Source organism: Nomascus leucogenys, chromosome 4 (assembly GCF_006542625.1).
Source record: "Nomascus leucogenys isolate Asia chromosome 4, Asia_NLE_v1, whole genome shotgun sequence".
NCBI lineage: Eukaryota > Metazoa > Chordata > Mammalia > Primates > Hylobatidae > Nomascus > Nomascus leucogenys.
This window is the reverse complement of record NC_044384.1, coordinates 12286927-12359015: the sequence shown is the minus strand read 5'-3', so window position 1 is coordinate 12359015 and position 72089 is coordinate 12286927. Positions and strand designations below refer to the sequence as shown.

At 36.5% G+C, this 72089-nt stretch overlaps 1 protein-coding gene across 1 annotated transcript; it reads right to left on the bottom strand.

The window, feature by feature from the left end:
• Nucleotides 1-37695: 37695 nt before the first annotated feature.
• On the bottom strand, nt 37696-51870 carry DSEL (dermatan sulfate epimerase like). Its single transcript, XM_003264325.2, has 2 exons — nt 51269-51870; nt 37696-50412 (listed from the first exon to the last, which is right to left on the bottom strand). Exon 2 carries the CDS (start codon nt 49557-49559, stop codon nt 45891-45893), a length of 3669 nt encoding a protein of 1222 aa, XP_003264373.1. The 5' UTR covers nt 49560-50412; nt 51269-51870; the 3' UTR covers nt 37696-45890.
• Nucleotides 51871-72089: the final 20219 nt, after the last annotated feature.

Sequence of the window (72089 nt, the reverse complement as noted above, 5' to 3'; positions counted from 1 at the left end):
TGGGGCTTCACTCACTTTTGTCAGCCAAATACCATCAAAAGGACTGTTTGCCTATGTTCTCCTCTTTGGGATCTGGGGTGTCCTTCATGATTTAGGTGGGGTCCTGTTTTCCTTCTGGAATTAAAGCTCACAGAGTTAATCTTTATGCACTATCTTGCTATTTCCAAGTGGCTGAGGTACACTGAAAGCCTCTAAACCACCATCTTTCGGGGGGAAAAAAAACACAAAGAAACAACAACAAAAACAACCAAACAAAAACCCTCTAATTTAAATTTTGTGTTGTGTTTCATGGATCCAAGGGCAGAGTAGACTTTGGCTGCTACAACAAGTTACATGAATATGGTTGGAAGCCTTAAAAACCTGGCATAAAATAGGATGAAGCGGGAAAGGAGGTAAAAGTCTAATATTCTACCAATTTGGAAAACAAAAAGGCCCAGAAAAGCAAGATAGAAATAAATAATAATAAGAGTTAACAAATACTGAGCACTTACATTAAGCTAAGAATACCTCTAAGAATATTGATATATTAACTTGTTTAATACTCAGAACCATCCCACGAAGTGTGGAGTACGAAACTGAATTCTCATCTTACGCCACACAGAAAAGTCAATCAGTTGTAAAGGCCTACATCTAAAGGTAAAACTCTAAAACTCTTGAAAAACTATACGGGAGAATAGTTTACTGAATAACTTATTACACAAAACCCAAAAGGTACAACAAAGAATGAGAAATCAACAAAGTGAGAAATTCAGCTTAACTGAAATTAAGAATTTAATATTTATGAAATGTTAGCATAAAAAGTATGAAAAGACTAACTACTGTTATTTTCAATCCTTAAACTGACAAAAGATTCATATATAAAATATATGAAGAACATTCATACATCAATAATAATCAGAAAACAAGGGAATGTAAGAATTGGCCAAAGTCTTAAAAGGACAGCATTTAACAAAATAGTAAACCCAAACAACCTAAATATGTGAAAAGACACTTAAACATCACCATCTAGAGAAACAATGCAATGAAAATTAAATACGCAATGAAATGCCTTTTAAACCCTTTCTAATACCAGTCTAATAAAATATCTGATAATAGCAAGCATTATAAAGAAATGGAACATGGCATTTTCTCATGTATTCCTTGTGAGACTATAAATTGCAGCACGCAATTTGGGAAAACAGTTTGGTATCATTTGGTACTGTTGAATATGTTTGCATATTCTAAAGTCCAATCTATTACGCACCTATGTATATGTCCTAGAGAAACTCTATCAAGTATATTGGGAGACAAGTTAAATAACAGTAATAAAGCATCAATACCAACAAAACCATAAATAACACTGTGCTTCTCCATGTAGAAGTTAATTTTAAGTGTATCATAAAATTCAATTAGTCTTCAAAATAATCTTATGAAATAGGAAATGATATATTTACCATTATTAATAAGCACACATGCATAGCTGAAAAAATGCAAAAATAAAATAAAAGTAAAATTTGGCCGGGCACAGTGGCTCATGCCTGTAATCCCAACACTTTGGGAAACTAAGGCAGGAGGATAGCTTGAGGCTAGGAGTTTGAGACCAGCCTGGTTCACGTAGGGAGATCTAATTTCTACAAACAATTAAAAAAATTATTCGGCCATGGTGGCTTATACCTGTAGCAACAGCTGCTCAGGGGGCCGAGGTGGGAGGATCGCTTGAGCTTGCAAGGTTAAGGCAGCAGTGAGCTGTGATCACACCACTGCACTCAAGCCTGGGTGACAGAGAGAGATCCTGTCTCAAATAAATAAAAATAAAAACAAAAAATAGAAGGAAAGTTTAACACAAGTCAAGATAAGGGTTCCATCTTCATGGCTGGTATGAGTGCGCAGAGGAGTAGTGGTGTAATGGGGCTTCTAACATGCTGCATTGCTCTATTCTATTCCTTATTCTGGGCAGCAAATACTTGTATTCACTATTTCACATTAAAAATGTGTATTATATTCATTTTATACACGTTGAACCAATAAATTTACTTCTTTCCATATTCTCAGGGACACACGGAGACACCTTCGGCTGAAAGGCAGGCATAGTTACATAAGTAAGTATCACATGCTGAGAAGGCATGTGCAATTTTTTTTCACAGCACAATGGAGAGGGCAGACAGCACTGCCAAGAGAAAATCAGGAATCAGAAATGCTTCATGCAGAAGATTGCAGTTACTCTGTGACTCTGGGGATAATTAGGAAATCTCCAGGTGGTAAAAGAGGAGAAAGAGCACTCAGGCTCCTTAAAAAAAAAAAAAAAAATCAAGAAGAAAAAGCAAGCAAGCAAGCAACCTGGAAATACCTGGTACAATTTAAAGGTAGAATGGGATAAATTGAAGTAAATTAGGACACTAGAAATACGACTATATTTTTAACTTTGGCTACAGTCTAAAGTCAATCAACTTCTCTTTCTCTCTCTGTCTCCCTATTTCTCTCTGCCTCTCACACACAGCAATAGAGTGATTTTGACAGCGAAGGAAATGGAATAGGAACATTTGTGGTTCAATAATTCATATGGAAGGGCTTAAAATATGCAAGATGAATGAAAAGAGATGCCAAAAGTTTCACATTCACACTGTGTTTATTCAACAAACATACTTTTAAAACAATTTCAGTGTGTCTTGAAGTAGGGGCGGGTACTAGGGTAAACATCTTTGGCTTGCTAATCAAATATCTTTTCCTAATCCTTTCCCCTTGCCTACATCCCTGAAGAAATAGAAATGTTAAATTTGCATATTTATGTACACTCTCAAAGCTAAAGGTGGTCAGGTATTACAGTTTCACCTAATGAGACATAATGATTGCTCTACTAGAATTATCTGGGGAAGATTCTCTTTTCCCGGTAAAGAGATTTAAGCATCTGTTGCCATCACCTCTTCCTTCAATCTTGACTGAGGATGTAATATGTTAATACTGGCAGTTATTTTGTTACCATGAGCATGTCAGAGCATCCACCTCTGACATCACCAAACCACTGAACCAGTACTAGCAACTTCCTTCCTCAAGACTTTTTATGGTCTCAGGGAGAAAATAAAAATAAAAATAAAAATAAAGTCGTATTTGTTAAAGCCATTGCTTGAGATTTCTATTACCTGAGGCTAGAAGTATTTCTGGCTACTAGAAAGTTTATTCCTCACTGAGAAAGCAAAGCTGAAACATTCCAAGTTATTCCTTTGGTTCCGCCATTGGTTATGGGAAGAAGAATTGGCATGGGCTAAGGAAATTTATGAAAGAATTGGTATGAAGTTAAAAGAAACATTTTACATAAAATGAAGAGAAATGTCCTTTTGATTTTCCTATGCATGCGCATAACAATGGTGATTTTGAATATCAGAATCATCTAAATTCTGGAGCATTGAACATTTAGGTCACAATAAGTGAAATTATTAAAATTTAATTCATTTATGAAGAAGATATTTCTAAAACACAGCAAATATTTTCCAAGTTCTATTTAATGTTGAAACCTTAAAATGTTAGAAACATGAAAGCAAAATCTCCTAAGTGCCCATCAGCTTGGATCCTAAGCAAACTAATTGAGAGTTTACCTTAAATTTGTTTTTATTGATGATTGCCTAAAACGACTGTGAGGGCCTCTGCTATTGTTCCATTCTGAGGTGTCACTGGGAGTCCCAAACAGGGAGGATTTACAGAGAGACGCTTTCCAATGCATCCCAAACCTGCACCGTTTTCTGAACTCAAGAGCTGCTCTCTGTTTCCCTTGGCAATTCTCCATTGCCATTCTCCTCACTGGTTTACTCCGTAGGCCCCATAGGCCAAAAACCCTCTGCTGAGGTCCAACATGCCATTATTTTGTCCTTCTTTAATTTATAAAGCCCATTGGTGAATGGGCTTGTTTTACCACCATTGTCTCTAGTTGTCATTGATGTTTTGCTCAAACCTCCCAGCCTGCATATTTCAGGTATTTAATTCCTTTTTGAGTTAATAAGAAACATTTTTCCTTTCTCATACTCAACTATTCTATGGAGAAAAACCCAGACTAGGAATGTTGGGCCTTAAAGATGCAGTTGTTAATAGTTGTTAATAGCCCTTTTTAATCTCAAAACTGGGAAGGTAACCACAGACAACTTGGAAAAAGTAAGTTTTATTATAGGCTAAATTATTCTCATAACCACTGTTTCTTCCTTCTTGCTGTATCAGACACAATAACCATGATGATTCTTCTTTTGGGGTCCCATTGTCTTCTTGTAATGTAGCTTCCATCAGCAACTTTGTCTCTTTACTAACCCCATCCCATGCACAGGTGTTCAAACATGCCTGGCACGTTGCTGCCCTAGCTGTGAAGAGTGTTAAACCCGTATTTCATGACCTACTGGGAGTCCATTCCTCATTTTGTTTAGATATTAGAGAAATATCACTAACCTCTGCCTAGAAGTATATCCTTCTAGAAATATACCTGAGCCAGTATTTAGAGCCATTTTACATATTTATCTTTTTACAATTTCAAAGGTAAATATAATTGTTATTTCCATTTTACGATAACGAAATGAGCATGAAAGTTAGGTGGCTAGACCAATATCACATACCTAAACTAATAGCAAGTCCCATGCCTAGCTTTCTGGCTAGAATCCTTGCTTCATGGTCCTATTCTGTCTCTTTCTATGGTTCCCTCTCCATATAAATAAACTGGCACCAGGCTATTACCAATAAAAACTCAACATCTCTAGAACATATGCAGATGCACAGATATGCATCTCTTCAACTCGAGGAATTCCATTGCTTTAGAGTCTCAAGAGTATACTTTAACTAAAAGTCTAATCTCTCATTCATAATAAATTGTTATGGCCGGGCATAGTGGCTCACGCCTGCAATCCCAGCGGTTTAGGAGGCTGAGGTGGGTGGATCACGAGGTCAGGAATTCGAGACCAGCCTGACTAACAAGGTGAAACCCGTCTCCACTAAAAATACAAAAATTAGCCAGGCGTGGTGGCACACACCTGTAATCCCAGCTACTCAAGAGGCTGAGGCAGGAGAATCGCTTGAACCTGGGAGGCGGAGGTTGCAGTGAGCCGAGTTCATGCCATTGCACTCCAGCCTGGGTGACAGAGTGAGACTCCGTATCAAAGAAAAAAAAAATTAAAATTAATAGTTACTAATACATTTGATTTTATCTCAGTTTCTCAACCAAAAATGTGCAAAAATTAAGAATTAACCTAGACAAATGATAGTTAAAAGTTCAAGAGAAATATTATAACCATTTTGGGGGTTATTTGATATAAGTTAAATAAAGAGAATTGAAATATATTTATTTCATTGTTACAAAGGCTATCACATTAAAATATAGTTACATACTGGATAATTATGTATGTGACTGTGCCAAAGAGCATTTTAATTATACTAAAAAATTCCATTAGCTGAGACTTAGCTTCTTCAGAATATGATACAATATGACCCTTAATGAGCCAAAATTTAACTTACTGCCACCAATAAATAAGAGGCACTTACTGAGCTAGTAAAACATATTAAGTTAAGAATTTTTAAGAATTATATAAATTCAACATTTAGGACATACAATTTTAACATAAGCAAACACTGATTATACTGGTGATGTAAAATCCTCATTACAGATCTCTTCATCAAACATCAAAATTTCTTAACCTAGTTCAAATTACTGCTATGATTATCACTTTTCCCTTCACAGTATTACTTCAGACATCAGAGGAAAGCAGGTGTGAATATGTGGGGATGGGGGGCGTGCATCCTTGCATGTGCTCTGTGTACTTCGATTTCACTGTTGTGTGGTACCACATGGTGCTGCTCTGTTGATAAAAGAAACTTTTGGAGGACACGCACAACTACTGAGTAGATTAAGCTGGAAAAATTGAACTGTAGATTCCTCTAAAGCATATTTGCATAAAGACAATTGGCCTGAGAGAAGCTATTTTCTGTGTTTCCGTCAAAACTGCCCTGCTATTGATAAAGGGGGTTTTGGAGGACCCAAGAAGACCACGAGGTTTTCATCTAGGATCATAATTATCCTTGATGAAAATTATCATGCTTTTGAAGACATGCCTTAGACAAACAAAACACATTAAAAAAAAAAAAAAAAACGCCAGTACATTATGGTACCTTAATGTGTAACATGCACTTGATTGAGAAGTAGAATACTATCTACACTAAATTTTTAAAAGTTCAGAAAAGGAAAGGACTAATGAAAGTACCAGAGAAATTTTTATGGAAGAGAGAGAGAGAATAGGTTCATTGGGTATGAGAAAGTGACTTGGTCATAGAATAAACACTAAATTTTTCAAAGTTTTAAGTATTCTGTATTTGAGAGTAATATTATTAAGCTTAATTTACATATTTTATTTTTTAACTTTCTAAGTAATTTAGATTGGCCTTGCTCAATAATTTCTCCAAATATATGTATAGGAATCCTGTCATTTTAAGAAAATCTGTCATTGTAAGAAAACCTGTCATTGTAAAAAAACTAGTATTGGTGAAATTATTTTCAATGTGTACATTAATAGCTATTGCTTTATTAAACTATATATAACAGTGAATATATATATTGAAAAAGAATTAATTTATTAGTGAACTTCATTGAAATAAATTGTAAATAATTTTTCCAACAGATGTAAAAGCACTATTTAATGTGTTCTTTGTATCAGCCATATTTAGAATAAAAATGCAAGGTAGATATTAGTATTGACATTTTACAGATGAGGAAACTATGGCTCAGAATGGTTAAGTGACTTGTCCCAAGTCACACTACACATAGGCCCAGCTGTGGGTCTTAGGAGTCAGACATTCCTAAATTTTAATACCGTGTATTTCCTCTACACAGTTCTCTAAAATTACCTCAGTAACATGAATTGCACAGCTCTTCCATGTTAACCACAGTCTTTCTGCTCTCATAGATATTGTAATATAATAACTCCCAGTTTACCCACAAGACTTCCCACCAGACTATGAATCCCTTGGGGTCTTCCCTGAAATCTATTCCTGGTATATAGAGTTTCAATAAATATTGTAATGATGGTTTTCTAAAAAAATAAGGCCCCATATTGTAGTGAATGGAAACTTGATTGTGGTATGAGATCAGCTTGATTGAGCCTGCCACTCACCAGCTTTATGACTTAGTATAAGTTATTTAGATTTTCTGAGGTACTCTCCTAATTTTTGAAAACAGAATGCCTCGCTGAATTTAGGAAGTTTAAATCATTTAATGTAAGCAAGACGTTATGCACATAAATGTTCCATGAACATGACTTTACTGCCATGAGACCTGCACAGCCAGAAAAAGACCTGAAATAGGCAGAACAATTCAGATTGCATAAAAATATCTACGTGAATTTTTGTCTGGCTAGATCTAAATAATATCCTATTAATATACAATTCAATTATAAGAAGGAGATTAGAGAAGCAAGTTAGCCACAGTGTGTATGTTTGTGGTGTGTGTGTGTGTGTGTGTGCACACACTGGGGACAGGAAGGGTGTGGAAATTCTCCAACCCATGGAGAGAAAATAATTGAATAAAAGTACAACTTGAACCTGTAAGTTTATGGTAGATAACACATATGTACACCATAGTGTACTTTATATATTTTGTAAGTATAGTTTTAACTTAGTTTCATATTCACACTGACTTATTAGATAGCACAGTTTATCTATAATGCAAGTCAAATCACCCTGAATATAAACTGTTCTCAGGTTGAGCTTCCTGGCACATCAGGGAGACAAAAGATGGGAATAAGTTTTCTGTGAGAAGACATATAACCATCTTCAACTTGCTAGAGATGACAAAAATTATTTCCTGAACTTGTCTTTCAACTCTGGAAAGATTTATAATTAAGTAAAAAGATAACAAAAGCAAATAAACTCACTGATTTAATTATTTGATGATAAAGTAAGGGATATGGTTTTAATCACTAGAACAATCTGCATCTATTTGGCATTGGAAGGCCAACGATGCTTAATAAATGTTATCATTATAGAGATTTTGAAAGATTGAACTTAAGATTTCAATTTTAAAATGTCTAATTAAGTAAATGACCTTAAGTTGTGGCAGCAATTTGGCATCACAGCAACTTGACAATGTTTTAATGATTGTTGGAATGTTTAAATGAACTAATAAGACTTAGTATACTTCATTTTTTTAATTTAAACTATTTAAAAATAAAATGATTATATTTGAAAGTACAATTTAAAATGTATGAAGGGATATAATTACTAAGTTATAAGTAAAATAAATAGACTAATGATATTTTTAGTTGAATTTAAATATAAATTGAGGCATTTTTATGATGTGTCAAAAAACAATGGTAGTTTAACTCTCATCTCTACATAGACTTTTCTGTACATAAACATTTCTTTCAGATTAAAAAAAAATTCACCCTTGTAAAACACCATTTGATAAATCTTAGTTTTCTTCAAGCTGTTTGTCATACTACACTATCACCGTTTGGCTATCATATTAAAATTGCTTCATATTATTCTGTAACTATATAGATAAATGGTCAACAACGACAAAAATCCATATACAATAAAAGTATAAATTTTTAAATTAATTTTCGAGAGGGAAGAGTCTATCATGATTATGCTTATGGTTTCAATAACAAATTGAATTTATGACATTAATAATTATTTTCTTTACTGATACATGGTGAAAAGTGGTAGTTCTGAGGTTATCTAATTTTGCTCCCTGTTTGGCAAGCAAAAGAAACCAGAATGTTGAGCTTCCTGGCACATCAGGGAGAGAAAAGACGGGAATAAGTTTTCTGTGAGGAGACAGCAGGCTGGGGCCAACAAAAGAATCCTATATTTAATCTTAAATTATGACTGTACCATTCTAAAATTCTCCTGAAATACACTCAGAGACTTAGGAAAAGATTATATCCCATCACGATCTTTTTTTTTTTTTTTTTTTTGAGGCGGAGTCTCGCTCTGTCGCCCAGGCTGGAGTGCAGTGGCGCAATCTCGGCTCACTGCAAGCTCCGCCTCCCGGGTTCACGCCATTCTCCTGCCTCAGCCTCTCCGAGTAGCTGAGACTACAGGCGCCCGCCACCACGCCCGGCTAATTTTTTGTATTTTTAGTAGAGACGGGGTTTCACCGTGGTCTCCATCTCCTGACCTCGTGATCCGCCCGCCTCGGCCTCCCAAAGTGCTGGGATTACAGGCGTGAGCCACTGCACCCGGCCCACGATCTTTTATTAATGGTTCATTGGAGAATTGAGAGAAGATTTTGACCAAGTTTGAAACAAATCATGCAGAAGGAAAATATCAGGATGCAATGTACAAGAAAAATTAGCAATAGCGATAAAGTGAAGGCAGGAGAGAGGCCACATTGCAACCTGAATAACAGATAAGAATCACAGTGAAATCCTGTGAGAATCCTAGAAAATCAAAAGAAATTCTGAGATCTCAGGTGTTATAGGGCGTCAGAAGTCAAATTATGTGTTCGTACTTTAAAAATGAATAACCCCAAAATGCTAGATATCATAAGAATTTCAACACAGGAACGTCTTCATGCATGCCCAAACATCTAGCTCTAAAATTGGAATGTTAAATCCCATGAATATATATCGTGAAGATAATTTTAGCATATTAAATACAGAGCCAGAATTAATCAGAATACTGGGCTGAAGCCCTGGATTTTTCTAATCCTGTGACATGGGACAAGTCTCTGAATCTCCATTTCTTTTACTATGAACACTTATTATACTAGCTTACAATCTGCCAGCTGCTATTCTATGGGCTTTACATACTAAACTTAACTTTTACAACAACCCTATGGAAGGTTCTGTTCTTATAATCCTTTTACATCTTGAAGGGAATGAGGCACAGAAATATTAAGTAATTGGCCTGAAGTCATGCAATGTTAGTACATTGTAGTGGCAGGATTTGAACTTAGGAAGTTTGGCTGCAGCCAACTGGAAATCATTTCCTGCTTGTCTTTCTTTACCTCAACAAACTTTTGCAGAGCTCCCAAGGAATGCATGGTGATCTATTTTACAATGCTTAGTCCAGTTCCATCCCTGATCTCGAAGAGCACATAATTCTAAAGTAAATTCTGAAGTAAAAAGGCTCTTTAAAACTCACCTTAAACATAGATAACATGTTTCTTTGGAAACATACTTAGCAATTTATAGATAAAAGGAAAATGATGTTATTAACATATTTATAAATATTCAGATTATTACTTTTATTCTTCCCTTAAGCATTTTGCAAAATTTAAAACAAGATTTTATTTATTCCAAAATATGTAAGGTGGCTTGTATCAAAATAAATAGTTTGAAATTTAAATTTGAAGAAATGGTGGGTCAGATTATTTGGATAATTACTTCCTACAATTCAATTTACTGGCATACGCTCCATCTATTTCCTAACATACTTAGAAATGTTTCCAATTCAATGCTATGGTTTCCATGAGGAGGGATTTTTATTTTGAGACAGCTAAACTACTATATAATGTTACCAGGTCTTATAAGTGACTTTAATAAATTTCTTGGATGTTTATTAAAATGACTAGTCTGTTGGACAGCAGAGAGGAATGTTTCTAACTCACTGCTGTGGTTTCCATGAGGAGGGGTTTTTACATGCTCTGCTCTTACCTCTTTCCACGGGGGCAAAGTTACCTGCTGATAAATCTAGAGGGGAACTGCCAAATAGTCTAGACTCCAGTCCTGATGTTTCTTGGGAATCAGCCTGACCTGAGAGTAAGATTAAGTGTTCTAATCCATGCCTCCAGGTTGAGTACTGTAAGGGCAGATTTCCATGTGCGGTTTCCAGCACCACTTGGGGCTGGGTGGGAAACTTTGCCAAAATCTAGTCTTAAGTATTAGGGAGCTCATCTTTGTCACATTCTTCCAGCCTGGGCTTTCTCACTAATAGAGCTTACATTTCAATCTCTGATCCTTTGTTCCCTCGACAGGATCATAATGTAAGCAGGGAAGTAGAAGTGCAATCCTGCCCTCCTCAAAACTGTGACACAATCTAAACTCTCCCACAGAGATGGGGCAATCAATGTGAGGACTCAGCAAAAGAACGCAGAAAGAAACACAGACCTAACAATACCTTTATTTTAGCCTAATGATACCCATTCAGACTTTTGATTTCCAAAAATGTAAAATAATAAATTTCTGTTGTTATAAGCTACTAAGTTTATGGTAACTTGATAACCTTATACATACATGGATGATCACAATTTTACAAAAGCATAGAAGGGAGAGCTCTGCTCTGATGCAGGTGAACATTGGCCTGAATTAAAGTTATTCATGAGTAGAAATTTTCTGTCATTTTTAGGTATGATTTTATTGAGCATTCCACAAATATAAGCCTCATTGTACATCATATATTGAAGGATTTAGATTCAAGTGAAAATAATGTATGTATATATTTATGTATTTTTGAAACAGTGTCTCACTATGTTACCCAGGTTGGAGTGCAGTGGCAGGATCACAGTTCACTGCAGCCTTGACCTCCTGGGATCAAACAATCTTCCCACCTCAACCTCCTGAGTATTTGGGACCACAGGCATGCACCACCACATTTGGCTCGGTTTCTTTTTCTTTTTTTTTTAGAGTTAGGGTCTTGCTATCTTGCCTAGGCTGGTCTCAAACTCCTGGCCTCAAGTAATCCTCCTGTCTTGGCCCCATAAAGTGCTGGGATTACAAGTGTGAGCCATCACATCCAACCAACAATTTATATGTGGATAATTTGTGTGAATCATGTATCTTCTGGTCTTCAGTGGCACATAATGTTATGATTAAACTACAAGGACATAAAAGCAATTTGGGCACATCTTTTAAAACATGTTTAAATAAACATTATGATTCAACAAACTTTGCCAAGAACTGTCACAAGAAGCAAGAAACGAACACTCTTTAATACCAGATGTGAAGTGGTTTCTCCTAGCGTAAAGTCAAAATACATTAGTGACTCAGCCCTGTGACAGCTTGTACCCTGGAGATTATCTCTTCAAAGTGCAGAGATAGACTGAAAAAAATTAATGATATGTTTGTTTGAGAATCAACTTAAATGTCTGCATATGAAATACTGAAATAATGTTTCTTAGCAGAGTCATATTTTTGAATCTGTTAAGACAATATAGTAGGGAATACTAATTTTATTTTGAATCTCTCATTAGTATTTCCAACTTTCAGGGCACTACATACAGTTTTGACAGGAGAATAGGAGCAGAAATTCAGCCTGAGGTCCACTTACTAAACTGGGGCTGGCATGGGGATATACCTGCCCCATATGGAGGAAGGAGTGTCACCTTGTCAAGTCAGGAACTTTGCAGGACTTTATCCATCCAGAAAGGACATCTTTTCCTAGATTTCACAAAGATTTTCTATGGACTGGTGACAGATCAGCATGTGATAGAACAGACCACTATTCAAAATATAAAACCAAATATAACATCTTTGGCTAAAGTAGTATCTAAATATCGTAAGTTTACAATCATCCCTTTGCATGGTTTGAAGTGGTGGTACTAATGGTGATCACATTTTGGATTTATCGATAAAGTAGAAATTTGCCTGAAATGTGTTGATAGGTATTATCTTGCTTTGCTTATATAAGTACACAGTCCAAGTTAATATGAGTAAATGTCTATCAATGTCCAAGATTTGTAACTTCTATCTTAGTATAATTATGCAATTAAAAAATGTTTCTCTATGTTCTGTACCTACTGAAAGGTATGACTTGCTACAATCCTTTCTCGGTAAGCTATGAAGGGGAAACTGAGTGAGTAGTAGTTATTTAGTACCAAGGACTTGAAGAATAAAGAATACTTCTGCATATTTAAATGCTGACATAGATATTTTAGTGTCAGAAGATGTTCATTATACATTGTTATGTGAAATAAATAGATTACCAAGAATATTTTATATGACCTAATGCATAGTCTTTTGTGGGGAGGTATGGGTAACTACTCACAGATAAAATTCTAGAAGTACACAGGCCAATATGTTACAATGTTTATCTCCATTTCAGTAATAATATATTTTTAAGTTATTCATTTGTGCAGACATATTTTCTAATGTTTCAATGATACTAAAGTTTATTTTTCTAATTGTCAAAAAACCGTTCTTTTCTTAGGGTAGTTTTTGCTACTAGAGAAGACGGGAAAATAAGAAAACGACATACGTATATGCTCTCACTCTCATTCAGATCAGCACTATTTCCTGCTAGTAATATTCCAGTGGATACCTACATGATCTATTAATCCGAAATGTCTATACTAGTCAGGAATGTTCAGAGAAACAGAATCAACAGTGTGTGTATACGAAATTTGCTCACATGATTATGGAGGCTGTGAAGTCCCAATATCTGCATTCAGCATGCTGGAGACCCATCAGAGCTGATGATGATGCAGTTCCAGCCTAAGTCCAAAGTCCTGAGAACCAGGGAAGTCAATGGTGAACATTCGAGTCCGAAAGCTGGCAGGGTAAAAACCCAAGAGTCGGTGTTTTAGTTCATGTCCCAAAGCAGGAAAAGATCAAAGTTCCAGCTCAAAGCAGTCAGGCAGGGGCAGTTCCTGCTTACTCAGATTTTTTGTTCTATTCAGGCCTTCAACTGATTGGATGAGGGCCATTCGTATTATGGAGGACAATCTGTGTTATTCCATCTACCAATTCAAATATTAATCTTAACCCAAAACACTTCACAGACAAATCTGTAATAATGTTTGACCAAATATCTGGGCACCCAGTCAAGTAGATACATAAAATTAATCATTGCACTGCCTTGTTTTTATACATGCTGCTGCTGTACTTATTCATTTGATTCATATTTGACTATGTCTTTTCCCTTATTAGAAACCTTAAATCATTTGCCTTTTATGTAGACTAAAAACTAAACTCCACAATTTGGCAGAAGTACAGCAATTTGGTCCTAATCTCCCATCACCCTGCACATGTACCCTATACTCAAGCTACATTGCTCAGTGCTTTTCCTCAAAAGAATAAGATGTTTTCCTTTGTCTTTTTTTCTGTAACAAACATAGCTTTCTGAGTATTAAAGACTATTCTTCACTTTTTCTACTAGACGATAACTTATTCATTTTTTTGATCTAGTTCCAAATAAATGATTTTTCTTTTAAGAAATCTCAGATTAGCCATTTAAATCCATCTCTCCATTGTGGTCCCATAGCTTTTGTTCACATTGCCTTTATGAGATACTATATTATGTTATACTGTATTATCAAACATAAAATTTCATTTCTTGAATTATCCTCAATTGAAATATTTCAACTAGAACCATAGAACATTCACCTTTCTTTATTCAATGCATCTCATCGTGTCTTGAAAATAGTATGCCCAGAAAAAATCTCAGGAACAAAGGAGAAATAAAGACTTTATGAGAAAAATACACCTTAAGAAAACTCATTTCAAACCTATCTACAGTATAGACATGATAATGGAGGAAATAAAATTTATAATGTTTGGAAGGAAAGAAGCACATTTCACTATTCACAGATGATATAATTAGTTATGTAGAAATTTCCACAAAATCCACAAAAAGGTAGTATAATAATTGAGTTTAGCAAAATCACATGATACAAAGCTACTACAAATATTCAACTCCATTTTTACATAACAGCAAAGCCGATTAAAAATTTGTATTAAAAGTACCATTTACAATATCAAAACTCATTAAGTTATTAAGTATAAATCTAAAAATATGTACAGGGTCAGAATGCTAAAAATTATAAAACACTAATGAAAGATATCAGACAACACCTAAGTAAATGGAGTTTTTCCATTTATAGTGGAATGTTATTATGTCATTTCTCCCTTAATTGATCTGAAAATATGATGCAATTTTAACTAAATCACAACAGGCCTTTTTTGGAGAAATTCACATGAAATTTAAAATTCATTTGGAAAGGCAAAGAAACTAAAAAAATTTCGAAAAAGTAAAAATTTGACGGATTAAAACGATATAATTTTAATACTAACTCTAAAGCTACAATAATCAAGACAGTGTTGCATCAATGAAAGCAGAAATATAAATCAATATAACAGAATAGAGTGTGCAGAAATAAGCCCATATGCTTATGGTGAATCATTTTTGACAAACTGCAAAGTTAATTCAATGGAGAAAAAATAATCCCCAACACACAGTATTGAAATATGAGACACTCACACACACACAAACACACACACACACACACACACATATATAACATATATATACATATACACATATACATAACATATATATACATATACACATGTACCTCAACCTAAACCTCATATCATGTACAAAACTTAACACAAAATAGAACATAGACCTAAATGTAAAACCTTAAAAAGAAAAAAATAAATAGAGAAATTATATATTATCTAAACTAACAACCTCTACTCTTTTAAAGACATAAGAGAATAGAAAGTAAAGCCATAGTGTGGAACACAATATTTTCAAAACACACATTTGAACACAGAATTATAACCATAATACTTAAAGAACTATCAAAACTTTAAGAAATCAAGTAAATAAACAACAGCAAAATATTTCAAACAACATCTGCCAAAGAAGAAACATAAACAGCAAATCACACATGAATCTATGCTTGATCACTAGTTATCAGAGAAATGCAAATACAATCCTCAATAAGATTCCATTATACAGGTATTAGAATGGCAATACTAAAATTAAAAATAAAATTGGCAATACTAAGTGTTGACAAGGATACAGAGCAACTGAAATGCTCATACATTGGTAGCGGGAAAACAAAACTGTACATTTCCTTTGAAAAATATTTTCACAATTATTAAACATCTATTTATCATATGATCAAGAAATCTCAGTCCCAGGTATTTATACAAGAAAAATGAACTTTCTTATTCACAGAAAGTTCTGTGGATGAAGGTTTATAGCTTTTCTATTCACAATCACTAAACCCAAAAACAATCCAAATGTCCTACAACCAGTAAAATGTGGTTCTTCCATACCATGGAATATTAGTGAGCTGTAAAACACATCAGAGCTCACTCTACTCAGGAAATGAAGATAATACTAAAGACCAGCTCATAGTACACATAAATTTAGCTAAGTATTTTTTCTTGGAACTTCACAAATGCATAGTTTTTGTCTAAGGTATTAGTTATTAGTTATTGCTAATAATGCCAGTATTTGCTTATATGTTGTTATATGAAAATGATGGTGTTATAAAGAAATAATTTGTGTCTACAGCTTTGTTATTGTCAAAAACTCGACTAGCTCTAAATTGTATAAAACTATGAAAGCTTGTGTTTTCATCACAAAGTCTGTATTTGTGTTTTGAATTTTCAATTTTTTAGGAATATGTTCTGATGGCATGATTTTAATGACAAGAAAACATTCTGGAAATGTTACACAGATAAAGAAGTTTGTATCCTATCAGATTGTTAATCACCAGACTGCTTCACTCATCAAAAACACTTACTATGAATGAAAAAATAAAATCAGTTGAACTAAACAGTTTATTTGGTGACACTGTAAAACTTTGATACTACATAAAAACTAATATGTACTATTCTTCCTATATTATTCTCATTATGTTTTAATATGGAAGTTCATCATAAACAACTCTTATGGCATGCTGAAATGCAGTATATATTCTAGTTTTAAAATAAGTTTTATTGACAATGTTTGAATTACTGAATAAACCATTCTGCAAGAAATTTTTGTAATATAAGAAACTGATTTGATCCTAACTTAAAAATACATAAAATAAACAGCAAGTCTAATGTCTTTAGTAAATTATTTTAATACCTTTATGCCTGGAAGACAGACACACACACACACACACACACACACACACACACTTCAATGGGATCTTGATATTATACATCTGTGAAAAATTATCACCAGACACCTCCAAATTTAACAGAATATTTTGAATTTTATTTTATTATCAAAGATCCACACCAGAAAAAACATGAAATCCATTCTTTCTATTAAAATGTAATTGAAATATAATTAAATTTATAAGGTTAATGATTAAAAGTAGCTACTGATGGAGAAGTGAAAATAAATTTTAAAAATACAAAATCACTTGCTTTATAAAAATAGATAAAAGTGAATTCCATCAGCTTACTGTAATTATTTCAAATTCTTTTCTTCCAGTCTAGCACCATGCCTCTCTGAGACTGGCTTCTCCATTGAGTGTTATGAAATCAACACACTAACATTTAGGATCAACATTATCCCCTATGATTGGCATTGTCATTTATCCAACTTAAATTATATAAATTAACAACCAAAATGCAAATTTATCACATTAAAACCTTCATTGACATACACATGATTGATTCAAAATGCACATATAGCAGTTTAGTATTGGGACTGCTACTTCACTTGTAACCTCTTTTTGGTCATAGTTGAGAAACAACAGAAAGTTGCAACTGTAATATTATTTTTATATAAATTACCTATATAAATGATTTTAATAAAAAAGCGTGCATTTTTTGCAACCCTGTCTTATTGCACATTTGATGTGAGTATTGAAATAATATTTGATCTATTAAATCTAATAATAAAATTATTCTTATTTCATTTCTTTTATTTCATTTTTCTAATAATTTTATTTTTAAGTTTGTTTTTAATTGTATTTTACAAAAGCATAGCTCTCTGACAATTGGAAATTAAAAAGCAAAACTGCCCCTCACAACAGATGGTTTGAGAAACAGTGCTATAAAATTTATCTCATATTAAAGACAAGGAAAAAATAGGATTATTAATAGTTTTTCACAGAAAATTGAGTTATATTGTAGTTAGGTGCCCAAAGAATGTTAATAAACATCAAACTGCAAAGTACAGTAGTCTTTAATAAAGCCCTATAGTGGGTTGGCTCTTAGCCCTGTCTTGTTAAAATTTTAATTAATAACCAGGAGGAAGAGAGATAAAGGGCACGTTTTTAAGCTTTGTAGATGGCAGTAAGCTAGGAGTGATAACTAACTCAATAGACACAAAACCCAGGGAAAATCTGTCATGCTGTGTAGAAGCTCAGGCAACATTTTATGGAACTCAAGCAAAAGTCTGGTACTTTACAAAACTCAGTGGTATACTTTCAAAGAAAAGAAAAGCTTTTCGGAGTAGTTCCTTTAAAAGAAAAATTTGGAAATTTTAATTGCATGTGCAAATACACTATGATTAGCAGAATTAGGCTCTTGAAAATTCTAACACAGAAAGACACTTTGTTTGCAAAAGACTAGTTAACATGGGTGAAGTTTCCCATTATTCTTCAGGCTCAAAAGTCAATTTCAAACTGGATTTTTATTTCTGCCTTTATCAAGTATAAAGAATTTTTCTACTGATCATGATCATCTCTCCAATGTTCAAATCCTAAATCAAATGACCTGAGGGCTTTTTGTGTCCTGGACCTTCAGTGGTACAATCAAGAAGAGCCATGGGATTCAAAGCGGAAGTGTCAGAGCTGGGCAAAAGGTTTTTGGCACAGATGTGGGTATTTCTCTGCAAGCATGAAGCTCACTGGGCAACAGGACAGGCTGACTCTGGGTACTGGCAGCTGTTCAAGCAAGAGGAGAGTGAGAGTGACAGCTCTGGGCCAAGTTGGTTTCCCCTACTCTCCCTGATGTTGGGATTGAAGTCTGTCTGTCTTTACCCCTGAGAAGCTAAGTCCCCCCATTCTTTTCTCTGGATTTCTTTCCCTTTTCTCTTTTCCGTTTGCCTTCCCTTTTCTTTGAAGAAACAAAACAAAACTACACTAAACACTTTCCAAGTAGGTAGGCAGCAGTTTGAGTCTATGTTTGAAAGGGAAGCAGGCAGCATAGAAAGCCACACAAGAAGCAGCCTTCATTTTTCAGCTTCTCAAGTTTAACTAAAAATGTTTGAGGAGAAATTGTTTTATGACCATGTTCATATTAATCATAATAGCTTACTATTAAAATGCAGCTGTCTATATTATGGTATAGTGTATGACGTTTACTTCATCTTACAACGAGGTTTTAAAGAAATTTGGAGTATGTAGTAGGCAACTCCAAGTAATGTGCCTGATGCCTCCATTTCCACATTTCTAAAATGAAAATGACAGTAATATTGCACTCCATTTTAATATCCATATTATTGGCTTTATTTGGATATGGTGGCCAAAGTGCCCTAAATTAGTTCCAGTAAATTCCTCGAATTCCTGACGGTGGTTTCATATGTTCTCCTTACTCATCCCTCACCCCCTTCCTAGCCTGCGTCTTCACCTGACTGCCTCAGTGCTGCATCCGCTGCTGACCACTTTAGGGATTGCTGCTGTGCTAGGACACTGTCGCATGCTGACCACTGAGATGCCCCTGCTTCATCTTCAGGCAGAGCACACGACTACTCTACCTGGAACACGGGCAGGTCCCCCTTCGTTCCTCAAAGCACAACGGTACCCTGGACAGAGCTTTAACAAGACTATACTGAAGGTTTGTGGGAAAAGAAAGGGAAACCAGCCTCAGTGTCTTAAAGCTGAGACCTTCCTCAGAGCCAGCTGCTTAAGGAATGTGCAGACATCTTCAGAGGCACTCCATGGCCCAACAGACCTAGGAAGTATTTTCTACAACCCTTTGAGAGGCGGGATTCACCTTGTTCCAGGTTGATTAAAAATGGAAACAAACATTCCCTCAAGTAGAGAGCCTCAGAGTGACACAATTGCGTAACAGACAGGCCCAAGTCCCTGACACACAGCCACCAAATATTCTGACAACACTTATCTGTCACAAAGGCCAGTAAAATCCTCCAGTATGCCCTTTCCCGAGATCTAAAGTCCACATTGCCTCTAAAGAAGAGTTGCATGAAAACAAAGAGAAGTATGTAGAAACAATGGTGTTCAAATGAAGTTTTAGGAAAAAGAAATTTCTCAATAGGAAATAATTCATAGTGTGATCATTCTGCTGAAAAAAAATAAATGCTAGTCATGTTATAAAGAGAAGACAGAATCACAACTAGAAGTTTATTTTTGAGGGCTATTGTCCTTCACTTAAGTCTGTCCTCAAATTTATGCATAGCTATTTGTTCGATTTTATTTTTAAATAATATAGAAAATGAAATATTTATGAAATATTTGATATTAAATAAAACATCAATGTATGAAATGTTTATAAAATATATATATACTGTTGTACTGAATGAGTTGGATCTTCAGAGTAAATTCCTAGAATTTGGACTGTAGATGAAAAGGTTAACATATATCTAGTTTTTGTGTGTGTGTTTTTTTTTTTTGAAATATTTCCAAATTCCCTCATTAAGGATTTTACCAGTTTGCATTCCTACTTGATATGTAAGAAAGTTATTGTTTCTAAGTACTCTTGCAAGCAGAGTATATTATATACTCTTGTTAGCAGAGTGTATTATTATGCATCTTAATTTTTGCCATTCTGATAATATGATGGCTTTTATGTGCATCTTTTGATTATCAGAGAGGCTAAACATCTTTCTATATGCTCAAAGAGGTTTTACATATGTTTTTGGTAGATTGTCTTTGTTTTTTTAATCCATTGTCATGAGCCTTTTGTGACTTTTTCTCTCATAATTATGAGTTTCCTATTATTAAGGTATCAGTCCTTTATCAGTTATACAGTGGTATATATTCTTCCATTTTCCATTTGTCTCTTGACTTTGTTTTAGTGTTTTTTCCCTATTCAATTACTCTCCTCTTAAAGTTTTATGCAGTCAAATGTGTGCAGATTTTCTTTTATTGGATTTTTCTCAAATTGCAATTACGGTCTTAAGTAGCAGGCCGAATCTTGGTTCAGTTATTCTATTTTTATGTTGCCTGCTGAGACTGTGTCTTCGGCATTTGTGGTCAGCCTGACAGGCAGAGTAAATGCAGGTAATTTGTGCCTCTAATCCCTGGTACTCTCCTTTTCCTGTTTCCTCTTTCACTTCCCAGTGAAGATTTATTTATTTTTTATTTTTATGTATTCTTTTTGCTTCCATGTGTGGTGCAGACAAGGGCTGGCCTCAGGCTAGAAGCGATGAAAATGAGAAAATCACTCCCGCCATTCCCTTTTACCACTGGTGGTTTACTTGACAGTTTCTGCTAACTTTTGATCATTCCCCAGTGACTTCCAGTAGTTGTTCATTTTTGTATTTTCTCTAGAGTTTATAGCTACTATCTGTGGGAAGCTGATCCGATGGAAGCTAACTTGTCCCTTACCAGGAGTGAAACCCAAGCATGTAAATTTTGTCAGAATTAGAAAGCCTTATCCTATACCCACGTTGAGGACAAGTTTCCAAAGTAATTAGATACTTCTAACTAGGAAAGGTTTACCCTAATGCTTTCTCAAATATTCATTTTTCCAAAAATTCTTAACTTTTAGTATAAAATCAATTTATTTCATTAAGAAAAAATGAATATTTTTGTCACTTGTTGCAAAAGGTCAATCTGGTTCTAACAGTCTCTTGCATCACTATCTGAAAAGTAAACCGCATAACTACCATGCCTTATAAAAGTGATTGTTTCAATGACCATAAGGGATCTCAAAATCACCAATATCAAGTAACCAAGCTTTATCTATGTGGACAATTCAAACAAAATATGATTCAATCAATAATGACCTATGCTGAGGAGCAAATGCACACATCATGAAGCCTCTGTTATTCAGTTTGAGGATTACTTTTATATTTCTATGAAAGATAAAAAATAACTAGAAAACAAGGGCAAAGTTGATGAGAACTGGGATCCATCCTCCTCTTTTACATTAAGTGTCCCAGTTCTTTACTGATAGTGACAGTCATTTCAAGGATGCTTGTTTAACTGGAGTCTGTTTGAATGGGTATGAGTCTCTATGCTGAATGGTCTCTAAAAGCTGGGAATAGTTATATTAGCATATCAAAAGCCTTCCAAACTGTCTTTGGGAGTTTTTATTTTCTTTTATCTGCAGGTTTTCTCTGTTTGGAAGAGGTTGGTAAGAAGTGTATCTTGGGATCTGAGTTTTATTTCAAGGTTATTGAAGTATCACAGAAGTGCAGTCAAATGAAAAACTGATGAATAATATCCAGGGGGCACTGCTAGTAAGACAACCCTGTCGTTTCAAGAAACTTGAGAAATAATGATAAAGAAATATTTTTTCGAGTTTGTTACTAGTGAGAATAAATTTTGACAGAATAGTCAACTTCTTTTTCTACGTCTGACTATAAATTGTAGATTTCCAATATTCCAATTCATAATGAATGCCTATCACTTTGCAGTACTAAGCTCTTATGTTCAAGAAATATCTAAACTTTAAACACAAAATTATTGTCTAAAATAAAATAATGTAATATAAAATAAAGCGAAGACCATTTAAGACATTCATGTCTTTTTGTTTAATAGTAGGCTTTAGAGTAACTTTCAGGAGGTTTTCCTACACTAATTTTGTTATTAACAATGTGCCAATAAGAAAGGTCACTTATGTTATCTAGGTATAATTTTCTGCATACCCAGACTAGTTGATGACAAAAGTTCTTTCTTCTTGAAGATTGTCTGTTATCTACTATTGTCTAATAAATTGAAAATTCCTTTGTATAAAGATATACAAATTAATATACACACATACAAAAATGGAAAATCAACACACAGAGAGTGTTTCCTCATCATCCGACTCAAGAAATATTTTATTTTTGAAAACTTTTGTGGGCTTCTCAGCAAGCTGGCTTAACATGGAGCAGCTAAAATAGTTACAAACCTGTAATCTTACTCTTTTAAAGAATGAGAAGACAGATGTCAGGACTACCACTGAAGTTACAAAATTTAAAAAGGGGGGAAAGCATAGAAAAAAGAAAACCATAGAAGGGCAGCACCAAATTCTGCACATAAACTCTGAGTCAATCTCTGGCAGATTCAGGAATTACACTTGCATGCAACTGATTCCAAGCACTACTTATAAAGCTAAAAGATCTGAAAACATATCTCAATTGCTGTCAACAATAGGGGACTCGGTTTGCAGTTTGTGTTTAGCCATGTTAACCTTCTAAAACAAAAGGTTAAACATCATATAAATACCATTCTAGAAGAAAAGGAGGGAAAATATGGAGCAGAAATATATTTGAAGAATTAATGGACAAAAATTTCCCCAAGTTGATGAAAGGCCTAAAGTTTACACATTTAAGAAGATCATCAATCTTAATTAGTGTAACTGATCCTATATTATAAAAATCATAAGGTGTTTAACTTTTCTTTGTCCTTTTCTTCCCCCATGCATGATTGCTTGCATGTAGTTATTTCAGTACACGGTAGTCACTAATAATTGATTAACTTCATATTCTAACCACCCGGGGGTTGCCCGAAAGGTTAATAAACTTGTTTTTTCTTTTAAAGAACAATAATCCTTAGGTCATACAGAGCTCTTTGATGGCATCTAGAAGTTCTATCTGAGGAGGGAAGCAAACAGCTTTGATCACGGAAAGTTCTCATCTCACACACACCTTCCTTATTCATAAAATCACCCAGTTATGTTCAAAAGCAGGTCGGACTTCAGAGTTTGCCTCTCCCACTCTCACGCTTTGGCCAAATCAAATAAACCTTTCTCTGTTCCTATCCACTGATGTGTTATTGTTTGGCTTACTCCGCACTGGATATTCAAACCCAAATTTGGGGGTTCTGACAACAGCAGAATAAATACAAAGAAAATCACACATAGACACATCATAAATCGTTGATTCAAACCTTAAAAGAAAGTCTTCAAAGTAGAAATAGAAGAAGAACACTTTATGTACATGGGAGCAATAATATTAATGTCTGCTGACTTTCATCAAAAACAATAAAAACCAGAAGACAGTGTAATAATATTTCAAAAGTTTAGAATATTTTCAACCTAAGACTTCCATTGCCAGTGAAAATATCTTTCAGAAATTTAAAGCAAAATGAAAATATTTTCCAATGAGAGTGTGTGTCTATTAGTGTGATAGGGAAATAATGTCTTGTCAGCAGATCTGTACTACAGAAATTTTAAAGAAAATCTTCTAGTTGAAGGAAAATTAATAATGATATACACATTGTCAGCTAGCTTGGCCTAATGGAAAATTATAAAGTGCTACACATAAAAATATCAGTATATGCATTCTAAATGCTTCCTAGAGAGTGTGTCTATTTGTGTGAGAGGGAAATAATGTTTTGTCAGCAGACCTGTACTACAGAAAATTTAAAGAAAATCTCCAAGTTGAAGGAAAATTAATAATGATATACACATTGTCACCTGGCTTGGCCTAAATGAAAATTATAAAGTGCTACACATAAAAATATCAGTATATTCATTCTTTCTAAGTGCTTGTGTACATTTATCATGGTATGGTACACTTATAGACCATATTCTGGGCATCAAAGAATGCTCAGTAATTGAAATCACACAAAGCATCTTCTTAACCACAATAAACTAAAAAATTAATAGAAGGATAGAAGAGAAAACTCTAAATGTTTTAAAACAACATGCAGTTGTACATATCCTACGGTTGAATAATATATCATAAGGTAGATACAAATATATATTCAATTGAATGAAATAAAAATGAGATATATAAAAATTTGTGAGGTAAAGCCAAGTTAGTACCTAAAAAAAAATTTAATGTGAAAATTCCTGTATTCGCAAAGTATGATTGCCATCAATTACCAGGAAGGATTTGAAGAAACTAGAATTCTCATACACTGCTGGTTGAAATGTAAAATGGTATAAAAACTTTTGAAAACTGCTTTTCAGTTTCTTAAGAAGTTAAACATACTACATAGATGGAAATAAAACTTGCCTAGAGTTTTCACTGTTTCTGTGAAAAGCCCTCGCCTCCTAGAAATATTTTCACAAACCATTAGAGATCTCAATTAGATCTGTAGCCATTTGTTTTCTTAATTGTTCTGACCAATGAGATATTCAAACTTCTATGTAAAATGGTTACAGTTGTATTAGGTTCCGGGTTAAGACTCCAAGGTACAAGAAAATATAATAGCAGCTACTTTCTTAGGTATTTACCTATCAAAGGCAAATCGGCTCCAGGAACTTGGACACATCTCCATAAAAACTGGGTCACAAGAGGCTAGCTGGCTGTGAGAGAGATTTCATATACATTCATGCTGAAAGGCTGGAGTAAGGAGTCCCTTTCAGGACACGTGGGATACAGATGCCTCCTCCCCCTTTATAAGCAGAGAAAAATTATTTTTTTCTTTATTCCTAGCTATTGAGCTGTCCAGCTACTTGTATAGGACAATTGGCCTACTTCTTATCACATTGTTTGAAGGGTAAGGACTAAGGCAAAGGGAGGAGCACACTTATTACTTACAGTGACATATACGATAAGATCCACTTCGAATTAACAACACTGTCACGTGCGCTTTTAGGTTAAAATTTATATAGATGAATGTTAAAAATCCAACACACATATAACACACAACCCTGACATTCTACTCATAGGTATTTAGCCTATATGAATGAGAGAAGTAAATTTAATAGCAGAAATATACATAGAACAAAAATGGATAAAACTAGGAAACAAAGCCATCTTAGATTGTAAAGCATCTCTCAGAGTTAGAAAAAAGTGTGTGTGCACACCCACACGTGTTGTTGATGACTTACACAATTTGAACAATGTGACTTATTAATGGACATATAGAAAACACTATGCCCAAACATTTCAGAATACACTTTGTTTTCAAGGACACATAAATCATTTCCAATTATTGACCATATGCAGAACCATAAAGTGAGTTTCAAAAAATCTCCAAGTATTAAAATAACACACAACATTTTATAACAGTGCTATCAAATAAACATAACTACTAGTCCCCATGTATTTGGAAATTGAGTGATAAATTTAAAGCATGCATAAAAATAATAATAAAAAATAGAAAATAATCTGAACAGTGAAAATATATCAAAACTTACAGGATGCAATTAAAGCATTGCTTCTCCTCAGTCATCTTTTTAAACTTCTGACTTCCCCTTAAATATTAGTATTCCCAGAATTTATACCTTATTTATAATTTGTTCCATGCTACCTATTCTTGAGTGATAGCATTCCAGTACTGGTTTAACCCATCAGCTACATACTAATGATTTCCTAATACTATTTCTATTTCTGACTATAAAGCGCTTGGATTTTCTAATGAGGCCGATTTACTAACAAGCCAGAAGCTGACTGAGAATGCATCCATTTTATTCTTCCTCTCTTTTACCTTTTAATTTAGAGGTAAATGGAAGTGTAAAATGAAGAAAACAATGAATGCCTTGTGAAATAACTATCTTTGGAGTTTTTCTTGGTTCCTCACTATACGACCTCAGGCAAATCTATTGGAAAGTTAAGGAAATTTTCTTAGGGTTTTGAAATCCAAATCCTAAACATGATCACTTCTACTGAGCCAGATTTAAAGTAAATATCACAATGAGAAAGAATGTCCCTCTCCTGGTGAACTATTCAAGGAACTAGACATGTGGGCCTGCTTTAGCTCCTGAAGAAAACAGAGATTGTAAGAGGCTAAGAGTGGTCAGCGCTAGCCATGTGTAGTCTGTCACAGTGTGCCCTTCTTAAAAGCATCTGAAACAGAACACTCGGAAGTAAACAGAATGTACTTGAAGAATATTCACTCCCATCATTTTCATGGTCATTGCCATCATCCTAAATGGAAAGCTAGGATAGTAGAATAATTCTATCCAAAACATAGAATATGAAATGAAGAGTGACAATAGCTAATAACCTACATTTTGATATACTACACTTTTTCATTCATAATACCTTAAAAACAAACATAGAAACAAACAACAGTGCTTTTTCTAAGTTTGGCGTTAAGTGCTTATTTCTGACTTTTAGTTTGGTCAGGGGCTAGGTCTAGCTATTCTCTGGCCATGTTACTTCTCCCCTACTGTCTAAAGCAAGAAACAAACAAAAGAAACACAGCTTTAATGTAACCTTAGTTTTAACATAAGTTGGTGCCTCTTGGTTTGAGACAAGAAATGTTTTGAGGGTTGAGAAAAATAAATCTTTCACCTATGGCTTGTGATGCCAAACTGGTCACTGTGATGATGACTGATCACTGAAGGAGACCAGGACATTTTTGAAACTGAAGTGACTTTTAACCAATCCCCCCCCACCTTTTTTTTTTCAAAAGTTGAATGTAGAGAGGCCTTGAAAGCTGGAAAGCATGATGCCAAAGCAATTCAGTGTGCAGGAAAGAAGAAGAAAACACCGAAATAAAATTATCTTGAAAGGAAATTTTAGGCTGGTAATTTAAGTTCAATAGAAGTTCCTAATGGTTTTTAAGGGGTTAGGGGTGCGGGATGATGGCTGATTTCTGTGTAATATATACCTAATGTAGGCAGCTCTTCTAGATCTAGTAACAGTGACCCAGTAGGTTGTCCTTTTGAAAAACAACAAACTAAGCAAAAAGATGAACTAAAAGGAACTGGCCTTTTGGCATGAGCCACCAATGTCAACTGCACAAAGTGGTATAAGCATGCAATTTTGGCCCTCACACACAATTGTCATTTGTTTAGGTATGCAGAACCAGTCCTCTATAGTGATACTTTATACCAGTGAGGAGCAGTGAAAGTTTTAGCCACATGGGATTTTAGGTTGTTTTTCATTTTGTGTTTGGAATTAGTCCTGAAAACTTTTGATTAAATTCCAAGAAATTTTAGACTTTTTTTTTTCCTGTATGTCTTTCTCCCCCATTTATTTAGTAGCATGAGGAAGACCTTAAGTAGAAACAATTATAAAATGGAAGATAAGTAACAGCATGCATACCTGAACTGGTAAAACAGATTGTTTTAAACATATTTTATCACTTTGATTTCTCTCTTTTTAGGTTGAAAATTTTCTTTTTTACTTAAAGATTTATAAACCCTTTTCTATATTAAAAATATTAAATCTTTACCAGTTTATAGTACAGTCGTGTTTTCTAATTTGGTGCTCTTTTTTAATGCCGTTACTATTATTGTTTTTGTTTTTTGGATATAGAGAAGATATAAAAATATGTATGTAAACATTTCAATATTTTCTTACGTGGTTCCTGGCTTTGGTCTAATGATTAGTTAGTTCTACCTCTTTTACCCTCAATATTATACAAGCAATTATTTCCTCATAGTAATCTGAAATGTCTGTGATTATATTTATGCCATAAATCCACTGAAATATATTTTAGGGTATGTGAGAAAAATAAGATTAGTTCTTAATGTGTATGTTTCACCCATTAATTATTGAATTGGAGATACTATAAGGCACTTTAGAAAGCTATTGTTAAGAATAAACTTGAAACATATCTAAATAAATTAGCAATTAGCTCAACAGTTGTGTGAGAATTATTATTGGATCTACATTTACCTTATTATTGAAAAGTAGATTATACTTTTAATCTCAATTCGATCACTTTATCTATTAATGTACCTTTCTAAACCTAAAAGTGAAAGAACATTAAGAAAAATGCTAGTAGATATTTCTCAGAGAGGGCTTTGTGGTGCCCCTCATATTTCTCTGTATTTTTAAAGACATTCTTCAAAACATACCTATTTTTTTAATACAAAAAAGGACTTTTCTAATTTTTCTCCTTCCACAATACTGTATTGTAATGAGAGCAAAGAATATCACTTTAAAAAGTGCTGAAAATGAGTGCAAGGGTAAGATTAAAACAGAACTTTTTGCAAATGGTTGAAAAAGAACAATTCTTGTTAAAGTGGGACAGAGGGGGCACAAGTGCACAGAAATGGACCTGTGGGAGCTGTTGTTCAAGCAGAGATCTCTGAAAAACCAGAGCTACATATGGAAAGGAAAGAACTTCAGAAACAGTTGATCCTCCTTATATGCAGATTTGCATTTGTAAGTTTGACTTCTTGCTAAAATGTATGTTACCTCAAAAATCAATAATCACTGTCAATGGTCATTTGCAGATACATGCAGAGCGGCAAAAAATTTAAGTTACCTGGAGAGAGAGCACATTCCCAACCGAGGTTGAACAAGGTAGTGCTTTGCCTGTTTGTTTCCACTTTCATGCTATAAGCAAGTGCACTTTTCAGGGCTTATTTAATGTCACGTTTTTCACACTTTTTTGTGTGATTTTTGCTGGTGAGTTTGCTGTTTAAATTGGCCCCAAAGTGTAGTGTTGCAGGGCTAATAGTGTTCCTAGACTAAAGAAGCCTATGATATGCCTTACAAAGAAAATACAAGTGTTAGATAAGCTTCATTCGGGTATGAGTTACAGTGCTGTTGGCTGTGAGTTCAATGTCAAAAACCAATCAGCAATATTTATTATATAAGGTGTCTTTAAACAGAAACACTCATGAACCAAGGTTATTGACTGATAAAAATTTAGTGAACAAAGGCTTCCAGGACCCTAACCCTGTATTTCCCCAGGAGCAATAGGGTATTGTTCACTAATTCAGTGTTTGCAACAATGTTATATGACACAATTACTGCAGAAAACAAGAAACAACTGTAATTGACTGTACTATTATCTGCCTAATGCAGTGGATTTCCCTGCACTACACAGTAGAAACCCCTGAAGGGTGAGCATTTAAAAAATGCAGATGCTGGTTACCCATTTTACCCTCCCCCCAGGCCATGGAAATCTGAATCTGTGGAGGTCTCTGCTTTGATGTTTTTAAAATCTCAAGTAATTCCAGAAATTCTTCTTTTCTACATAATTATACCTCAAGAAAGTGGAAGTTGTTGATTAAAAGGCTCTTTTCAGAAGAGAACATCATCTGGGATGTTGCTCTTCTCTCCTTCCTTCCAGCTTCCTGGAATGCAGCAATGATGATTTCAGCTCTACTAGCCTTCTTTGCTCATGAGGCAATTTTGAAAATGACAAAAACTAGCTTATTTAGTTTATCTTACCAGCTAGTACCTCAATTCCAACAATCTTGGATGCCACGATTTAAAATCCCTTTTACAGTGTTTCCTAAGCCTCATATTCTCATAGCCACTTTACCCTCCATAATCAGTCCCTTGCAAGCAACCTTATCTCTTTTTTTTTTTTTCTTCTGTCATCTCACTCACTCCTGGGGAAAACATAATCTGGCTAATCTAGCTTCCCATTTTTTTCTACACTTGCATGTGTGCAGCTGAACAGAGCTGGGGTAAAGCAGGTTTCTTACATAAAGTGAACAGCCATTACTTTCAAGAAGGCCATTAGAGCTGTCTAGCAATGGTACAAAATTTCCCCTCTCCATATCCTTTACTCTTTCACTCTTCTAGATGACTATTTTTATATCTCCTTTTCTCTTATCCAGCCTCCAAAACTTCTTTCCCCATCTTTTTTCTCATCTATTGATTCTGCTTCCTATTTCATTGAGAAAACAGAAGTAGTAAAAAGAGGTAAGTAGAATAATATATTCAAAATGCTGTAAACCTAGGACTGTACAGCCAACTTATGTTGCAAGAATGAATGTCACAAAAAGACATTTTAGGCAAATAAAAATTGAGAAAATATTAAAGATGCACTTAAGGTAGAAAAAATGAGCACAGAATAAAGGCTTGAGCAGTATGATGGTACAGAAAGAAAAACATAAACATATGAATAAATATACAAATACTGGTTGTATAAAAGAGTAATAATCACTTTTAATTTTTCTTTAATAAGCCCTGAAATAATAGAAATAGGATGCATTGCTTTTAGTAAAAGGAAGGGAGGCATTAATCATCTCAAAATAATTCAGAACAGAAGTTGAAAAGGAATATATTAATAGTTAAAAGAGGTATAGACAGAAAGTACATACTAATTATAAATAAATCCATGCATATCAATAATCACATGGATATAAACACTCCAATAAAAGACAATGATTGTTAGAATGTCAGTAAAATCCAGCTATCTTCTATATACAGTATGTATATTAAAAACATCAGGCCACAAAATGTTTGGTAATATCAAAATGAAAAATTACATCTCAAACTAATACTAAACAAAGTTCCAACATACTGAAGATAAAATGTAATAACAAGAGATAAATAAGATAAATAGTACTATATAAAGTTAAGAATAACTCAACCATGAGTTTCACTGGAAGTAAGAAAACATTTAGAAGGGTTAATGAATAAACTACATATCAAAATGTGTGCAATATAAGCAATATGGTTTAAAAAATAAATTAATAGCCTTAAATTAGTATAGTAAAAAATAATAATAATTTAAAAATGAGAATGAAAAAAAATTACCTCCTGACATTGAGGAGCTGGCTTGTCACCAACAGCCAGGCCCAATATCCTCTTGTTGAACATGAACATTTCACAGAACAAAGCCACTCTGTCACCTCAGTGATCAAGACAAAAACAACACTACTCCATAATCATGTTTGAATACAGAAAAAGTATAAACATTTTCTAAACCACAAAATAGTGCACATTCCTGTCTCCCGGTTAATATAAGCAATGGCTACTTTTTCATCAATTACAGCTTTAGCCTCTCTGTATTCATGTCTCCTTTTAGATAAGATTTATTCAGATACCCAATCATAGAACTACATCCACTTCCTGAGAGTAGCTAATCCAGAGAAAAGCCACACTTCTTAAATCTCTCTCACTAAAAGAAGCAATAAATCCAGCTTATTCCTGGTGGGTTTTGGCAGGACACTGACAAAAAAAAAAAAAAAAATGGATCATATGTCTAATTAAAGAAGATACAAAATACAACATCGAAAGCAAATTAGAAAAAATAAAATAGAATGAAAGAAATAGGTAAAATCAGAAGCCAAAGTTAATGCAACAGCAAATGTACATAAAATAGAAGTTAGAAACAAAGTAAAACTAAAAGTTAATCTTCGAAAAGACTTATATTATAAAAGGGAAACTCCAATTAAGTAATAAAAGGAAATAAAGCACACATGCTCAATATTAAGGATAGAAAAAAATATGTAGGGGGTGAATAGAGAGGCAACAGAATATGCATTTTGAGTAAACTTAGGTCAATAAATGTGAAAAAGAAAAGGACACAGACTGGGCAATAGAGTAAGACCTCATCTCTACAAAAATAATTCAAAAAAAAAAAAACAAACAAAAAAACAGGCCAGGCGCGGTGGCTCACGCCTGTAATCCCAGCACTTTGGGAGGCCGAGGTGGGCGGATCACCTGAAGTTGGGAGTTTGAGACTAGCGTGACCAATATGGAGACACCCTGTCTCTACTAAAAATACAAAATTAGCTGGGCATGGTGCTGCATGCCTGTAATCCCAGCTACTCGGGAGGCTGAGGCAGGAGAAGCGCTTGAATCCAGGAGGCGGAGGTTACGGTGAGCCGAGATTGTGCCATTGCACTCCAGCCGGGGCAACAAGAATGAACTAAGTCTCAAAAAAAAAAAAAAAAAAAAAAATTGCCAGGTGCGGTGGTGTGCAGTAGTTCTAGTTATTTGGGAGGTGAGGTGGGAGATTGCTTGTGCCCAGGCGGTCAAGGTCATGCCACACAATGCAGCCTACGTAACAGAATAAGACCAAAAAGACAAATTCTTAAAACTACAACTTGCCAAAATAGACTTACAAAATAACTATATGAGCTAAATAGAATAAGCCTATAAGCACAAAATACAACTTTACACATTGTTAAAAAGCTTCCCACAAAGAAAATACAATGGTCATATGGCTTTACAGATAGGTTCTAATGAATATTCTAGTATTAAATCATTTTGATCTTATGCAAACTCTTCTAAAGAACATAAAAATGAAAGATTTCCAACTTATTTTATGTGACAAGTATCATGTTGACTTCAAAATTAGGCAACTACAATATGAGAAAAGATGATTACAGGCAAATCACAATTACAATTGTTGATGTAAACATCTTAAACTAATTATTAACAAAGAAAATTCAGCAAACTATACAAATATAATGAATCATTCCCAGGCTCATTTTACCATAGCAAACCAAGTTGGATTTAATCTCAGATAAGAAAAGATTTTCACAAAATGCATTACATTAACAGATAAAGGCAAGAAACACATGAGAATCTTCATAAGATGGAGGGAAAACATTCAATAAATTTCATCATGCACTCATGATAAGATGTCACTTATCAAACTAGGAATAGAAGGGAATATCACGTCCTGATAAGGTGAACCTATGAAATATACACAATGTCCATTTGGAAAGTAGTGAAATATTAGAAGCACTCCATTAACTTTATAAATAGCACAATACCCATTACAGGTATTACCATAACTATTCAGTATTTCACAGGGGGTCCTAACAAATGCAGTAAGAATATTAAAAAGTTATAAAATTAGAAAGAAAATATAATTCATAGTAATTACATGTTACCAAACCATATACATAAATATCTCCAAAAAGTTTACAGGCAAATTGTTGAATTAATAAGACGATTTAATAAGGTCCCTGATACACTATGAATACACAAAAATAAACTGTATTTTCTGTATACTAGGAAGAGTTAGAACATATAATTGACAATAAATATAATCCACAGTAATAACAATATATAAAGTGCTCTGACTTAAATCTACCAAAGGACTACCAAGTATTAAATAAGAGGAGATGCATACCATGCCCATGAATAGGGACTAATTCATGTAAAGATGTCAACTCTCCCAAAACTGATACAATGCATTTACAATTAAAACGCATTGTTCTTTGTTTTGAGTAAATGTGCAAACTAATTCCAAAATGCATGTGTAAGAACAAAGGCTTAAGAAAATCCAAGACAACAATGAGAAAGAAAATAAAGACTCATCTTGCCAGATTTCAAGGCTAACAATAAGACTGTAGTAATAAAGACAGTGTGGTATTGTCATTGATGTAATCAAATTTTCCAGTGGAATAGAAGAGAAAGCCCAAAGTAGCCTCCTACAAAATATAGAGACTTAATATTTGGTAGAGACGGCACTGAAGGTTAGCGGGCAAAAAAAAAAAAACAAACAAAAAACACGATTATTCAATCTTTTTAGTTTAGGACAATAGGTTATTCATACAAAAAAAAGTCAGAATAGAGACAACAATTAATATAAAGTAGATTAAATACTTACATATGAAAGACAAAATCTGTGGCAGATGGACTGTAACATGACCCCCAAATTATCCCCATCTCCTGGTACTTATGCCTTTGTGTAGCCCCTTCTCTCTGAGTATGGATGGGACCTCTGATGTGCTTTCAACCATTAGAATGCAGCAACTATGATGGGTGTCACTTTCATAATTTATGCTACATTGTTGGCAGAGTTTCTCTATTGACTGTCTTCCTGGCTTTAATGAAGCAAGCTGCTATACAGAGAGGTCCACATGGAAGCTACTAAAGGTGGACCCTAGGCAACAACCAGAAAAGTATTGAAGCTTTAGATCCAACAATCTACAAGGTACGAAATCCTGCCAACAATCATGTGAGCTTGGAAGCATATGCCTCCCCAGTTGAGTCTCAGATGAGATTGCAGCCCTAGCCAGCAACTTAATTGCTGCTTTGAGAAAGACCCTAAAGCAGAGTACCCAACTAAGTCATGGTTGATTCCTGACCTATAGAAACTGTGGGATAATCAATGCATGTTGTTTCAAGCCACTAGGTTTCTGGTAATATTGTTAGGCAGCAATAAATAATTTTAAAAAATGCTTAGGAGAAAATATAGAACATTTTCAGGGCCAACATCTTGGGAAAAAATTTTAGTAAGATGCAAAAACAGTGCACATAATAAAAGAAAACACTGACATATTTGATTACTTTCAAATTAAGAACACCTGTGTATCTAAAGCTATCACAATGGTCACTATACAAAAATCAAGAAAACATAAGCCAAAAAGTTATTCACAATACATATAATCAAAACAGGATTAGTATTCATAATACATAGTAAACTTCAGTGAGTCAATAAAAACTGAATAGAAAAAGGGGTAAAAGAAATGACTCCAATTTCACTCCAGAAAAGAAACATACATGACAAAAATAAAGGCTATATGTGTGAGTTTGGGTGGGTGTGTGAGTTTGGATGGGTGGGTGGGTATATGTGTACATGTGCACACACACTTGTGTGTATAAGTTCTAAGTCATTACTAGTCAGAGAAATGTAAATGAAAACCATAATGTGACATTCTTTTATCCCACCAGACAGGGAAATATTAAAAATTCTGTAAATGTCAAGTGCAGAAGAAAATCCAGCATAGAAACTCTTCTATATTAGAGTGATAATTTATACAGACAATCTGAAAAATAATTTGGCATTGTCTATAATAGTTGAGGATGTACATATCATATTAATCCAGAACCTTTCAGCTCTAGATATATATGCTAAAAAGGAAGATTGAGTGGGAGGGAAGGTTCTTAGTACAAACAAACCAACAAAAAACTAAATTCCTGCACATGTACATTATGGAACATACTTAGGAATTTTAACAAAAAATTACTTGAATTTGCAAAAATTAGAAATATCCCTAAAATCTACCAAGCAGATAAAATATAAATTAGGTATGGCATGTTCCTACAATAGCATATTCATATAATGAATCACTACCATGGTGAAAGTAAGTGATCTCCACCTACAAACATCACATGTATTAGACAAAATTTTGAGCAAAAAATAAAAGCAAGTTGGATACTAATGGTACAATGTGTTACTGTGATGGTTAGTATTAGGTGTCAACCTGACTAGACTGAGGGATTCCTAGATGGCTGATGAAGCATTGTTCCTGGGTGTGTCTGTGGGGGTGCTGGCAGAGATTGGCATTTGAGGCAGTGGGCTGGGAGAGGAAAACCCACCTTCAATGTGGGGGTGGACACCATCTAATAGGCTGCCAGCAAGGCTAGAACAAAGCAGGCAGAAGAACTGGGATAGACAGGTTGCTTGCTGAGTTGGCTTGCTCTCTTTCTTTCCCTGCTGTGCCACATACTTGGCTTCCTCTCCTCCTGACCTTGGACATCAGACTCCAGGTTCTTTAGCATTTGGACTTGAACCAGCAGCATGTCAGGGGTTCTCGGGCCTTCAGTCTCAGACTGAGTGCTTCACTGTTGGCTTCCCTGGTTTCGAGGCTTTTGGAATTGGACTGAGCAATGCTACCAGCTTCTCTTTACCCAGCTGGCAGATGACCTACTCTGGAACTTCCCCTTGTAATCCTATAAAACAATTCTCCCTAACAACCTTATCTTATTGGTTCTGTCCCTCTGGAGACAGAACCAATACTAATACAGTTAGTATTAAAATAAAATTTACAAACATGCAAAATCATACAGTATGTTGATGAAGATAGTGCCATATATGGTGGAGCTATAAAGAACAAGGAAATGATAAACACAAAATCCAGGACAGAAGTTACCTCTGAGATGGTTGGTGGGAGCAGACAATGTGAAAATGGGAGGTCAGATGGAGGGCTTAACTACTAATATTAACTGCGTATTTCTTACAGTGGTTGGTGTGTACACTCATGTCCACTTTATTACTTTCATATTACATATGTTTCATAACATTTTGTAGAATGTGTGAGTATATGAATTCTAAATCTGAATCCCAGTTCTGGCCACAACAACATATCAATATCATAGGGGAGGGCTTCCAAATTCCCAGCTAGGGTCAATGCATTTTTTCATTGTCAACATATTAGTGCAATATATTTTGCATATCCAAATACCTACAGTTCAACAGAGAGGGGCAATAAAGCTCGTATATAAAAGAATCAACACAATAGTGGGATATAACTGCCTAGAGACAACTAATGCAAGGATGTGGCAGCAATATCCAATAATAAACAATCACACACAAGGGCTGACTCTCTATTGAGGGTATGTGCCCCACTAGCATAGTACTATGACACTCAGTCCTACTTCAGAGGTGCACACTCTCCCACTCTCCTTACTGAAAGGTTGAGTTTCTGACTGGAGGCTCTGGAATTTGCTCCTTAGTCCCAACGTACAAGCCATGAAAAAGAAAGCATCCAAACCTACAAAGCACCAACCAAAAGATGAGGTACTGTAGAATTTTACTGCTACCCAAAAAATGTGTGAATAGCCTGTGAATTAACAGAAAAGTTCATTCTAGGTACATGTAATAGTTTTATATTGATATAATCCTCTGTTACGTATGGTGTTAAGGCAATATATACATATACATTTACATGTAATCTGAATACACTTCCTCCAACTGGTTTCCATTTATTCTATCATAGTCAGTGGAGTAAATGTAATGTTCTAAAACAAGCTGAGTTTACGTATACTTAAGTGGAAAAAATTGAAATGGAAAAAATACAATAATGTAGACAATCACAAATATATGCCTATCAAATGAAGGTATGAACGCAGTTATGCTTAATGTTATGCAAATGGCACCTGTGGCCAGGCAGGGTGGCTCATGCCTATAATCCCAGCACTTTGGGAGGATGACGGGGCGGATTACCTGAAGTCAGGAGTTCAAGACCAGCCTGGCCAACATGGCAAAACCCCGTCTCTACTAAAAATACAAAAAAATCAGCTCAATGTGGTGGTGGGTGCCTATAATCCCAGCGACTCCAGAGGCTGAGGCGCAAGAATCGCTTGAACCCGGGAGGCGGAGGTTGCAGTGAGCTGATATTGCGCCACTGCACTCTAGCCTGGGTGACAGAACAGGACTCTGTCTCCAAGAAAAAAAAAAAAAAAGCTCTTGTGACATGGAATAAAACTGAACGACAGCATCAAACTTGAATTCAGAAATGTTTATATCTCAATAAATCTCAGAAACAAATATACTTTGGAAAAAGACAAAATGCGGCTCTGGAAATGAAGATATTGAAGGTGAAGTGAAAGGCTGAATAAAATCTGTTTACTGAAATATGAAGCTTAAAAAAGCAGTATTTCTAAATCATATTAATCATTTCTAAATAATATTGTGTAATTTTTATTTTACAAGTTTGTGTAACTCAATTAATACAGTATTAAAATACGTGCCTGATTAGTATAGATATCTACATATCTTAACTATACATGCCCAAATTATTTGAAAATATTTTTAATATTTTCTCACTTAAAAACAGATGCATCACATTTTATATTGGTTTTTCTCTTTGGGCATATACTGTAAGAGAATAAAAGTAAATATACCTCTGCTGCCTCTCTGTCTTTCATAAGTAAGACAAGAATATTGGAGATGGTCACAAAGAGGAAATAATTACTATAATTAATTTACATACTTTTTGAAAATCCTTGCGCCAACTTTGAGGGAGTTTACTGATAGAAAAATGAAGATTTAACATTAAGAAACTTGCATAAGACCTCAGAATTAGTAGATACTGACTAGGGGATTTGTTCTTATTTCTAATTCCAAAGATCATTATTAAATATAAACTTGTTGTGTCTATTACATTTTCAATGGTAATGTCCCCCTTCAAATTAAGGATGGAAATGGGGGAAAGGTAAAAACAAAGCTTGTGAAAAACCCACCAGTACAACCTGCTGCTTGTACAGAGAAAACCTTATGCCTCTTAAGGTAACAAAATTTTAAGTTTGTGTGTGTGTATACAAGCATGTATCTTTTTATTCATGTGTTCAACAATAGGATATTTTAGTTTTATAATTACTGTTAGGAAAAAGTCAAAATAACAACTGGATATGTGTACATTTCAGTTTACTTCGGTAAATCTAGAGAGATAATCAGAAGTTAGTTGGTGTACATAAGCCAACTGTAAGCATGTTGTGCTCCAGTTAGCATTGAATTAGCCAGGGTGCTCAGATTAATGTTTAAAAATAACAGTAAAAACCTTCTGTTTTGTTTATGTGGGGTTAACTTTTATTAGCTATATCCTTTGTATGAACTTATATTTTAATGTGTGTCCCCTCAAAGCAATTTCATCATTTCTTGGTTGTACTGTGTTTTTATACATATAAATCTCCCTTCAATGTTAAGTGAAATATTGCATTAAAGCATCACATTAAAATGGTCCACAAAGTTAAAATAACCATATTTTAAAGTTGCAAGCAATGTAAACAAATCCAGAGAAAAAGTAATCTTTTGGAACAGAGTGAAGGAATGAACATATCATTAAAACAAACAAACAAAAAACAAACAACAAACAAAAATCAATAAAACTTGGCATTAATATTTCAGTATAGTACAAGGGTTTGGAACATTATTTGCATCATGCAATGAACAAGGTAAAAATAAACTTATTGTTCATTGAGGGGTGTCAGATTTTAATGCAAGGATTGAAAAGTTTATGTTTCTCATTTAGCAAATGAGAAAAGTGACAGTAATAGGAGCCAAATTGACTTCCAAAAAGAGAAACAAGGAGCATTAAAGATGTTGCATGACCATGAATATTTCCCTCTTTAAACCATAAAGAATAATGTATGTATCCTGAGGTCAGACATAGAGCAAAACACAATATATGAGAGGACACTGGCTTATCTAGGACATTTGAAAACCTCAGACATTAGGTGAAATTCAACACCAGTGTTAATACAGTTGAAAGAAAAATTACATTCAAGAGTCAGCAATACAGAAATCGTTTAAAGAAATAGTGTAATAGAAAGAGCAATTGCCATGTACTGTGAAACAGTATCGGCTTAGATTATAATTTATCTTTCTGTTCTACCAAGTATCATCTTCCCTAATATTTCAGTCTTTTAAATAGTTGATACAATAATTAACACACCATTGTTATTGGAATGATTCTCCTTGAGTACTTTATTTTCTGTGTTCAGATTTAGGGTTTCTCCTTTCTTCCCATTTCACTCCTTTCCTCCCTCCTTTGTTTCCTTTCTTCTGTCATTATTTAGAAGGCAGGGAAAAGAGCAACATATTGTTGTTTTTTCCCTAAAACAAACTCTATTTGAATATATTTGATCAACTGTTAGTCACAGAATTCACAGCATTCGCTTCTACTTGGTGTAGGCTCCTTTATGCTGGGAAATTTGTGAAAAGTGGAAAAAGAATGTTTCTTTTTAGTTCCCTCTAAACTGTCAGCTTCATGGAGGTAAGGTCCACGTATACTTGATTCACCATTGCATTCCCAGGATTGAGAGCTGTGCCTGGCACTTTGGATCTGGAGGTTCTTAGGGAGGGGGAGAGAAGGAAAAGAAAAGCCTGATGGAGCCTGAATCAAATACACTGAGTTGTCCATCTTACTGCCATTACCAACAATGGTCTACACACAGGCCAGTCAGACCACACTCAGGCCTTTTTTTTCTTTTTTCTCTCTCTCTCTTTCCAGGGCATTCCTTGATATTCAAATTACAGACCAAACTTGGGGTCGTTGAGTGAGTGGGAATTGTGAGAGTTGAGTTTCAATGGTTTTATTCTATTTGCACTTATGGATAACCCAGAATCTCTCTTAGAAGATTGATGGGACGTGCTGTGAGAAGTATATACTCAAAACCTAGTGGTGATCTCTACTCAAATTTACCTATCATAATTCTCCCTAGTTAATTGATATGTTAGAATGTTAGGGAACCTTACCTCTGGAAGTAGTTATACTCCCTTCTATTAAAAAGAAAAAAAAAGCACTTCAATGTGCTAACCCTGTGCATCACTTCAGTGACATATACCTCAAGTAACCTGCAAGAAGTTTCTTCTTTTTCCTCATAACCATGCTGTCTCAGAAATAAATAAGCCATGTCTACTATAGAACAGGTACCACTTCTTGGGGCTTCTCCTTGGGTGGTAATCACTACCTTGCATGCCCCTCCTCTTGCTCTTTATCTTCCTGATGAATTCCTAAGAGTTTCAAAGTCTCTAGAGAGACTGCCAATTCCTCACTGAGCAGATTCATAGTCAATTGATTTTTATGTTCTTCCTTTATGCTAATCAGTACCTTGACAGTAGATACATTGATTGTTCCTTTTATTCAAAAGTATCTGTTCATTCAAAAGTAACAAAAGTGTGGTGAATAGGCAAATTAACAATGAATTATAAATCCATTCAAAATTCCTTCAAAAAACTTTAGAACATGTGCCTAAATCTTGGTCAAGCCACTTATCAGCTGATTTACTTTGGACAAATCACTGGACATGAGTTTCAAACATATATGTAAAATAACTACTTGAGAGAGTTGTTGTGAGGATTGTAATGATAACAAAAACCTTACGATTCAATGTGCAGCACATATTAAGTGATTAATTCATGATAGATCCTTATCCAAAGTAAACCAATTATTGACAATTCAGTCAACATTTAAACAGGCAGTAAACAGCCCACATATTAATTGTCTTGATAGCTTAGAATGTTAGGGAACCTTACTTCTGGAAGCAGTGTTAAATCCCTTCTATTAAAAAAAAAAAAAAGCATCTTCAATGTGCTAACCTTGTGCATCACTTTAGTGATGTATACCTCAAGTAACTTGCAAAAAGTTTCTTCTTTTAGTGATATCATGCCTAAAGATCTTACCAGTAGCAGGAGGGGCAGATGTAGAATACGTTTGATACAGGTACATCCTTGCCATTTAGAAAGTTGCAGTCAGGACCTGGAATTAAGTTAGGGGAACAGAGACACGAGAGTCGGGGGTTGGGGGAGGTGAAGAAGGACCAAGTTCAGTTGCTAAAATTGTGGGTTTGGGTATCGGTATTCAACTTGTCTTGCATTTTCCAACTGCTGGTTCCTCAGCTCCATACAAAATCTTAAGAGCATTACTCAAAGACCTAGGGAAAAGGGGTATGATAAAATTATCCCAATCATAGACAAGTTGCTTTTAGCTTTTTATTTTTGTATTAACAGGAGTCTTATTATACACAGGTCTGATAAAACTGGTTTATGATCTTCAGTCTGTTTCCAGTGCTGCATAACTGGATAATGTATGAAGGAAAAACGACGATGAACAAAAAAACTAATTGCTTGGAAGACTTAGCTGAATCTATCCATGAAAACAATCAATTAAACATGTATGTGTTACTTGGACTAAATATAAATAACCCAAACAAATGGTAGCTCAAACAGCTCAAGTGTTTCAGAGAATGTTATAATCTATTGTTTAAAGTGTCTATTGTACTCTATGCAAAAATCCAAAGTCATTTGGGTCTTTAAAAATGATATGGATAATTTTTCTTCTGAAATGAAGTGAAATCATGATTAATCAGACATATTAGACAATTTGGTCAACACTTAAATAAGCAGCTAATAGCCCACATGTTAACTGTCTTGATATCTTAGAATGTCAGGTACCCTTGCCAGGTGGGTGGCTCATGCCTGTAATCCCAGCATTTGGGGAGGCCCAGGCGGGCAGATCACGAGGTCAGGAGATCGAGACCAGCCTGACCAGTGTGGTGAAACGCTGTCACTACTAAAAATGCAAAAATAAGCCAAACATGGTGGTGTGCACCTGTAATCCCAGCTATTCAGGAGGCTGACGTAGGAGAATCGCTTGAACCCGGGAGGCGGAGGTTGCGGTGAGCCGAGATCGCACCACTGCACTCCAGCTTGGGCGACAGAGTGAGACTCCGTCTCAAAAAAAAAAAAAAAAAAAGGATGTTAGGTATCCTTACCTTTGGAAGTGATGTTATATTGCCTTGTATTTATGTTTTTTCCTAAATTAATAAATGAAAACTTTTCTATTTCTGATCAAAGTTAATCAAGCCAAACAAAGCAATTCAAAAATTATCATTAATATGTACTCACTTATAATTGTGATATACTTCATATATCAAGAATGCCAAAGAGATTTGGTGACGTACAGAAATCATTGCTGAACAATTATGCCAACCAAAAGTAAGTGGTGGAGGAGGTTCTTCTTTGAATATATTTGCAGAGGGCAATGTAGCAAGACCTGGGAATTTTGATACAAGGAAGGATTGTCCCATTCTTGTCAGGCATTTATTAGTTATTCTCTATGTAAAAGGACAATCAAATGTCTAATATTTTGGTGCCTACACCTAAACGTACATATTCTTGTGTCATCTCTTTGTTAAAGTTTACATTTTAAATTAAATTCTACAAATTAAATGTATGCAGATTCAGCTTCTTTCTCCTGAGCAGATTTTCCTATTTCCTCTGAATTTTCATTAGAGTAAATTAAACTCTGAATATGGCCTTTTCATTTCATCCTAAGTAAATCTATGTTGTTTGAAAATTTAAAAAGCCAATTATCATTATATTTGTTACTTCACTTTTGTCAGCAAAATAAGTCCTTTCAAAATTTTAAAATTTCAATCCTATTACTGTAATAAAAGCAATTATCTCAATTAGGCCTATGTTTGGGGAAGTTAATGTAGAAAAAGACGGATTTTACAGATTAGAAATTTTGTAAGTGTTTCTTTCAGAAGTATCAGATAGTGGTAATCCCTCTTTTAATTATTTTAAAGATAAGAACAAAAATAAGAGTAGAAGCTACTTAAAATTTTCCTAGATCACCGTAAGGGTGCAGGACCTGGGAATGTGCTGGGAGAGTCAATCCCCTTAGGACTTCAGTTTCTATGGCAGGGGTCTCAGGCACCATCACATGCATACATATCCAATGGATGTGTCACCCGCTTACCCATACATAACATTCCTTACAGAACAATCTGTGAGTAGACGCTTTCTCCAGCAAACTTTCTATTTTAGAATTAACTAAATAGTAGGGTTCATGTCTAAAATTTTCCCTTGGGGTGGGAGTAGGTGAGTACAGAAACAAGTAAATACAACTCTGCATTGCCATGTGGGGGTAAAAGCTGGGATACATTGTAAAGATCATTTTGGTAAGCCTGTACCTTCCTTTTGCTATCAATGATATGTTCCCATATTCATTCTCAATGTAACTCATTTTCTTTTTCATTTTCTATAACTCTTCTTCCCCTATTACTCCACATACTCCATCTGGCCTTCTCCTGCCAACAGGTACATTTCTTTTTCTTTCTTTTCTTTTTTTTTTTTTTTTTTTGAGGTGGAGTCTCGCTCTGTCACCCAGGCTGGAGCGCAGTGGCGCATCTTGTCACTGCAAGCTCCGCCTCCCGGGTTCATGCCATTCTCCTGTCTCAGCCTCCCACGTAGCTGGGACTACAGGCGCCCGCCACCACGGCCGGCTAATTTTTTTGTATTTTTTTTTAGTAAAGATGGGGTTTCACCGTGTTAGCCAGGATGGTCTTGATCTGACCTCGTGATCCACCCGCCTCGGCCTCCCAAAGTGCTGGGATTACAGGCATGAGCCACAGCGCCCGGCTGCCAACAGGTACATTTTTGTATTGTCTGTACAATGTTAAAATAAAGGGAACAGTAGTTTCTGCTTTCTTGTTTGCTACCTGCACACAATTGTAACTCCTACCTTGATCAGATCTAATACTACTGACAATCCAGACTTTTTATATGTGATCTGATTCACGATCACATATCCTAGGAATTGAAAGTAAACATTGGGATTCTGCCCAATAATGGAAATAGTGTTATCACCCATATAGCATGCAATATTCATGTAGATATCATCCAAGTAGCATTTTATATGTTTGCTGGTAACTCTGAGATAGAATGAATAATCTTGCTTGAGAATACTAGTGTAGATTCAGGTCTTCAGTGCCCTCTCAACCTACATTCACATGAATTTCATTCATTTTGACATTACAGAGGGACGATCATGAGAGATATGGGAAGGAATATGTGGGGGAGGGGGAGCAGTCTCCACTCACACTATAATGGAAGAAAAATGACAGCCAAGTTAGGTTTAGCTGGAATGTAACATATTCACAGCTTTATCACTCTGGAGGCACATTTTGACATAATAACAAACTACTGAGAAAGAACCACTTTTATCTAGGTCAGAATGACAGACTCCCAAGTGTTAAGAGAGCTTGGGGGAACTACGGTTTGAAACATCAGGAAGAACACTGCAATCTGTACAGAGATTTTCATCAAGCTCGACACTGCCTTATGTTTTCATCCAATACATTGTAATTACTCCACTGGCTTATAATGGCATAGCATTTTGATTTCAGAGCCTACCAAAATAAAATAAACCACACTTTATGACGACTACATTTATAATAAGATGCAGATGGTAAAGGAAACAGATGCCTCTGACATCATCTCCCATTTGATTTCAACTTTTGCAGACACTGGCAGTCTGTAAACTCATTCAAAGGGATGCAAGATAAGTCAGGCAGTTTTCCAATTCTGTTTCCAGTTTAAAAAGACACTGCAGTGGCACCACTTTGAGTCACAGAGTGTTAATTCCAGAAAAATAAATTTGATTCTAAGTCTGTGTCAGTCTTTAATGCAAAATTAATCATCTGGGGGGAAAATGCCCCACAATACTGAGAGTTTAGCAATTAGTAACTACTGATTGTTTTGCTTGACAGTGACAGAAAGGATAGGATGGGAGTGATGTGATGGCGAACAGCTGTAGCTTCAGGGAGGATCAAAAGTGAAAGGAGAGTTTTAAACAGACAATCATGTCTAAAATAATCTACCAGCCCTTGCCACCCAGATTGTTCAAAGACTTATTCCTTATATTTCTAAGTAAAAAACTTTAAGGAGGCTTTTAAAGTCAGTTTCTGACCTCAAAATAACATATTCATTCTGTATTTCCATCTGTATTTCCCAGAAGAAATCCTATAGTTCTGATAGGAGCTTTCACCATTTCCTCAGTGAGATCACTGAACTTTATACACAGTAAAAAAAATTCTTCTTTTCCTTTGTGCAAGATAAGTGTGTCAGAAGACCTTTTCAAAAGGATAAGGAACTTTTGTAGTCCATCTTGAAAGCAAGAGATGCGTGGGTAAAGCAGCAATTGCAAGGCCTTTAGCAGTGTTTGAGGTCTCTAGATAGATTAGCACAGTTACAGATGAAGGGGAGTTAGACAAAAACCTTTAAAATTTTCCCATCTCCCTGACCCCCATGATATAACTTCATCTACCACTCTGTAGCAGAAACTTTTTAGCAGACGAAATTTTCAGAAACAAAGGCAAGGGAGGTGATGACATAAAAATAAATCCTGCTAGGCCAAATATGGTGCCATTTTTTAAAACAATCTCTCTGTGCAAATAACACTGAACACACATACACGAGCGCACACGCACACGCACACACACACACACACAAGAATAAACAAACTCTTCTGATTCATATCCACAAAGTGGGTTGGGAAGTATTATTAGTGCAAATTTCTGCTGACCTGCAGCATTTAGTCCATAAACTTTGGATATCCTAGGCGATCCATCAGAGTCCAGCAGATGTTTTCAATTAGTTTAATTTCATCTCTAGGCAAGTTCTGTTTCCAAACATTAGTATTAGTTGGTGATATTTCCCCTTCATAGGGAAGGTAGAAAAGGTTTGTAGAGGTGGCAAACAATATTTGGTTTAAACTAGCAGGAGACAAAGGAATTCCAAGAAAGGCAAAAATCCTTTCAGTAGTTTTCTGAGGGAAATGCACAATATCTTCAAACTTGACCAGCTGGTAGCTAGTAGGCAGCAAATCTGTATTTATTCTCAAGGCTGCTGCTGTATTTGCTAGCCACAAGTGAGACAACAGGGACACTGCATTTGATTTGGATTTTGATAATTCTTTCCTCAATGGTTCATACTCAAAAGCATAACCCGAATTTAAGTTACATTTGCCTTTACCTCTCTCTATTTTAAACAATTTTGCTAAATGCTCTGGTACATTCTTCAAAGAATAAAGACTTGGTTTACTATTGTACAACATTGAATAAATCCATGCCCGAGGGTCTCTTACTATATACAATGCCCTCATGGAAGCTCCTAAAACTTCCTGAAAAAAATGAAGCTTTAATGTCCAGCTTCCACTGCTTAAACTGAGCACAGGACGTGCACTTGGGTAGTAAACCAGGTGTCTCCTCAAAGCCCTAATATATTCAGCATCTCTATCAAAGGCGCCTTTCATTTGACTTCTTTGTTCTGGCAAAGACTCTCTCCTTTTAAATTTTCTTTTTTTGTCCTTATTCATTGCAAAATATTGGGCCAGTTTACCCCTATTGGGTTCATGCAGATGGATGTTTTGCAAATGTAATTTTGTGTCCTGGACTAAAGACTGTAACCAGCCTCGGAGTAAACGAAAATGCCCACTGCGGATATCTGACACCTTCCATTCACAAGCATCTACAAATGAGTCGATTTCCAACTCAGTTTCAGGAATATCAATGTAGGCCGTAGGAACCCTGATGTAGAGAAAATCACTACTGTTGAAAAAAAGTTGTTTGAGAATTTCAGCTCCTGAACCAGGAAGTGAGGTAATGACAACATCAGGAAGATCCATGTGGTGCCCTTCAGAAGACAAAGACTTCTTGCTTCCCTCAGCCTCTGTCCTTGTCCATTTTGCACAAATGGGCTGACTACAAGTGCTCCACACATCCAAAAGCTCAATAAACCACAAGGCAATAACAAGTATTAATATCCATCGCATTAGTTTTCTAAAAGAAAGGTAAAAACGCCATTGGAAAGTTAAAATCACCAAGCTAATGCACAAAATTAATCCAACTGCTATATTAAATTTAAATCCAAAGGGGAAAATAATCCTATCATGTCTTACAGGCTTTACTATTGCTTGAGTGCCCAAACCAAATCGGGTTATTTGGCCTTGATCAGCCACACTGGCAAAGCCACCGAATCCCAGATAATTGAATCTTGTCTTCAGGTTATGGTAATCAGTTACAATAGAAACAACATGTTCAGTATTATTGACATTGAGAGAAATCTGAAGTCCAGAATTGGAACTATCAATAAATCTGCAGCTGGAGACATTGATATATGGCCCATAAAAGACATATGCAATTCTTGTGATTGTGGATTCCATCTGAAAAGTAACATTAACAAATTGAGTCCATCGTTTTTTAAATTCAGCAGCTTGCTCTGCTTCCTGTATACTGGCCATGGGACTATTGCCATGATGATCAAACCAAAACATTTTGTAGTGTGCATCCCACACATCCATCATGGCACCATTATACCTATTCATAAACTTATATGGGATATATTTAAAATCAATATCCAAATTATGAAAGAAGGCACTGACAGAATTTATTGGGGAATCTTCTTGCCTCTCAATATGATCAACAACTAGCAGAGTTTGGGAATTTAAGAGAAGCAAAGCACGATATACACTTTTCAGTCTCATAGCTGAAGAATAAGCAGACACGGCTTCCCCACTCACAAATATCATTTCCCCATGTTGAGAGGCAGTGATGATTTCCCCAGCTGCATCACCAACCTCCTCGCCAGTCCACTTAAGCCACTGTGCACATTCTCCCAGTTGACCTTCCCAGGGCTTATTACACTGGCTTGAGGGTGATGGAGCAAACACCAATACATTGTTAAGGTGGCTCAACTTGGGTCCATAGAGAGCTTCAGAAACAAATACTTGTCCATTGGGGGCAAAAGTAAATGAGTTCTGATCTGGATGCTCATGTCCTGGGTTAAAACTTCTCCACCCATCAATCCAGGAATATGGCTGAAAATGAACTATGTCATACACAGCTCGTCCCCCCAGCTTCCCAGATTTAAAAGACACAAAGGTATTGGTCTGTGTGTTTGGCAACCCAGCCCCATAAGTAACCACACCCCAGTTAGGGAATGTGTGTATTTTTGCAGTACCATAATCAGCAGGCGGCTGTGGTGTGAGCTGGGGATCATACCAGATGTATTCAGTGTGAAGAGTACTCCACCTTTGGGCAGTTGAAGGAACCATCGGTCCATCTTTAGGTCGGTGCTTTCTAATTTGCTGAGCTAACCAATTTCCAGCCCCATTCTTTAAGATGAACTTATCTAAGAAAACTAGCTGGCTCTCTGGACCATAAAACCAATTATAATTGGAATCTGCTATACCCACAGTTCTTTGGAAGCCAGGTAAAAGGGTGGCATAATAGAACCAAAAGTGCATCTTTAACCAGTTATTATCCAAGTTGTTGATATTAAAATGGCGCTGGGCCAGAAAAACGTACTGTGTGATGGATTTAGCTGTGTAGCTTCCATAGGCCACACCTTCATCCAAAGAACCATCAACAATATGATTCAATAGAAACATTGTCTTTTCCATGACATCCACTACAGCCTGTTTCCATATATTTGCTTTAGATCCTTTATCTACTCCAGTCACCAAGGCCCCTGTGAGTAATGCTATCATATTAGTGGCTTGGTGGTTATGGAGAAGCTGTTTGCCCCATGAGCGGACCTTGGAATACTCATACATTTCCTCAGTAATAACCCATATTTTTTCCAGGTATTTTTGTCTTCGATTATTATCTAATAAGTTACATAAAAAGTCAAAGGCAGTGGCAAAACCTGTTAAGGAATGGCCAATTGGAACCTCATCTCCTGGTGCATTCTCAACTAGCCAGTCTTTGTAGCCAACCATCCTGTCCATATATTCCAAGACAAATTCAAAGGCAACTTTGTCTTCTGGGCATAACAAACAGTACAATGCTAAAGGAGGCAGATTGTTACCATAAATTTCATTCCACTTGGCAGCAAAATCAGCGTGCTTTGGTGGAGGTAGGTAGTATGTTGGGTTGGACAGCATAACTGTCACTGCACTTCTGATAGCTCTAAAAAGATGCAAATGGCTTGTGTGAGACTTTTGTCTCATTGCTTGGATTTCTCCAGCATCAAAATATAAACTTGGATGAAGCATACTTTTCTTCAGCTTTTGGTTGGGTCTGAAATCTTGCACTTTCTGTGTTTTAAACTGATCTATATCATCTGTGAAAACTGCCCATTCAGAGTAATTGCTCACAGATTCCTCAAAAGTAGAGAAAGCAAACATCAATAATGCTAAGAATAGTAAATGTCCTGTAAACATTAACGCCATGATCCATGGGGGAGCTCCTCCCTTAGGCATACATGTCAGATATGATGCTCAATGTGTTTCCCATCTGGTTAGTATAAAACATACAGTAAAGGCCTTGATAAGACAAAGACTGTAAATCTGATATGCTGTGAAATCCAGCTGACATTCAGTACATTCTAAGCAAGTGCAGTTGCCAAAAAGAGAAAACTTAAATTGTGTATCTCTGTCCCTGGCAGTTTTGCTTCCAGTAAAACTTCGAAGAACGTTAAAATCTCTAATTTTTCCATAATACACAGGGAAGTGATTCAGTTAAAAAACACTATGAATTTAGCATTTACCTCCTTTACTTAAATCTATTTAACACAAAGAGTTGGAACACACATTGTAAAAAAAGAGAAAAAGCACTCCAAAATTCAAATTAAGAGTCATTTCTAGCACAGAAAACTATCACTGGTGATAAGCTCACCACAGATGTATGATGCATTTGTGTATGTTTGCCCAAAGAAGATGATAAAGTACTGACATTCTTCAAGTGAGTGGACTCAGTTGTCATTCCTCTCAACTTTTTATACTTCTTGTCTTGTGAATACGTTTTTCTTCCATTTATGAGAGAGAAACATCCTCAACAAGTGATCAAAGTCTTAGTTGGTTTTAAAAAATTCAGAATTCTGCCTTCATTTCAAATATTTCTCAGGCTTACTTACTCATCAGCCTATTATGACAAAGAGAAATCATGTTCACATCTTCTTTTATCAGCTTCATGTGCATAACCATAAAAATGGAATCTCTTCAGTCACCTAGATACTTCTCGTCCAATCATGAAGTAACCGCCAACGGGGAAAGAAAATTCCCCTTTCAGCAACAGTGAGGTCTCTCTTCTGTTCTTTTTTCATGACACTCTTTTCTGGGGGTGGGGGACAAAATAAAAATTCTCTGAAGCTTCAGGTATGCTGAGAGTGAATATAAACTGATGACTTAAACATTCTGCAATCACTTGATAGAAATTTTAGAATCACAGTAAAATCTCATATTATCTGCAACCTAAGCTAGGGCAAGTGATTTTTTTCTTATCCATGTAAATGCACTTATTTGGAACCCAATGACAGTCAGCAGAAGACAAGCAACTAATAAATACAAAATATACAAGATAGAACTCTCCCGACAATATCTATAGTTTAACGCCACTAAAGTGGCGTCAGTCACTTAAAAAATGTTTTTATTCAAATACAGTTTACACAAAGATGAATCCTGCTATCCTTGTTATTTCTTGTTCTCAAGGACCAAGGGACAAAAAACTAAAAGTTGAAAAGATCTTTTTTTTTTTTAAATTCCGGGGGAAGGTTTAGCGTTCATGGGATCAGAAGGTATCTTCCTAATGAGAACTACTCGGACCAGTCACTTTTCTCGGCGGGGTAACCGCGAATCGTGACCAGGCGCCAAGCCGAGGGACGGTAGCTCCGCGCTCGGCGCTCACCTGTGGCCGAGTCCCTGTCCTCCGGCGGAGCCGCCAGAGGGAGCTCGGACCCTGGTGTCGGAAAACGCCTCTCCGTACCGGTCCGCGGCTGGAAGAACCTAAGCAAGTTTCAGTCTTGGACAAGTCTCCCCTCTTTCGGAAACATTCAGGCTAGGAGTTTCCTGATCCGCCCCGCCTGTTGCATTTTTCACTGGCGTTCTCCGACCCTGCCGCCCCCATTCTCCGCTCCCCGCTCTGGGGCTGAGGCAGGAGGGCGAGAGACCCCTGAGCCACCAAGTCCGCTTACCTCAGGCAGATCCCGACGGGGGCTCAGCGCCGCACTGGGCCCCAAGGGAGGCGGAGGTGGAGAGTTCCAGAAAACTGTTCTGCACGGAGGGCCGGGCTCCCGCGGGGCCTCCGCAAGACCCCCGCGTCGTTCCCCGCGCTCCGGCAGGCGCTGCCCCAGCTCGGTCTCCTCAGCCGCCCTCGGTCCCCGCGCCCCGCACGGCCCGGGCACGCCCGCCCTCAGGAAACGCCGGACGCTCGTGGGGGCAACCGCGGACCGCAGGACAGAGACCCGCGGGCGGCGGGTTCTCTCGGTGGCGCCGTATCCAGAGCAGCGCCCGCGTCCCCAGGCGGTGATGTCGCCGCGGCCGAGGATCCTCTGTGCCAGCTCCGGCCGCGCAGCCCGGGGAGGGTGAGAGACGGCGACGCGGGCCGGTAAGCGGAGGCGGGGCGGAGACAGGACGGGGCGGGGTTGAAGGCGGGGCCTCAGGGAAGGCGAGAGACAGCAACGCTGGCTGGCGGACGGGGGGCGGGACGGAGACAGGACGGGGCGGGGTCAGAGGCGGGGCTTCGGGGAGGACGGGAGGAGCCGTGAGCAAGCCGGCGGCTGGCGGGGCGGGGCGGGGCGGGGAGGGGCGGGGCCGACACCAGGTGAGGCGGGGCCAAGCGCCCCGGGTTTCTAAGCGGAGGAAGCTCTGGGCGTTTGTGTTCTGGGATTGCAGCGGTGGCCGCGCGCTCCCGGAGGAGTCGAGCTGGAGGAGGGGACAATTTGGGAGTGCGAGAGTCTAAAGACGCTGCCAGGCTGGCGTTAAAACCTTTTGGTTATGGGAACAGGACAACTATATAATAGAGCCATAGTGGGGGCTGTGGGATTGACTCAAATGATGGGAGGAGCTGGAGTGGGAGGGGATAAGCCCTGGAACGACAGAAATCATCCTTTTGGAAAGAGCAAAGGCTGGGGAAGGAGGGAATGAGCACTCCCTTGGAACTGAGAGGCAGCCTAGCTGAGCTTGCTGTCCTTTGGAAAAGCAAAACCAAAATACCCAGATTAATATAGGAGAACAACTTCTGTAGCCCAGATGCTAACAAAGATCAAGGGAAAACAGAAAAGACTAATCAGCTTTACTGATGGAAAACAATTTCTCAGGCAGTATAAATAGGGGAAGCATGAGACAAACAAGTAGAAGGAGCCTCTTATTTAAAAATGGGACCTGGTATTCGGTAAAGACCTACATGCAGACAGGAGAAGGCAGTGTGCCCCGGTTACTACGACATGTAAGTGCAGTGCCAGGGCGTGGAAATCCTAGAGCAGGACTCCTGTTGCACTCCACATATGGAGCTTCTCACAGATAGCTGAGATGACACTTTGGCATAAACCAACCCGAGCTCTGACCTCAAATGTAAAAGATAATAGCTTAGTAGTAGTAAAAATACAGGGAAATATCAAGCTTCACAAATGAACAATTCCATTCCCAGTTGGGGATTAGTAACACATTCAGTCTCTTCATTTCCCATACTATTTTGGTAATATTTAAGAAGATATATTTTAACATTTTAAAACTAAATGTCTTGCTTAGATCATTTACTGGTGAAAATCAAACAGTAGACGACTGCTAGCAGACTACATTTCAAATCATTTAACTTTGAGGTGAAATGTGGCCTCTAACTCCTCATCACTCCTCTATTTTGGCCCCTTAGTAACCCTAGCCCAGTCCAAATGGCCACACTTGCTTTTCTCGGGTGCTTCAGTAACTATGCTTATTCCATTCTTTCCCTCACAGTGTCCTTTACCCAACCACCCCACTTACTAGTTAAAATTTTTCTGACTGTTGAAATTATCTGATCATCCTGGTCTCAACTCAGATGCTTACATTCTTCTGTAAATAACTCCAAAGTTTCCCTAGCCAGAATGTATTACTCCAGAACTATATCATTTGTAGCTATATTCGGCCGTTTAGGTTGTTTATTTTCTGCTTTCTGTTTCAACTGGTTGACTCCTGTACTGTATTCAAAACTCCTTCAAGTCATGAGTAGCACTCAAGTCCCCTTTGTAAGTACTATATCTGCTTTTGAAATGAGTTGAACCTTGAACAATCGGGCTGATACTGAGCCTCGTCTCCTCCACTGAGGTTCATTCCCAAACAAGGATCCTCTTCTGACACAACTTCCTGTAAAATCTGGATTGTGCCTCTACATGGCCCCTGATAGACGAAGAAGACCCATGGCCTCCAACCTCATTTATGAGAGAGTAGAGTTGGGGGAAAGGGGGAGCTGACTCCAGAGATTCTTATCTATTTGCAGAGGGGAGCCTAGAATTTAGGGTTAGTAAACACAGCTACTAGATGTACAGAACATTTCTCAGAACAAAGTGTGTGGGCAGGGTTATTTCTATGGATTCAAAGTGTCTCATGATGCGAGGGCAAGGTGAGTCAGAGAGAATTAATGCGCGAACATCTGCCAGGCAAATATTCTTCCAATATTGTTTTCAGATTTTGAAATATCAATATGATCATTTTCACTTTAGAGAAGAATGAATTCAGGTACCGACATTGTGGCCTTTCAGCTCTGCCCCATGCATCTGTACTGAAGCAGTGGGGATGCAGCTAGCCTCCCAGCATTCTCAGATGGGCTTTCAGACTAATTCATTTTGAACAGACATCTTTTCATAGTGGTAAAATGTGAATGCATTAAAATAAAACAAGAGCCACAACTGAACAATTCAAATCATTGGCAGAAAGGGTGGTAGGTAAATGGCACTATTAAAAATGAAGAGAGTCTTGTTTCCTGTGAACTAAAAATGGATAGCTCCAATTATTGCTCCTTCCACACATGAAGATGGTACAAAGTTAGTTAATTATAAATAATGCATCCGACCATAGAAGGGATGAGCTATATGCTATGTTATTGTACATTAAAAACCTTTATTAGTGTGGCAAGAGACACATGTACCAACAGCTGCTAAATTCAGAATTCTGGAGCAGTATCTTATTTTAATGTAAGTGAAGAACGGTGCAGTCTATTGCTCTGGGGATTTCTGTATATATAAAAGGATCTTAAATCTACATGAGATTTTACTCCGTGATTTCAAAGTACTCATGAAAATCTGTTTTCTTTATTTGCCTATCTTTCAACCTACCCACAACCACCTATCTTACAACAGAAACAATGCTTTCTAGAATAGATTCTCTAGAACAGAATCCTTTCTCGCACTCCTTTCCTTCCTTTCTTCCTTCCTTTCTCTCTCTCTCTCTCTTTTATTTTTCTTTTAAAATTTTATTTCTCAACATCTATCCCAGAGCCTGGCACTTTTAAAAAAATGTTTGGTGAATGTTTAACACGAATTATCGCCCCCATTTTATGATAGAAGAGAAAAAGTCATAAAGGTCTAAAGTGGGTTACTACATTCTAAGCAGAGTCACACACTCTTTCTCCTGACTGTGCTGAGAAGCCTCTTACCACACAACCCATAATTGGAGCTATGCCTTGAGGTGACTTAATTCAAGTGAAACATGAGACTGGAAAGTCATACAACATTTTCAAGCGAATTTCTGCATTAATTGTGTATGTTAAGATAGGCAAATTCAAGCTCTGAGCCTGAGAACGATAAAGTACAAGCCATAAAACAAGCCTAGACACTACATAAAGTCCCTGATCTAAAATCACATTTGTCCATGATCTGTTATTCTGGTGGTTTTTAAATAAATGGGGCCAAGACATTCAAGAACTAGTTGCTGTGCATTCAGCAACTTATATGCACAGGTCTCCAATACCTGGGCTTTCACGCAGCATAGCCATTTGAATATGGAGATGGCTTTGTTATTCTTCTCATAGCATAACCTGTCTTTGCTACAGCTTTGGCCATGAAAGCTCAGATGCAGATTTCTCGAACCACTTACCAGGGCCAGATGTATATTATATTGATCCACTAGCAATATTAGAACTAGTGTCTGCCCCAGAGGTTAGGGATATAGCATCTGTGACTGTTTAGAAACAGACACCAAACTTAAGCTGCAAATTTTATTGCCCAATTTGCCAGCAGTAATAGGCCACACCAATAATAAAGACAAAACCACAAATTTAAAGCAGGCGGTAGAGTCTGGAAATACTCTTTTTTTTTTTTTTCACAATTGCTTTGAATACAAAACATCTCAAAATGACAGGGATTTTGCCTGCAGAGTTGCTAATGAAGATGTGGCTGAGAGTGTTTCTTGAGTTTGTTTATCCAGCTGCACAAGAGTCAGCATGACAGTAACTAGATTTATTAAAACTTAAAAATAGCAAAGCCAAATTCTGGGGGAAAAAGTTTCCCCATAAGTCTACTAAAGCCTTGAATTCATAAATGAGAAGCTTTATTGCTACCATATTTGCTTACATACAGTTCAGCTTTTGATATGAAAGAAAAATTTAAACAAAGTAAAACTTGCAAAGGGATCGTAAGATGGTTTCTCCAGGGCTCTTCCACCCTCCCTTTCCCCTGGCCTGGTATCCTTACACCAGCGTTTCTCAACAGGACATTTGGCAATGTCTGGAGAAATTTCAATATTGGTCTCGGTTAGTGGGAGGGACTGCTGGAATCTAGTGAATAGAGGTCAGGATGCTACTAAATATCCTGCAATGAACAGGATAACTTCCCCTCTCCTCCTGCCTCACAAAACAAAGAATTATGCAGGCCAGAAAGTCAGTACTGCTGAGAATGAGAAACTCTGACCTATCCCACTGACTCTAAAAATTGATTATGTACAAATTGTTGGTAGTTCAAATCAATTCCTAAATTGTCCCCCTGCCTTGCCAATTACCTATTTGCAGTTTGTTCTAGAGTCAGCCGTTATGGCTAAAACGTATGTGTCCCTCCAAAATCTATATGTTGGAACCAAATTGGTAGTATTAAGAGGTGGAGCCATTTGGGAAGTCCTTTTCTCATGAATGGCATTAGTGCCTTATAAAAGAGGTGCATTTAAAAAAAAGGTGCCCTAGTCTCCTTTTGGCCTTTTGGTCTCAGTCCATGTTGTGCTTCTATAACAGAATACCTGACCCTGGGTAATTTATAATGAATGGAAATTTATTTCCTCGCAGTTTTGGAGGCTGGGATGTCCAAAATCAAGGTGCTGGCAGATTAGGGCCCAGTTTCTCTGCTGCAAAGATGGCACCTGAATGCTGCACCCTCCAGAGATGAAGGACATTATATCTTCACATGGCAGAAAAGGAGGAGAAAGAGAGAACCCACTCCCACCAACCCTTTTTATAGAGCATTAATCCATTCTTCATGAACTAAACAGCTTTCTCATTTGGCCACACCTCCCAACACTGTTGCATTGGGGATTACGTTTCCAACACTTGGATTTGGGGGAACATGTTGAGACCATATCACCTTCCATCTCTTCCTCCACATGAGGACACAGTGTTCATTTCTTTATTGCCTCTTCCACTATGTGAGGATTCAGCAAGAGATATCATCTTGGAAGCAGAGAGTAAGCCCTCCCCAGACACAGAATCTCCTGGCACCTTGATCCTGGAATTTCCTGCCTTGAGAACTCTGAGAAATAAATTTCTGCGATGTATAAATTACTTTATCTGTGGTATTTCATTATAGCAGCAAGGACAGACTAAGACACTAGCTTTCTCTAATTTATTCACAGATGACTTTTTGTTGTTTACCAGGTACTGGTTCCATTTTTCTTCATTTGACATAAGATACTTCTAAACCCAGCTGTCTCAGCTCTTATAAAAACTTGAGCTATGCCTACAGGCATAATTGGCAGTAAACTAATTACTACCAAATAATATTTGGAATGATGTTTTTTTTTGGGTTATCAGAAACGCCCTTCTGATTTTAATAAGAGAATGTCCTTTTACCCACCATCCCCGTACATATCACGCACCCCAATTACCCTTACTATCTGATTTATTTCCACTGGAACTGTGTTTTTCAAATTACAGTTCTTAGACTACCAGTATCAGAAAGTTCATGGTGCTATTAAAAATGTCAATTATCAAATCAGTCTCAGCCTTATGGATTAAGAATCTCAGTGTGTAACCTGATATTCTGTACCTTAAAATGTTCCTCAAGTGCCTAACAAATTTTGAGTCACTGTTTGAACATAATTCTCGTTCTTTCCTCCTTGCCACACACACCTGTGCCTGAGGGTTTGTTTGGCTACATAACAGAAACATTCTCAGGCTGGCAGAAGCATAAGGACTGACTAGGGTTAGGAACTAGTGTTGCAGAATTACTCAGAAACATGTATGTAGCTATTTTGCAGCTAGTTTAATAGTCTTACGTTTAAATTGTTTATTCACATGTGAGGAAGTGAGATATTAGAGTCAAGCAATAAAGGCAAATAAGATTTATAAAACAGAAAAGAGAAAAAAATGAATACAACCTAGAAACAATGAAAGTTGTATTTTTTGGGGCAAGTTGATTAAATGACAGTTAGCAGAGAAGTTTGTTGCCCAGAAAACAGTGAGAGTTTAGCTGTAGAGCAGAAGTGATAGGTTCCTCTGTAGAGTGTTGGCCGCTAACCCGCCATCAGCACCTGTATCTTACTCAGATCTAGCCAGTATCATATTTCCTCAGTAGGCTTCCTTGCTGGGAAGCCACTAAAAGATTCCCCTTTCCATCCATCTGAGGCAGGGAGACTTCTCCCTCTGCTCCTGAGCATTTACTCTCTTCTCTTTTTCTGAGAATCAATTTCACCTGCTCCTTCATGGTGATACAACTCAACATGGCTATCCTTCAGCACAGGTTTATATCGCTTTGACTCTACCATCAGGCAGAAATTAATTGTCCTTTTTGAACCTCAAATCCATATTCTCAGAAAAGATGATTTCCTAGCAGAGTCAGAGTTTCATCATGACTCCAGCAGCAATGGAAAGCAGTTCAGGGTCATATAGTTCAAATATTGCTACAGGGGCTGACATTCGTGGGTTCGGGATATCAATCATCTTAGGAAGAGAGAGCTGGCTTATACCTTAAAAGTATCTATTATAAAATGACACAAACCAGAGAGCCATGCACCCCCAGGGAAGCACATAAAAGCAGTGTATTTTGTGGTGAGTAGTTGAGGTGTTGGAGGTTGAGGTATGGTGGGATAGTGAAAGGTTGGGTGGGAGGAAAGGTTCAAAAATGCCCACAATTTATGTAAACAGGCTGACTCCTCTTTCTTATCCCCTGAAAATTATTCCTTTTGTAGGCTGTATTAAATTTACCTAATTAGAAGAATCACCTAGAATTACTTGTTAAAAGTACGAGATATGAGATCCAAAACCCTACTTGAAGGTAGAGTGAGGAAGGAAATATAAGAAGCCTGTATTTTTAAATTCCATTATGATCCTGCAAAATTAACAAATCACCATTAGATAACCTTTTAAAATATTGCCAGCTACCAACATCTCCCTAAACCTGCTGCCCCCACCAACTGAGCCCCTGATAACCACCACACTCTACTTTTATGAGATCAATTTTTTAAAAATCCACGTGAGTGACTTCATGCGGTAGTTGTCTTTCTGTGCCTGGCTTATTTCACTTAACATAATGTCCTCCAAGTTCATAGATATTGTTGCAAATGGCTAAATAATATTCCACTGTGTATATGTACCACATTTTCTTTATCCACTCATCTATTGACGGACACCTAGGTTGATTCCATAGCTTGGCTATTGTGAATAGAGCTGTAATGAACATGGCAGTGCAGAGATACATATCAGTGTTTCTTTGACATACTGATATCATCACAAAAATAATAACTATATGTGATGCATAGGTTAATTAGATTTAGTCAAACTGTAATCTACATATACTTCAAAACATGATATTTTACATGATACTTACAATTTTACCTGTCAATTTATTTTATTTTATTTTTATATATATATATTTTTTTGAGATGAAGTCTCATACTGTTGCCCAGGCTGGAGAGCAATGGCACGATCTCAGCTCACTGCAACCTCTGCCTCCCAGGTTCAAGTGATTCTCTGCCTCAGCCTCCCCAGTAGCTGGGACTATAGGTACGTGCCACCACACTTGGCTAATTTTTGTATTTTTAATAGAGACAGGGGTTTGCCATGTTGGCCAGGCTGGTCTCAAACTCCTTACCTCAGGTAATCTGCCTGCCTTAGCCTCCCAAAGTTCTGAGATTACAGGCGTGAACCACTGTGCCTGGCCTTACCTGTTAATTAAAATAATAATAATAATGAAAATAATAATAATAATAATAATTGGCTAGCTACTTAAAATAGAACATAATTCTCTTTCAGATTCAAAGAGTAAAGTTTGATAGAGATGGGAGGTAGGTAATTTATGTGGGTGAAGCCAGCCAGGTGCTTGTTGTCACGTGGAACGTAAGGACTTATGTCACGAGATAACCTGATTTTGCAAAGAAAGCCAGAAATCTGAACTCGTATAGGAAATTATCTGATTTTTATAGTGGCTTAACTTGTTTTGAAAACTCTGTGAATGCCAAATAAAATGGATTCGAATCATAAACTGCAAGGTTTTGACTTCTGATTGTGAGCTGGATGCATGAAAATAAATTTCCTGATTTTGCATATGCTAGTTCAACACCCCAGGAATTCAACTTTCCATTTTAATGCTGGGGAAAAAAATTACTATCCTTTCTTTTAAGTTGTCTACTACTATAACTCCTCTCAGCCTGGAACAGTCAAGGACTGGCCATGTATTCAAGCAATCTGATTTATTCCTGCAGTTGTGTATTAAGTTTTATTTCTTTAATTCAGTAAATATTCACTGAGTGCTCAATAGTGCACTGTGCCAGACGCTGAAAAACCACAAGGGTAAAAAATATTCTTCGCCAAATGGAGCTTATAATCTGTGGATAGAAAAGGCACAAAAGGCATGAATTATGACTTCATTTTTTCTGTATTTTAATCATTACTTCATCATATTTAAATGGCTTTGAAGGTTCATCTATATACTGATTCCATTATTTTCAAGAGCACATGTAATTTGATGAGGGTGGAAGATTGGTAATGACTCAGAAGCTGGGAAAATAGGTAAAAACTCAAATGTTGTAAGAAATCACTAGAATGTTTGCATTTTTTCAGAGGTGCACTCCTTCTGTTCTAATACCTGGAGTCCAGCCAGGCACAAAGCAATCTGGCTGACTACTGCAGAAAGGAATGCTGGAACCTCTCTTGCTGACCTGCTTCCAGAGTTTCCAGCACAGCTAGCCAGAGACTTCCTATAGACAATGAGGAGATTCAAAAACAAAGAATGTAGTAGTTTGGCTATTTCTCTAGGAGCCCTTGGGGATGAGACTGAGCCATTTTCCTGCAGCTGGCTGCAAAGCAGGCCACTGAAAAAGATCAGTATGAAAGAACAGGGCATACTGTTGGTATATGCGTCACTGTGGGCCAGAGCTTTTTGTCATGGGATTCAGTCAAACTCAAAATGCAAGATGAAAGTCATCTCTCTTTGGTAACCATTTTAAAAATAATACATAGAAAAGAAGTGAACAGAACCATGTTTTCCAAAGTCCTGATGCTAAAAATCACAAAATCTTAATAGTTCCTGAGCTGGAAATGTGGACTGCTTGGCCTGGGATCAAGTCTAGAATTTGATGTTCTTGGCAGGTACGTCAAGTGGTTAGTATCAGCGGAGAAGCTTAGGAAATACTGAAGTCAAAGGATAAAGGATGATTCCCTCCCTGTAATGGCTTTACTCTGAGTTACCTACTGTGTGTTGTCCTGGGCTTACTTCTGGTCAATTCTCATAGGTTTATGGTTACATGCTGGATTTTGGGGTGAGATGATCCTGAGTTTGAATCCAAGCTCTGAGATTGTAATCCAAGCTCTGTAAGTTTCTGGGAGGTATTGGACCAGTTACTTACGTTTTTTGAATATAGGTGTCCTCCTCTGTAAAATGGATTTACAATATAACTAACTGTATAGAGTAGTTGAGAAGCTTAAATGAGAAGAGGCAGGTACGTTTCTCAGTACAAAGCTTTAAGGGTTGTTACACTTTAAAAGCAATTTTACATACTTTATTTCATTTAGTCTTTTTAACAATCATGTGAATGCTATGTGATTAACTCAATTTTGTGTACCATAGAACTAAGAAAGAGGAATTTGGAATAGAAAATATCATAACTTAAGATAGTGTGACAAAAATAGTATTCCAGTGTCTACCAACTTCCTTTCTGAACTTGTCTAATTTTAAAGACTAAGAATATTTGAAGGAAACATGTAGTGCAGTTCCTTCATTTTACTGGTGAAGAATCTGAGCTCGATGTGTGAGAGAGAAAGAAGGCCTGCTGGACCAGAACACAGGTTTCTTTACTACCCATCTGCAGCCATGCCACTACATTGTAGATGATGCTATTTGTTTTTAAGCATATTCAGTGATATATTAAGTTGCTTCTTTAGATCTTAAAAAAAAAAAAAAAAGCAAAAAAACCTCATACAGTGGCCAGGTGCGGTGGCTCACACCTGTAATCCCAGCACTTTGGGAGGCCGAGATGGGTGGATCACGAGGTCAGGAGATCGAGACTATTGTGGCTAACACGGTGAAACCCTGTGTCTACTAAAAATACAAAAAAATTATCCAGGCGTAGTGGCGGGCGCCTGTAGTCTCAGCTACTCAGGAGGCTGAGGCAGGAGAATTGTGTGAACCTGGGAGGTGGAGGTTACAGTGAGCTGAGATCGCGCCTCTGCACTCCAGCCTGGGCGACTGAGCAAGACTCTGTCTCCAAAAAAAAAAAAAAAAAAAAAAAAACCTCAAAGTAACAATTCTATATGCAGCTTATATTAGAGCAGTTTTTCAAAGAACTTTCTAGGACCCAAAATTTTTCTGGGAGCATTTTTAAAAGCTGACTATCTATATATCCATTACAGATCCTTTCTGAAATAGAGTTTTGATCAGGGCATAAAAATTTGCATTTTTATCAGGTTTACCAATACAAGATTAAGAATCAGCTAATTAAACCATTCTGTCCTTAGAGACAGAAATTGGGCACTGTCCTTCTTTTGTCTTGCCATCAGTTCCAGCCAGAATTTTAGGCACATACTTTCCACTCAGTTAACTCATTGAATTGAACAGTGGTGGAATCAGATTAAGGTCAAATGTTTTAGTTATATAAAAATCTATGAAGCACATGTATAAAGGAATCATTTTCAAAGATATAATTTTTACAATTTACTGTGAATTACAGGCATAATTGTCCTGTCAGATATACTTGTCTGCCTGGCAAATATATGTATATATGATACTTGTGAAATGTGATACATACTTCACATATGTATTATATATAAAAGACAAAGAGGGATAGAGAGAGGAGAAAATTAGCTTTCAGGCCAATTTTGAAGAATGTTATTTTGGATATTAGTCATCTATTGCTGCATAACAAATTATCACCAAACTTGCTAGCTGAAAAGAAACAGAAGTTTATTTTTTCACACAATTTCTGATCATTACCAATCAAAGCAGCTTAATTAACTGAATGGTTCTGATCTGGGTCGCTCAGAGGGTTATAGCCAAGATGTCGGTATTTTAACTGTATTACCTTGTGTGGGGTATGACAAGGCCAGATGTAGATGAAAAAGAGAAACAGCTGAGCATGATGGATCAGGTGTGAACACGTTGGGAGGCTGAGGTGGGAGGATTGCATGATCCCAGGAGTTCAAGACCAGCCTGTGCAACATAGTGAAACCTCACCCATAAGAAATATTTTTTAAAAATTATCTGGTCATGGTAGTGTGCACCTGTAGCCCCAGCTACTGAGGAAGCTGAGGTGGGGAGATCCCTTGAGCCCAGAAGTTAGAGGCTACAGTTAGCTATGATCAGGCCACTGCACTCCAGCCTGGGCAACAGAGTGAGACAATCTCTAAATAATAATAATAATTTAGAAAGACAGAGGGAGAAACTGGAAGGAGTCCTACAGTTGTGCTATACTCACAGCTCACTGGGGAGAAATAGCAGGCCATGCAGTGCTGTTCACAGAAAGCATTGGGCATTGGTCATGAGGCAGAGGGAGAAAGGGTATTGGTGGGCAAAAGTCCTTATTGTTCTTTCTGCAGGAAGGAGCAGACCAGGTAGGGTAAGCAGGCTTGCGATCAGCCGGCTTGAGTACGTTCAATGGGCTCTGGTCAGAAGGACTGTTCCTGATTTCCTGGTACTTGGCCCTGAGTGATTAGGGTTGGGGTATAGTGGCACAGAGTGTGAGAGCCCAAGAAGGGAGTTGTTTGGGATTTGGACTTACTCTCTCAAGAACAACTGACTGGACACTAGCTAGGGTCTCAAAATGGTTCAGATAGCATTTTAAAAAACTATATCACAGCTTGCCAGGCCTACAGTTTTCTTAGGTCTTGAGTGGGGTTGAAGCAACTGCTTTCTATAGGGTTCAACCAGTGGCTGCTGGCATGAAGCCTCTGTTCTTCTTCACATGGACCACTACCTAAGGCGGCTTGACTGTCCTCACGGTATGACCCCTGATGTCTTCCAGAATTAGCCTTTCGAGAGAGAGAGCGAGGAGGAAGCTACATTCCTTCGCTGGCCTTGTCTCGGAAGTCACAACCTTTTACTTCCACATTACTCTGTTCCTTAGAAGCAAAACATTCAGTCCAACACACACATGTTAAGCCACCCCATCGTGATGGGCACTATTCTCTCAAAAAAGAGTTGGCAAGGATTTTTTCTTCCAGATTAGGGTTCAGGTAATGCTGATTGGAGAGAAGAAAAAATGTTCAATTTATTTTTTATTTATTTTAGTCATTACGGTTTCATTATTTTTTGATATTAAAAAGTCATGGTTGAAGAAAACAAAGGTCATTTCTTTTCATTAATTTCCTATGTGATCATTAGGTAAATTCTAGAATAACATAATCGATTATCACTATATAAAACCAGGCTGGGTGTAGTGGCTCACACCTGTAATCACATTTTAGGAGGCCAAGGAGGGCAGATCATACGAGGTAAGGCATTTGAGGCCCGCCTGACCAACGTGGCGAAACCCTGTCTCTATTAAAAATACAAAAACTATCTGGGTGTGGTGGCGTGTGCCTGTAATCCCAGCTACTTGGGAGGTTGAGGAAGGAGAATCACTTGAACCTGGGAAGTGGAGGTTGCAGTGAGCTGAGATCATGCCACTACACTCCAGCCTGGGCAATGGAGCGAGATTCTGTCTGAAAATAAATAAATTAATTAATCATCCATGTAATAAAACATTATGGAAAAATATGTAGTTAAACATATTTTTATGTTTATTCGTTCATTTATTCAACAGATTTTATTACAGTTCCTAGTATGTGCCAAACTCAGTGGTTAGCAATGGGTATACAATAGTAAAAAGAATAGGGTTGCAGCTCTCATTGAGTTTATGGTGTAGTGCAGGAAAAAGTGCTATTGACATATTGACACTAATATATATATGTATAAATAAAAGCTGTGTTAAAGTGAAAAAAAATTATACTACTTTATGGTAGACAGGAAATGTGGAGGAATAGTTAGAGAAGGCTTGTTGGAGAAAGTGGCGATTGGTCCTTGAGCTAAACTGTGGGAAGGGGTTGAAAAAACTCAGACCTTCCATAATCCATTGAACTTTATATCATATCTTCTGAAAGTTAAGCAATTTCAACTTACAAAGAGATTCTGAATGTTTTGCTACCTCAGGCAAATAATGTTATCCGTTTAAATATCTTTAATATTTTAATCCCCTGTCTCATTAATAGCCTTTTTTATAAATGTGAATATTTTGCTGGACAAATATCATGGCCTCTTTCAGTATATGTTATCAGAAATTCTATAAAGTAATTATTTTGACATTTACTAGCTTATAATCACAAGGTCCATTTCTCCCACTGTCAGTGAGTTTGTGGAAAGACACTATTGCTTCCTGAGAGTCATGGGGTGCCATCTTCCCTACTGGACACAAGGAAAATATGGGAGAGAGCCTTGGTTATACTCACATGTTGATGGAAATTTCTCTTTCTATGGGTTGGGATACCTAGTGTGGTGGTGCAGGCCTTGACCACCAATGGTTCCTACAGTGCAATTATTATACTTGAGACACTTTTGGTTTGTAAAAATAGAACCTATGGTGTGTTTTCTCAGCCAAGGGGTGGGGAGAAGTATAAGTTCATGTGGATGGAATAGGAAGGGCAAATGCCTGTAGTGGGAGGGAGGCAGGCTCAGAAGAAAAACAAAAATAATTGGTTATCTAGATAGAAGGAAGCTTAGGATAATGTGATGTGATGGAAGACTAAAGATGTTCAACCATGTAAGAGCTAATACATAGGTTTATATAGTATGGGGTTACATTAGCTTTCCCATTGTATCTGGATAGAAGCAGCTTAGGATAATGTGACATAATGGAAGACTTAAGATATTTAACCAAGTAAGATCTAATACATAGGTTTATAATCAATCTCATTTTGCCCAGGGTAGTATGGGATTAAATAGCTTTCCCATCTTAAGTGTTGGTAGTGCTTCCTGCCAATCTCAAACGTCTCTTGGTTTGGATGATACATTTTATAATCATGTTATATATGTTAAAGATTTTGGTCTTTGTCTTAACAGTAAGAAGCTGTTAAGAATTTTAAATATAAATTAACATGAATATCAGATTTGTGTTTTGCACATATCTCCCGGGCTATACTACATAGAATAAATTACCAAGGCACTTCCAAAGAGACTAGTCTATTGCTGTAGTTCTGGCAAGATATGGTGCTTGAATCAGACTGATGGCAGTGAAGATGGATGGATGGGACCTAGTTGGAGAAATTGGCTGTCAACTCTGCACTGTAGTCCTTCCATGAACCTCTCCTAAACTGATGTTATACTCCCCATGACTAGTAAATGCCCTTTACATTGTCTTAAAAACCAGGACCCCACTTGCACATCCAGACGTGTTTCTACTTAATCTCCACAGGAGAAATTGTTCTTTTTCCTTGAAAACTAAAATCAATAGACAAGAATTCCCTCATTGTCCAGCTGTCAAACCTTCAAGTCTACCTACATCTGCACAAAGCTTCTTTTCTTCTCAGATTACAATATAGGAGGTATCTCTCTTTTTACCTAAAGTCAATAAATCCACCTCTGATTTGGATCCTAGAAATTATCTTCTCACCTCTGCACAGCACTCGATCCCCAGATTTTATCCCTTCTCACTATCTTTTTAACCCAAATTATTCTGGTGTCTCCCCTCACTGTTTCCTGAAAGGGCTTCTTCTGAGGACATCAATGACATCTATATCATTGAATTCAATAGGACTATTCCAATTCTCATCTTACTCAACCTCTCATCAGCATATGATATTGTTGTTCACTGTACATCTTCGAAACTGTTATTTACATTGGCCTCTGAATAGTAACTTTCCTAATTTTCACCTCTACCTCCTTTGCAGTCCTTACCTTGGAGCCTCAAAGAGTCTCAAGGCTCCTGGACTGTCTTCCCTTTTCACTCTGTCCTCTCACTATACAATCTTATATATGACCATGTCTTGAACAGCCATCCATAGATTAATTTTCTACATGTATCAAAATCCAGGTAATCAAATGCCTTTTTAGTAGTACCAATGGAATGTCTCGAAAATCAACTCAAAAACTCAAATGGCCATACTCAAATTTGCAGATTCCTCCTACTCTAAACCTGATCCATTTCCATTCCCTTGTATTTTGGGAAGTGTCACATACATCTAGTCACATAAGCGAGAATGCCAGAATCTTTTATGCTTCCGTTGTCTCATAGCCTATCTTTCACGAAGTTCTGCTAGCTCTATTCTCTAAATATTTAGAAGAGTGGTATTTGCTGTACTCTGATTTTCTGCAGTAGCAATGAATTGTTTGGGTACAATCATGGAGAAAGCAGATTATAAAGTCAATCCAAGATTAGGTTTCACCTTGGACACAGTACAAGGAGACTGTGGTATTTGCAGCAGTGCTACTGAAATGATGTTCCACGAATCTATCTGTATACAGAAGGAACTGTGAATATGGCAAGCTTCTGTAATGAATTTCTGATGCGGCTGACAAATGGTCTTAGAGAAAGAGCTGTACAAGTAAGCTGCAGAAAGAGGAGGTGTTTTAAGAAAACAAGTGTATTAGTCCATTTTTATACTGCTATAAAGAACTGCCCGAGACTGGATAATTAACTCATAGTTCAGCATGGCTGGGGAGGCCTCAGGAAACTTATAATCATGGCAGAAGGCAAAGAGGAAACAAGGCACCTTCTTCAGATCTCATGAGAACTCACCTATCATGAGAAGAGCATGGGAGAAACCACACCATGATTCAATTACCTCCACCTGGTCTCTCCCTTGACGCATGGAGAGGGGATTATGGGGGTTAAATTCAATATGAGATTTGAGTGGGGACTCAAAGCCTAATCACATCATGATTCTGTTTCTTATTTTTCTTGCATTCATATTTTTAAATTTCTAGTCAGACTCAGTGCTAAAAATAGACCAGTGAACCAGAGAACTAAATCTCTTGATGCCTGGGAGGCTTACCTTCATGCAAAGCTAACACACAATACCTACATATACAAAAGTATAAGGTTTTATAGTAACAAATAACAGGAAGATAATAAAGCAGATTAAGAAGCAAAAGAAACACTGAAATGCTAATTTAGAGATCCTTCTTGGGGGTGATAGTTGAGCCGGGACCAAAAGAAGTGACAGAATAAGGCAAGAGAATTTCAGTCGATACATCAGCTGAGACACAGGCCTGGAGACAGAAGTGCTTAGTGAGACTGAGGAACAGCAAGGAAGCCAGTGCACCTGGAAAGCATTTGGAAGATGTGAGGTTGAGGATTTGGAGAAGTAACTAAGGAACAGATAATGCATGGCCTGTGTCCCTTGGTAAGGATACTAAATTGTGTCCTCCGTGTGTTAGGAAGTTACTAGAGTGCTTTAAGCAGGGGATCAGTAAGATACGAACTATTTCAAAAAAATTTCTCTGACAACTATGTGAAGAACTAGCTATGAAAAGAGCAGCATCAGGAAAACTTGAGCAGGATGTAGAAATTAGTAATTTTGCATGATGAAAAGGTCCAGAGCATGACCAGAGGTGGAGTAGAGGATAAATTCATTGGAATGTGGTGTTCAGGGAGCTGAGAGGCTGTGAAAGGTTCACCCACATAGAACTGTGCAGGAATTGGATGGGAGTATTTCACCTTTGAGGAGGAATCACCTCCTCCTCACCTGTGAGGTCCCTAATGAAAACCATGAGAGACAGAATGTGATAGACTTGCATAGGTAATACCCAAAGAGCTCAAAAACAAAAATAGACAAATGGGACTATATTAAACTAAGAAGCTTCTGCACAGCAAAGGAAACAAGCAACAGAATGAGAAAACAACCTGTTGAATGAGAGAAAATATTTGCCAATTATTCATCTGACAAGGGACTAATATCTAGAATGTACAAGAAACTCAACTCAACACTAAAAAATCAAATTACTCCATTAAAAAGGACATGGAAAGACATTTACTTAAAAAGACATAAAAATGTCCAACAGGTATATGAAAAATGTCCCACATTGCTAATCATCAAGGAAATGCAAGCCAAATGACAATGAGATATTATCTTACCCTAGTTAGAATAACTATTATCAATAAGACAACAAATAACAGATATTAGTGAGGATGTAAAGAAAACTCTTATACACTATTGGTGTGGATGTAAATTAGTACAACCACTATGGAAAACAGTATGGAGACTTCTCAAAAAACTTAAAATAGAACTGCCACATGATCTAGCAATCCCACTACTGAGTATTTACACAAAGGAAAAGAAATTAGTATATCAAAGGCATACCTTCACTGACATGTTTATTGCAGCACGATTCACAATCAAGCTAAGTGTTTATCATTGGACAAATTAATAAAGAAAGCATGTACATACACAATGGAATAGTATTCAGCCATAAAAAAGAATGAAATCCTGTCATCTGAAGCAGTGCAGATGGAATTGGAAGTCATTGAGTTAGCTGAAATAAGCCAGGCCCAGAAAGACAAATATCACATGTTCTCATTCATGCGGGAGCTAAAAAAGTTGATCTTATAGTGATGTGGTATAGAATGATAGATACCAGAGGGTGTGTGGTTGGGAAGCAGGCATGAAGAAAGATTGGTTAATTCGTACAAAAATATATTAGATGATAGAAGATATAAGTTCTAATATTCATAGCAGAGTACAGTGACTATAGTTAGCCATGATATATATTTCAAAGTGACTAGAAGAGAGGACTTGAAATGTTCTCAATTCACAGAAGTGACATGTACTCCAGGTGATGGATACTCCAAATACCCTGATTTAATCATTAAACATTTTATGCATGTAATAAATACAAGTACCCCATAAATATATAAAATATTATGTATTAAACTTTAAAAGGAATCTTTGATAATAAGTGTGGCACATATTAAACATTAGACTTGAAACATCAAAAATTTAATTCAACTCTTTTTTTAAAAGATACATCGGTTTAATAACTGCTTTTCTTTAGTAAAAAAAGTTACTTTTAAAAAATGGATCTCAACCTCATGTAGATTAGCTTTTATTGTTCCCTTCAAATCAATTTTTAATACTATTCTTAATGTCATTTAAAGATTTCGTATATACCATCAAAAGGCATAGAAATATCAGTTTTAACCAAAAAGATACAAAGACCACCAAAGTTTACTTGTGAAAAGGAAGTCGCCTTTCCCTGCAGTGAATTATCATTAACACCATTGCCAGAACTTAAGGTTTCACATGATGCCCAGGCAATGCTGATGGTAGCTTGCAGTGCTTGCTGATGAGAGCCTCTGGATCATGAGGCCCATAAGAAGAAAAAAAGGTCACATGTGAATTCTACATCTTGAAATTATTTTTTATGTATCTCTTTTTATAGTTCTCTTTTTGGCAACTTACAAAACCTCTCTTATTTTTTGTGGAAAAGTAAAGAACACTTACCATGGCAAGAACTTTACACTAGCAGGGGACCATTTCTTGTGAATTATGCTATTAATTACAGACTTCCTGTGCCTCGTGACCAAAAAAAAAAAAAATCGCTTCTTAAAATGAAGGTAAAGTTTGTTACTCTCATCCTTCTTCCTTTAAACTGTCCTTTCTGTGTTAGAAAGTAATTTAAAATTGTGAATTAAAATGTCTCAAATATATAACTTAAAAATGCTTAGGGGAATTTAAAAACAGATCCAAATAATAATTTCTTTTACATCCATCTAAGGAACTTAATTTCCATTATTTATTCCAGATACCTTTATCTTTGCATTTCATACTGCTGTGAATAGTATTATTCAATGTGCTTTTAATTTGGACTCGGTTTTCCTTCCTAAGTACATATTATTTTTAAAGCATCAAACTCAGTATAGTTCATAGCTTTAAATATTTTATTCTGGCTTATTTAATTGCTATTTAAAATTTAAAACATTTAATATGATAAAATTACCAAGACTGCAGCAAAGGGGGAATATAATTTGCCCATTTTCTATACATATTTTCTTTTTTTTCCTATATAAAAGGCTTGCTAATCTGTAATCTAACTGACTTAAATTACCTTAATATGGTTATATTGTTGATTTAATTATATCACTTGCTCTTGTGAGATCAGAAGTTTTGGATTTCAGTGGGATTAAAATAGATTTGAAAGTTAGGTGAGTTTAAAACAAATTTAAAAAAATATTCAGAAACCCTTGAAGAAAATTATACCTATACATATTTTTTTAAAAAAAATTAAGCAAAACTCATTATTTCTAAGATATCTGTGTATTCTGCAACTATATAGATTCTTTGTGTTAATAGATTTGATTTTTTAAAAGTGCTTTTGTGTAATTCTGCTGTTTGGTTGGGATTCTATCACTATTTCTTTTAAAAGAGTACATGTAATGAAATTAAAAGGAAAGCCATCTAAAATTAAATTTAGTAAATATGAGTCATCCAAATGTTATATTTTACCTAATCAAAAATAAAAATTAAACATCCATAAATATTTTATATTATATGTATTGTTACATAATTTACATATTCTATGTATTGTTACATAATTATATTCTATGTATTGTTACATAATTTACATAATATAAGGATATTTTAAAAATCAATAGTTTTATATATCTATTTGAATCTTCACTTCATTAAAAAATTGACATATTCAAATTACCTGAATTGCTATGACCTTAGTTATAGTACATATATAAAAATCCAGAAGTTCAGGAAGTATTTTATCAGTTCCATAGAAAACTTAAATTATGTTCAAGATACTCTGAAGATCTGGTACTTAGATATTTGGACAATTCTCACCTCCACTTACTGGTTACTCTTAATGTTAGCAACTCACTTAGTCCTTCTGTAATGGCTCATAGGAAACTCCCCAAGCACTGGATTTAATTGAATCATTCTGTATGGAAGGTCTTGTAGCTGCTGCTCTAATGAAAGTCTTACTTTAATTCTACTGGCCAGTCAGCTGTAGCCAACTGGGCAGGGTTCTAATTGGTCAAAGCGCTATAATTTGTTTGAAGACTCCTCTTAAGACAGGCCTGTGTGTGTGAATCCCTTGCAGGACTTGGGTTATGTAGAAGCCCTAGCACTCTTGCTGATTCTTGATCCTCAAATTTAGAAGAGGAAAGGACCTTAGTGGTTAATGTAAGCTAACTCCTCATTTTGTCCTGGAGAAAAGATCATTGTTTCACTTACTGATTTTAATCTTTTCATTGAATTCAAAAATTCTAAACTATTATTATTCCAAGGGCTGCCCTTAAAATAAAAAGGATAAAATACATTGTGAAAAATAGAAAACTTGAGGAATAGTAGCAAACTTTTAGCTAAGCAACTATTAGGGATTAGGGAGAATCAGTACCTATATCATGTAAATAGCACATCACAGATCACTG

Bases quoted from the DNA above. Each gene is read 5' to 3' on its own strand.
- DSEL (XM_003264325.2), bottom strand. From the start codon at position 49,559: ATGCCTAAGGGAGGAGCTCCCCCATGGATCATGGCGTTAATGTTTACA.